At 46.9% G+C, this 59,538-nt stretch overlaps 4 protein-coding genes and 1 pseudogene across 5 annotated transcripts; 3 read left to right on the forward strand and 2 right to left on the reverse strand.

Annotated features, from left to right (window-relative positions):
- Nucleotides 1-4,249: 4,249 nt before the first annotated feature.
- On the forward strand, nt 4,250-8,174 carry LOC120688902 (receptor protein kinase TMK1-like). The gene is made up of 2 exons (XM_039971253.1): nt 4,250-6,663; nt 7,417-8,174. Exons 1-2 carry the CDS (start codon nt 4,296-4,298, stop codon nt 7,944-7,946), a joined length of 2,898 nt encoding a protein of 965 aa, XP_039827187.1. The 5' UTR covers nt 4,250-4,295; the 3' UTR covers nt 7,947-8,174.
- A 16,962-nt stretch (nt 8,175-25,136) lies between these two features.
- Nucleotides 25,137-28,524, forward strand: LOC120692625 (PHD finger protein MALE MEIOCYTE DEATH 1-like). Its single transcript, XM_039976007.1, has 3 exons — nt 25,137-25,640; nt 26,220-26,466; nt 26,673-28,524. Exons 1-3 carry the CDS (start codon nt 25,199-25,201, stop codon nt 28,099-28,101), a joined length of 2,118 nt encoding a protein of 705 aa, XP_039831941.1. The 5' UTR covers nt 25,137-25,198; the 3' UTR covers nt 28,102-28,524.
- A 792-nt stretch (nt 28,525-29,316) lies between these two features.
- Nucleotides 29,317-44,449, forward strand: LOC120692876 (annotated as a pseudogene). Its single transcript, XR_005682767.1, has 13 exons — nt 29,317-29,908; nt 30,910-31,121; nt 31,664-31,795; nt 31,882-32,025; nt 37,371-37,483; nt 38,513-38,932; nt 39,112-39,441; nt 40,304-40,525; nt 40,809-41,051; nt 41,151-41,576; nt 42,231-42,329; nt 43,186-43,402; nt 43,966-44,449. The product of XR_005682767.1 is annotated as a vacuolar sorting protein 39-like (transcript).
- A 197-nt stretch (nt 44,450-44,646) lies between these two features.
- LOC120688698 (probable methyltransferase At1g29790) lies at nt 44,647-45,889 on the reverse strand. The gene has a single exon (XM_039971085.1). The coding sequence runs from the start codon at nt 45,887-45,889 to the stop codon at nt 44,690-44,692; it is 1,200 nt and encodes a 399-aa protein (XP_039827019.1). The 3' UTR covers nt 44,647-44,689.
- Nucleotides 45,890-48,718: 2,829 nt separating this feature from the next.
- Nucleotides 48,719-56,219, reverse strand: LOC120690235 (protein POLLEN DEFECTIVE IN GUIDANCE 1-like). Its single transcript, XM_039972818.1, has 11 exons — nt 55,485-56,219; nt 54,924-55,075; nt 54,013-54,116; nt 51,613-51,701; nt 51,463-51,536; nt 51,224-51,374; nt 50,816-50,983; nt 50,281-50,378; nt 50,064-50,186; nt 49,407-49,475; nt 48,719-49,317 (listed from the first exon to the last, which is right to left on the reverse strand). The coding sequence occupies exons 1-11, from the start codon at nt 56,059-56,061 to the stop codon at nt 49,117-49,119; spliced, it is 1,806 nt and encodes a 601-aa protein (XP_039828752.1). The 5' UTR covers nt 56,062-56,219; the 3' UTR covers nt 48,719-49,116.
- Between the last annotated feature and the right edge of the window lie 3,319 nt (nt 56,220-59,538).

Here is a 59,538-nt window from a genome sequence, read left to right on the forward strand (position 1 = left end):
TTGGAATTGCGACGGGGAACTAGGAGCGGATGCTATTCTCGTCAGATTGTAGAGAGATCGGAGGGAACTCACACTGAAAATCAGCGGGAGTAACAGGAACCCAGGGTGCGAACCCAGGGGAATTCTCTCGACCTTTCTGATCGTAATAGCAGGGCTTTCTTCTAGTTCTATTCTGCTCGTGCTAATCCTATATCGACTGGGCCTATTCTAGATTCTATGAAACAGACTGGAATTCCAAACGGACTCCGATGCAAATGGGCCGATCCACGATATCTCTAATGCAGCAGCGCAGCAGCAAGCCCGATTGCTGGCGATTGCCTTTGTTTACTTACTGGGCTCACAAAAAACTGCCCTGAACAGTTTCTCCATTGGATAAAGCCATAAAGTTTAGCCCCAGATCTCCCGACGCTGCTCTACACTTCTGCTAGCCCTAAGAAAAATGTTCCACATTTCTTCTCTTCTACTTCTAGTACTACAGTACCAGTGTAACACTAATTAGAAATGAGCTCTGTCTTAGAAGTTAAATCGTACTTCAAAGGTAGAAGAGTGGGGGTTCCGCCTGCCTTAGCAAAAAGCAGAACGTGATCACGATTAGGGCAGTGTTAGCGTATGGTTACCAAAATTGAAAACGGATAACTGTGGCAACTAAATTTTATGGAATGAAACTATTCCCTCATGATATTATCCTATAAAACTACTTTTCTCCTCGTAATGTCAACAAAATTGATGGTATGATATAATGTATAATTTAATATTATAATACTCTTCAGCGGTAGTAAAAGCTCTATGGGGGCCGGTTCCTCCCTATCCAGGGCGTGTTTGGATGAGAGTAGCACAAGTAGCACAAAAATTTTGACCAACAATTAGGGGTACTAAATAAAGGCAATTTACAAAACTAACTCTACAGCCCTGTTCTACTTCGCGAGACGAACCTAATGATGCCTTTGACCGCACGATTAGAGGATGGTATTGTAGCATCACTGTAGTCAATCATCGATTAATTACTATCATTAGATTCGTCGAGAAAAATTACACCCATCCGTGAAAAAGTTTTGCAAATAAATTTCGTTTAGTACTCCATACATGTGAGATTCTTTTATCGGAAATTGTGTGCTATGCTATGATAGGGAGAATCAAACAGGGCCCCAGTTGTCTTCTGCAAGCCTGGCCTCTTGCCAAGGGCGGCCTTCGACTACGTACCGGTCAGGTCAGGGGCCGGGCCGATGGTGACATGTAGAGTATGCTTGGTTGGCTACTAAAATGTGGGCATGCCAAAATGTGGGCAAGTCTATAAAATTTGGCACTCATTTGGTTGGATTTCAAAAAGTAGACCACCTAAACCTAAGTAAGTGTTATTCGCAAGTTACCAAGATTTTAATAAAAAAATTGACATACCTATTTTTGCAATGTCTATATTTTGACATGCTCATATTTTAGTAGCCAACCAAATAGGCCCTTACTAGCCAGCCAACTGTGGCGCCTGCCACACGAGCAGTTCACACGCAAGGCAAACGAGTCGTCCCGGGCCGGCTAGGGCCTAGGGGCCACCGGCCACCGGCTCCGGCTTTTCCTTCCGAGCTCCAGCCCTCTCGCAGTTGGGAGAAAAACAGAGCCGAGACCAATGCGCTGCGCCTGCATGGAGAACGGTGGTTGGTCAGGGGGAGCGTGCAGACTAGGCAGGGGGAAGTGCGGCAACCTATGCAAGAATCATGTGGGCCGGTGAAATGAAACGCGAGATACTGCGGGGATCCTATTTCCTCTCCGGCTGTGTTTAGTTCCACCGAAAAAAAACACTGTAGAGTCAAGAAAAAACTCTGTAGCGCACTGTAGCTCGTTTGTTTATGGTAAATATTGTCCTACCACGACCTAATTAGGCTCAAAAGATTCGTCTCGCAACGTATATTAAAATTATGCAATTAGTTCATTTAGTACTCCATGCATGAGTCATTTGTTATATTTAATGTTTTGATGTGATGGAAAATTTGGATTTTGGCCTTGTTTAGTTGCGTAAAGATTTGGGTGTAAAACACTGTAGCACTTTCGTTTGTATTTGATAATTATTGTCCCGCCATGGGTTAACTAGGTTCAAAAGATTCGTCTCGCAAATTACAATCTAACTGTGTAATTAGTTATTTTATTTAGCTACATTTAATACTTCATGCATGCGTTAAAACATTCGATGTGATGGGGAATCTTGTAAAATTTTGGAATTTTGAAGGGAACAAAACAGGGCCTTTGTGGGGAAGTTTTTTTTGGAACTAAACACAGCCTCCGTTCCTTTCTGCTCCTCTCGGCGTACGCCCGTGGAATCTTCACGGAGAACGATGGCCAGTACCCGCCACGGAAATCCAGATTATCACCGGCGATCAAGAATTTCCAATAGTACTGTAAAAATCTTCATTCCAAATAGTATCGTCTCTAATCTCTATCGTGCTGAACCTGGCTGGGGTACCCCCTCCTTATCCATCGCCGGCGAAATGCCAATGCAACTACTCGGCCGGAGACAATTTGTTTTCGGCCGGCGTCCATTCCCCGACCAACCGGCGGCGAAGGGCGAACCCACACACCGGTCTTGCGGCTCCGGCACTCCACCGGTGGCGTGGCCACACCGGCGCCGCCCAAGCCCGACCTAACTCGTCGGCCGCGCATAGTACAGTACAGCAGCAGCACAGCCGCCCTTCACTCCCTCGCCGTGGCCGTGCGAGCAAAGCGGCGGCGGACGGGCACACGGCAGCGAAGGAAAGGGCGTCGAAGGCTCGTAGCCAAGCGGGGCCGTGCCTTTTGCCCACACGAATTCAAACCGCAAGGGATCCCATTCCCCCTCTCGCCGCTCCGCCCTCACGCCGGAGCCGGACGCGGCACGCCGGCCAACGCGGCCGTGACTCCATGTCCTTACCGGACACTGACATGCGGGACCCCCCATGGACCCAGCGGTGGTTCGACACGGCATCCACCCCCGGCCCCACCTCATACGAGGGAGAGAGGAGAAGAGAAGCCGTCTTGGATTCCCTTCGCCCTTTTTTCTCGCTCTCTCCTCCGCTGCCGCCAGTGCAGCAGCAGCCCCCACCGCCGGCGTGAGGGAACACCCGTGACGCTGCCGGCTGGGCCCGGCGCCGTCCAGCTCTGCTCCAGCCCGGAGACAGGCGGGATGAGGCGGACGCAAATCGCCCCGCCTTTTGGTGCAGGGATCGCGGCGCTTTACAGCCCGCCCCCCCGAGTGGTCCCCACGCGTCAGCGGCCGTGAGCTGGCGTCGTCTTCCTTGCCCGCTTCTCGTGCCCTCTCGGCCCTCGCCGCGGCGCCGCGAGACCCGGTTCAAAACCGGCGCGGCCGCGAGGGGGGCAGTCCCGTCATTTTCACACCGGGGCGGCCGCCACCCTAGCTCTAGCTGAATCGGCGCTCCCCGCACACACGGCGGCCGGGGCCCACGCATGTGCCACCGGCCCTCTCCCTCCTCTGCCCATGTGCCCTGTACTTAAGGATGGATTCGGATGTCTATTCGAATGTCAGATTTTTGGTCATTTTTCTTCGATTATGAACAAATAAGATGTTGAATTTACTATGTAAATTCATAGTCTTGTACTTAACATTGATCTTGTAAAGATTCAAAAAAAACTAAACCTCAAATTTATCATATATATTCTCAAATAATAGATATAAAAATTCGAATACGGATCGGATACGGATACGAATCTTTTTTCACCTTTTTAATTGTAGGGAGCAAATAATATATAAAAAAATTTATACAAAATTTTATTCTTATGTGTAATAATATGCTTGATATTATAAAAAAAGATTAGCATAAAATTTTAAGCATATCTATTTTAAAATATCAAATTTGTTCTAAGAATTCGGATGTTTAGATCCATCCCTACCTGTACTACCCCCGTCCCCTCACTTAGCTCCTGTTTAGTTCTCACTCTATAAACTCCTGTCACATCGAATTTTTCGACACATACATGGACTACTAAATGAAATTTATTTACAAAATTTTTTACATGAATGTGCTGTAAATCGCGAGACGAATCTAACGAGACTACTTAATCTATGATTTGCAACAGTGATACTATAGTGATCATCCGCTAATTATGAATTAATTAGAATCACTAGATTCGTCTCGCAATTTACAAACTATTCGTGAAAAAAATTTATAAATAGATTTCATTTACTACTTCAAATTAGCAAGTTTGTTTCGAAATTTTTTTTGCGTTCCAACGGGCCTTAAAATCTCACCACCCTGTACTACTCCTGTTTCTCTCTCTTCTCTCTTCTCCCCCAACCCTCTCTCTCTGACGCAATGCCGTCTCCCACCGCCTCCCCCGCGCGGCGGCGGCGGCGGGCGGCCGCCGCCGGCCTGTGGTGCGCGCCCGCGCTGCTGGCCCTGATGGCGCTCGCGGTCAGCGCGGCGGCGGAGGCCGCGGCGTCGGAAGTGGCGGCGATGCGGGCTGTGGCGAAGGCGATGGGCGCGGACAAGACGCTGGGATGGGACATCGCCGGCGACCCCTGCTCCCCTAAGCCGTGGGATCGGGTGGCCTGCGACTCGGGCCATGTCACCGCGATCCAGGTCGGGGGGCGCGGCCTGAAGGGGACCCTGGCCCCGGAGGTGCGCAACCTCACCGCGCTCACCCGCCTCGAGGTCTACGGGAACTTCCTCGACGGCCCGCTGCCCTCGCTCGCGGGGCTCTCCTCGCTTGAGGTACTTCTGGCCCGTGACTGCAACTTCACCGCCATCCCCGCCGACTTCTTCAAGGGCCTCACCGCGCTCACGGCCGTCGACATCGACAACAACCCGTTCGCGCCGTGGACTCTCCCCGACGACCTTGCCGCCTGCACCAACCTCAGAAACTTCTCCGCCAACCGCGCCAACATCTCCGGCACGCTCCCAGACTTCTTCGGCTCGATAGCGAGCCTACAGCGGCTGTCGCTGTCCTACAACAAGCTCTCAGGGCCCGTTCCGGCGTCGCTGGCCGGCGTGGAGTTGCTGCAGCTCTGGCTCAATAACCAGAACGGGAGCAGTTTCAATGGGTCGATTAGCTTTGTCAGTAACATCACGTCTCTGGAGCAGCTGTGGCTGCAATCTAACTCCTTCACTGGGCCCTTGCCGGACTTCACAGGGTTTGATAGTCTATGGGATTTGCAACTTCGCGACAACAAGCTCACAGGGCCAGTACCAGACAGTCTTGTCAAGTTGAAATCTCTGAAGAAGTTGACCCTGACGAATAATTTGCTGCAAGGGCCGATGCCTGAGTTTTCTGGTGATCTGAAACCTGACTTGGTCGCAACATCAGAGCGGTTCTGCTTGCAGGAACCTGGAAAGCCGTGCGATCCCAGTGTGAGCCTGCTGCTTGAGGTGGCTGCTGGTTTCATGTACCCAAGCTCGCTTGCAGAAAATTGGATAGGGAATGATCCATGTACTACTTTTGTTGGTGTTGGATGCAATCCAAAAGGGAACATTACTAGGTTGTCTTTTGCCAACATGGGTCTCAGCGGGAGTATCCCTCCAGCCATTGGGAAGATTGGCTCACTTCAGGTGCTGATTCTTGCTAATAATAACATCACTGGTACTGTACCAGAGGAAGTTGCCTCGTTGCCTTCACTGAGAGAAGTTGATTTGACAAACAACAATCTTTATGGGAAGCTCCCTACCTTTGCTTCCAAGAATGTAACGTTGAAAACTGCTGGCAACCCAAACATAGGCAAGGATGCTCCTGCACCAACAGCTGGATCAGGCGGTACTGGCAATGGCAGTCCATCGGGGCAAGGCAGTAACGGAAGCAGTGGACACAATGGGGGATCCTCTTCATCTTCTGTTGGAGTCATTGCAGGCTCAGTGATTGGCGCAGTTGCTGGACTGGGCCTTGTTGCTGCACTAGGATTCTATTGCTACAAGAGAAAGCAGAAGCCTTTCGGAAGGGTGCAGAGTCCACATGCCATGGTCATCCATCCCCGCCACTCTGGTTCAGATGACATGGTTAAAATCACAGTTGCAGGGGGAAATGCCAATGGCGGTGCTCGAGCAAGTGAGACATATAGCCAAGCAAGCAGTGGTCCACGGGACATCCATGTTGTTGAAAGTGGAAATATGGTCATTTCAATCCAAGTTCTCCGCAATGTGACCAACAACTTCAGTGAGCATAACATCTTAGGCCGAGGTGGGTTTGGCACTGTTTACAAGGGTGAGCTTCACGATGGCACAAAGATTGCTGTGAAGCGGATGGAGGCTGGTGTGATGGGTAACAAGGGGCTAAATGAGTTCAAATCAGAGATTGCTGTGCTGACCAAGGTCCGTCACCGGAACCTTGTGTCACTGCTTGGCTATTGCCTTGATGGCAATGAGAGGATTCTTGTGTACGAGTACATGCCACAGGGGACACTGAGCCAACACCTGTTTGAGTGGTCTGAGAACAATCTGCGGCCATTGGAATGGAAAAAGCGACTGAGCATTGCACTTGATGTTGCAAGGGGTGTTGAGTACCTGCACAGCCTTGCTCAGCAGACTTTCATCCACAGAGACTTGAAACCATCAAACATACTTCTTGGTGATGATATGAAGGCGAAGGTGGCGGACTTTGGATTGGTCAGGCTTGCACCAGCTGATGGGAAGTGTGTCTCAGTGGAAACAAGACTTGCTGGCACGTTTGGGTACCTCGCCCCAGAGTATGCAGGTGATCATCCTATATTTCTTCTGCTCACGTATATAGATACTTTGTGTTCAGTTAACAAGCATGATACATTTAAATTACGGTGCATCCATAATATCATTTAATAATCTCATAATAATAACTTGCTACTGAAATGGTTGTTCATTTCAATTAACAAACATAATACAGTTAACTTACGTCGTATATTCATAACAGAATCATTGAATTATATAACTTTCCTCCAAAATGATTAGCCAGTTGTGTTATAGTGGAATTGAGCCATCCTAGGATAGTCTAGCATTGCCCCTGTTAGTGACTTGTGACTCATAAATGTTTCTTTCCATAAGAGATACTTTAGGTTCTCATTAAGAAGATGTGTAGATTTCAAATGTGATACCTGAAACATTGTTTTTTATGTCTTGGTTGACCTTTTCAGAGATCAAATAGGATAGTTTACTTGTTGGGTAGGTCCATTTAAGTCTTAATTGATCTTCTACTCCAAATGTTGATCTATGGTTGAATTACTTATTCTGTTTCCACAGACACTAAACATTACAGTATAAGAACAGGGCAGTTTATAAGTGAGCCCACCGGTATAGCATTGCCCATCATCTTCCTTTTAGAAAACAAGATAACCTTAATTGATAACTATATCATCTTTACTGCTTTGTCCGAATTGATAATTTGGGCCAGGCAGGATGTTGTAAGCTGTCCATTCATGAATTCAAATGTGCTATTTGGAACATCTGTTTAACGCAAAAAGCATTTTATATGCAGTTACTGGACGAGTAACGACAAAAGCTGATGTCTTCAGCTTTGGCGTCATCTTGATGGAACTGATTACTGGACGCAAGGCACTTGATGAAACTCAGCCTGAGGATAGCATGCACTTAGTTACATGGTTCAGGAGAATGCAGCTCAACAAAGACACGTTCCGTAAAGCAATCGACCCTGTTATTGATCTTGACGAGGAGACATTTGCTAGTGTTTGCACTGTTTCAGAGCTTGCTGGTCACTGCTGTGCTAGGGAACCACACCAGAGACCGGACATGGGCCATGCTGTCAATGTGCTCTCTACCCTTTCAGATGTGTGGAAACCAACCGATCCAGACTCAGACGACAGCTATGGTATCGACCTTGACATGACGCTGCCTCAGGCGCTGAAGAAATGGCAAGCCTTCGAGGATAGCAGCCATTTTGATGGCGCGACTTCTTCGTTTGTTGCAAGCTTGGACAACACTCAGACAAGCATCCCTACAAGGCCTCCAGGATTTGCTGAGTCGTTCACCTCTGCTGATGGAAGATAGACAGCTAGTTGGTAGGGTGTGCCTAAACCTTATGCTTCTGTTGAAATAGAAGGCTGAAGTAATCCTTGTGTTCATTCTTTTAGTCTCTTCATCCCAAATCTCCAATGTCTCTTTATTCGGCCCTGTAATTCCATTTAGCTGCCCGTTGATCATGTACGCATTGATCTTGACTGATTGCCTTGAAGTTTGCAAATTTCGCTAACTGGATATGTCGTTTGCTAAGATTAAGTAGAAGAATGCTAGGATTGTTGGTTGTATCGAATATTGACAATTTGCAAATGAAGGTGATCCCATTCGTCAAAAAAACATCACCCTGAAGTTGATACATGTTCTTGTGCAGCAGCGCCTCGGCTATGGTCATTTCACTGGTCCTATTATTATTATTATTATTATTATTATTATTATTATTATTATTATTATTATTATTATTATTATTATTATTATTATTATTATTATTATTATTATTATTCTCTGGGATTGCCATCGAGGTTGACGAGTACCTGACACTACATGTAGCAACTCAAATATTGGTCTTGATCAGGTCTCTGATCTGTACGTAATCATCCAGCAGATAGATACCTTGCCATGTGACGGTAACCTGGTTGGAAGTACTCATAATAAAACTAACAGGTTTTTGGCTCTTGCTACCTGTAGCTGGAAGCCTGGGTGGCACCAGATGCGGCTCCAATCTCCAGAGCAGAAAGCTGCATCCCGACACAGGTCCCGTCCATCCGTCATGCTGCTATATCTAATTCATGTGAGGCAGCTGAAGGCCTGAAGCTCCAGCCCCACGCCCTTGCTTCAGCTGTGCTCCACTGCTCCCAGATCGTCGCAGACGGCAACCAAAAACCACAGCGCTAACTGAAACACCCCCCCCCCCCCCGCGCTAAGGCTGACCACAGCGGAGGGAGGAAGAGCAAATTTGCTCCCTCCTCGTTTCCCACGCCCTCTCTGTCCACAGTGACAAACAATACATCTACAGTGTCAAATAGTATATTTGCTCCTTCATTTGCTCTCTCCACTGTGGACGGTCTAACAGACTGTGTCCACCGGTACCTGCGAAAGGAGCCCGGGACGGACAGCGATGCGCTGCTGATTTGCTGGAGGAGAGGCGTCCGCTGCCCGCCTACCTGCCTGAATTCAGGCAGAACAACGGGGGAGGAAAACGGCGCGGCCCGTGCGAGCCATTCGGTGACAACGAACTGGAATTTGCGATCCAGTTGTCCGACCGCGACGCGACTCCAGTGCATGGCCCTGTTCCGTCAGATTCGTTCGCACCCACGCGCAATTCACAACTCGTCGGGGCCTGGCGTTTGGACTCTGCACAGAGCCTTCTCTTCTGGAGCAGTAGGCTCCAAATCGTGTCCGTGTCGAGCCCAGGGTGGCGCTGAGCTGCTGCAGCAGCAAAGTAGGCGCGCGCGGCGTAGCAGGTGTGTTCCTGGAGGGCCATGCTAGTCCGCGCGCGCCCCCCAGGAGGCTTCCTGGCGCGCGATCTCGGACAGCAGCAATCTTTCCTTTTTTGGAAAGTTTTTTTCTGTATTTTTCTACTTTTGGAAATTTATAATTTGTAAATATAAATTTTTAGTATAACTTTTGCGCGTCTTTAGTGGAGAATAATCATCATAACTTTTTATGATATACATAACTTTTACGTATAACTTTTTTCTAGCAACTTGAAGAATAATTTTTTAGTACAACTTGTACTTAATTTTTAGCATAACTTGTAGAATGTTATCTTTATCAGGGAGACTTCTCGTACAAATTCTTTTACACAAGTTCATCATACAACTTTTTACGCATGAAATTCATCATACAACTTTTGAGTACAAATAGTCAACAATTTTTATAAAAAAAAGTTGTCAAGAGAACTTCAACACATAATAGAACATAAAAAAAAGAGAACAACTGAAAAGGAAAAATTCTCATCATAACTTTTTATGGTGTACATAACTTTTACATACAACTCTTTCGTAATAACTTGAAATACAATTTTTAGCACAACTTTCATGATACATATATAACTTAATGTATATTTTTATAAATATAAGTTACAGAGGACAACATTTTAGCATAAATTGTATAAAAATGTTATCTGAAAGATTTCTCGTATAACTTTTTACGCTCAAATTTATCATACAATTTCGAAACACAAGTCTCGGTATAATCTTTTAGTATGATTTTCATGCAAAAGTTGTCAATGAAATGTGAAGGAAAAAAAATAGAAATGAAAAAAGAAAATAAATACCTGGACCGTCACGTCACTCACTCACGTGGGTGAGTGCAGCTCGCGGCAGCTATAGCATCGCGCGCTAGGAAGGTTGGCAGCGCGCGCTTGCTGTTTTGGATTCCCGGTTCCTGGACCTCCTTTTGACGATTTTTTTATATGGTGCCCTGTGGTGCGAATCCGTGATCTGGATTGGTGTCCATCTGGTTTGTCCGGGACCCGACGCGGGGTCGCCGGTCCGCGGCAACCTGACCTGTCGCGTCGGAAAGCGCCGCGCAGGGTCCGGCTGGCCTCGCCGCCGGTGTGGCCCGGGGAACATGCAAGCGCCAACTGCGCTGGCGATGCGGGAAGCGTCGTCCTCCTCCCGGTGTACCGGTCGTTGGGTTTCCGGATGCGTGCGCGCGAGCACAGTGATGCTCGTCGCGTCGGATTGCGCGTTCGCAATGGCACGGCAGTTTTTTTGCTTCTGAACACATGTCAGCATTTCTGTTTCCTGAGAGGAATTTAAAGACGCGTTCAGGGTTGTCAAAAACCGTCGGCGGCTAAGTTTGCGATCATCGACTGCGGAACCGCGAGGGCCCGCCCGCCCGACCGGTCGACCGGCCGGCGGGGTCTGGGCTGTCGACTCGCGTGCGCCCACGGCGGGGTGGCCCGTCCGTGAGTCCGTGACACCGCGAGGGACGACGCGGCGCGGCCCCTACTCCGTACTCCGTAGCCCTGGCTAAACGGATCGGATACGAACAAATATTATTGATATCGTATTTGTTTTTATATTTTTGTTCGAATACGGAGTCGAATATGAATAGTGTTAGTTTTTGCCGGATAAGATTACAATGGTTGTCGACATCATAAAAATGCAACTTTTGAGTATTCGGATACGGATCGGTTACAGATATTGAATATTCGGAATTGGATACTGATGGATAAAAACCCTTACAGATCGGATCGAATTCGAATACAGTCGGAAAATATCCGTACCATTTACATCCCTACTCCTCCGCCTCGTCCCCACGGCGTCCGGCGTCTCGCCGGGTCTCTGCCTCCCGATACCGTTTACTCCCTCAGTCAAGGCAACAAAGCTGCTTGCCACTCGCCAGTAAAGAGAAAATTGAAGATTTGCCCTCTTCAGGAGTGGGCTTCGCCCATTTGCCCTTAAATAGAATGGATTCGCCCATTTGCCCTCCTCAACCGTGGTGGCTTCGCACATTTGCCCTTCGAACGATTTGGACCCAAATTCAACAGGATTTTGAACTAAACATCTCGGGACTTCCCATTTTGCCCCTGCCCCTCAAATAAATATCCCTTCTCTCCCGTCGGGTCTCTCTCTCGCTCATCCTCTCTGCAGACCCGACGCGGCGGCGGCCGACCCGGGCTCGCAGGAGCACGACCCCCAGCCGCGCCCTGCCCTGACCAGAGCGGCACCCCCAGCCGCGCCCTGCCCCGACCGGAGCGCCGCCCCCAGCGCGCCCTGCCCCGACCGGAGCGCCGCCGCGCGGGGGGGGGGGGGGGGGGGGGGCGTGCAGGCTGGCCGCGCGCTGGCCGTCGAAGGCCGGCAAAGGCCGGCTGCAGAGCACGGTCAGGGGGCGGTCGGGGCAGGGCCCTGGTGCGCCGGCCGGTGGCAGGGGCGTGCGTCGCACCGGCCGGCCGCGAGCAGGGGGCGGCGCGTCGGGGGAGTTTCGCGCCGGCCAGGAGCAGGGGCGTGCTGCGCCGGCGGGCAGGGCGCGGCTGGGGGGGGCGACGCTCCGGCTGCGCTGGGGGGCCATGCTTCGGCGAGCCCGGGCCGGCCGCCGCCACATCGGGGTCTTTGGGGCAGACACGAGCGAGAGAGAGCAACAAGAGAGGAGGAGGAGGAATGGATGACGTTTGAGGGGCAGTGGCAAAATGAGAAGTCTTGTGATGTTTGGTTCAAAATCGAGTTGAATTTGGGTCCAAATTGTTCGAAGGGCAAATGGGTGAACCCACCACGATTGAGGAGAGCAAATGGACGAAGCCATTTTATTTAAGAGTAAATGGGCGAAGCCCACCAATTTTCTCGCCAGGAAAAGGCGTGCCGGGCCCTCCGTCTCTGGTGAGCTCTCTAGGGGCCTCGTCTCGTCTCACCTTAAAGGGCTGGGGCGCACCGGCTGCGCTTGGCGCGGCGGCCACCGCGTCTCCCCGACCGACCGGGACGGGATGGTAGCTGACTGCCCGCCGGCCCCATCGTCTCGTGTCGACCCGGCCGGCGCGCCGTGACCACCGTGCCTGCCAGTCCGCAGCCTGCACGAGCACGCGTCGAGCGCCGGCAGCTGGCAGGGCTCGAGCGCTGTTCCGATTCGCTTATCTCCAATGGGACCACGCCGGAAACAAGACATGCATGGTCGCTAGCTCGCCGGAGTACATTTACTCGTATATCAGATTAGCTGGCTGGCATCAGGGACGTTCCTATCCTACTAGCTCATCAGGCCTCAGATTCTCGAGCGTGCTGGAGCTCTGCTAGCTGGAGTGGCGTAGAACACCAGCGGTAGGCAGCGATTCGACGATGGATCGCGAACGCTGTTATCCCTTCCGTTATGCGGTTGGATAAGGCTGGATTCAGATTGGTACAGGACTATTGTGCTGTGCTAGCTAGACCTGGCCAGGAGCCGGGCCTGAAGATGAACACGCTAAGTGCCTGTTTGGGAGGACTTCTCCCACGGCTCCGCCAGCAGCTCCAACAGAAGCCGTGCAAAACGGTCGCATTGGTGGAGAGCTTCAAGGCAGTGCGCCCGCCAGCAGCTCCAACAGAAGCCGTGCCAAACGGTCGCATTGGTGGAGAGCTTCAAGGCAGTGCGCTGGGAGTGGTGGACCGTCTTTTTTGCTTTTTAGCTCTCTTTTTTTTGGAAAGATTCTTTTTGGTCATTTTTGAAACGATTTGTATTTTTGGACCCTATACCTCGGCGCCACGGATCGTGGCACCGAGGTAACACATCTCGACACCACAGGTCGTGGCACCGAGGTGTCTGCACGGCTCCACCGTGGCATCCAGTGTGGCGTCGACGTGGCGAGGGCTCGGCGCCACAGATCTTGGTGCCGACCTCGGCGGGCGCCGACCTCGGCGGGCCGACCTCGGCGGGCGCCGACCTCGGTGCCACAGATCTTGGCGCCGAGCCTGCAACCTTTACTCCGTGCCTTCTTTCCTTTCCCGAGCATGCCTTCATTGTTCACCCTTCTTTCTCGATTTTTCTCTCCCCCTCAACTCGCCGAACCATCCGATTCGTCGTATTTGACCGTGAAAACTTCGATTTTATCCGTAGATCGTCAAGAGCAAGGTATTCTCTCTCACCTCCTGAATTCGTGCGTCTTAATTTGGTCTATTGTACATGCATTTTTGAAATTTAGGAGCTTAGGGTTTAAGTTGTAATTGTTGTAACGTGTATTATGCAACTAGGATGCCTAGGCGGGGGAAATCAAAGAAACACCCGGTGCGGACTGGTGATGCTTTTGTCCGTTTGCCGCTGACTAGTGTAGTTCCTGTACTGATGTGCTTCTGCGGTGATCCTTGCAAGGTACATGTGTCCGTTGAAGAGGACACATATAGACAGAGATATTGGATGTGTGCCAACTATGCCTTCGATCCATCACCTCGTCATATTCGCATTGGGTTGCTGGTTAGTATTTATGTTGTGTCTACATTTACTTTGATATTATTACAAATCGTGTGTGAATATTGTGTAACAATGGATTGTTTTGTAGACCCCTCCCCGCTCTGTGACTTTGAGCAGTGGATTGACACAGAGATAAAGGAGGAGGACAAGAGGTATATGGAGATGTGCAAGGAGTGGGAAGCAGAGCGGCTGGAGAAGGTGGAGAAGAGACGCCAAGAGGAGACAGCATGAAGCGTCCCCTCATAAGAGAAGACTTAAATGTGATACCAACATCAGTCCCAGGAGGCTGATGACACATTTATTACATCAGATGGTTTATCACCGTATAACTATACGCGGTAATGGGCAGAGAAGCGCCCCCTATCGCGAGGATTACAACCCACACCCACACAACGATATTAATTATAAAAAGGGGGTCATCAGAGTCTTGCGCCATGCGGGATCTCCTGCGGGTGACCCTAATCCACAGGCAAGGCTGGGTGCAGGACGGTACCCTACTCAACGTCGTCAGGAACGAAGTCTGGATCTTCCTCTGTAAAAATAAAGGATGGGGTGAGTACAAACGTACTCAGCAAGTCCAACCACACCCACGGAGGGAGAATAAGCAGAATATAATGCACAGGATAATTCAAGGATAAGGTTAATGTTACTTTTGCGGAAAGCAAAATCATATGCAAGGGTTCATTTGAAGAAAGCATTCCCAAAACCAGTTCTCTTGTACCGGTTAACACGAAGGGTTGATCCACACAGGATCCAAATTTTAAGCTGCTACCGGACTCCTCATCCGCCGTAGCACACGGCACAACTGCCGGACACATTCCCAAAACAACTGACACCAACCCATCCCAAAATAAAAACTAGTTATGTGACCACACTGTACCTCGCCCAGTACCGTGGGCACGGCTATTCGAATAGGTTTTAACTCTGCAGAGGTGTGCAACTTTACCCACAAGCGGGGTACCGCAACTCGATCATCTTAGTGTCGGTGCAGATCCCAACAAAGCCATTACCCACCTTAGCTAGACCTGACTAGCCATCACGTGATGCACCAAAGGGTCATTGACCTATCACAGAGGTTCTAACCGGGGCATAAGTCACACAGAGCTAATTCCTTCTCCTTGATCACCCGTTGCTCTCAGCTCTCCTGATGGCTATCAGACTAACTAGTGGGGTTTATGCTAAGCCGTTGCCCATTCAACGATCGAGTGATTTACACGATAGTGGAGTTAGGTGAGATGACACATCAACTCGGTCATTAATTGTGACTAGATGGATATCTCCCTTCCTTGCTCTGCCACACAGGCACGAGCACACCAATCGGCAAATCACACAGAAATGCCATCCATCCCGTCTAAACTCATCTTTCGAAATTCCACATTTCTCCCTTCCCACACACACACATTTTCTTTATAAAACAAGTTGTATTGTGTAAGAGGTCCTAAACGTTCTAGCAGCGATTAACGTCCAAACGCATTCAGACATTAACCTAGGTGGTCAAGGAATGGTCATAACAAATCAAGGGGTGGCAATTTTGTAAAACAGGCCTATATGTTGTGTTTATAAAAACTAGAACAAAACATGCATCAAAGGGTGGGATTGAACTTGCCATCTTCGAAGCCTTCCGGAAGGTCCTGATCGAAGCACTGTCCTTCAGGTTCGGGGTCGCGGAGCGGGTCCTCGTTTGTTTGCTTGCAGTACTATTCGTCGATGGGCTCTCCTTCATTCACACCGTGATTTACGATGCATTCAAACAAGCACACAATCAAGAAAAAGAAATAAAAAGCTTTATTGTTGAGCTCGAATCGGAAACGATTGAGATATGTAGATAGAAGTAATATTTTTGGGCTATTTCCTAATGGCATGGACAAAACTATGTTATGAGAGGCGTGCTAAAGTTTCAAGTCGATCTGAGATCGTTTGGTGCATGAAATGATAGGTTATATAAAGGTTTAGGGGTTAAATAAGGAGTCAGGGACCTGTTTGTAATTATTTCTAAGAGTGGAAAGGCTTGATCGTAATTTCTAGAAATATCCGGGACATACTGAAAAGGTGTAGGGGTTTATTTATAATTAGTTCTATATAGTGGAAGGGTCTTTCTTTAAATAGGGAGAACATGGGGGTTTCTTTTGCAAAAGATTAAAAGGGTGGAAGGGTCCTTAAATAAAAGAAAGAAAGGCCAGGGGCCTTTGGATAAAATTGCCCTGTCTTCCCCTTCCTCCCGACCGAAACATGGGAGGGGGAACAGGGGCGCCGACGGCGTCAATCCCCGGCGCCCCGGGCCACGACGGCGGCTGGGGTGAGGGGAAAAGAGGGAGGGGGCTACTGGGATTCGATTCCCGGTCCTACCTCGGGCTGGGGCGGCGCGAGGAGGTGGGGCGACGAGGGCCGGCGGCGGTGGGCGGAGGTGGCTGCGGCGGCGGTGCTGCAAGGCCGAGGAGGGGGCGCGCGGAGCTGGGCAGGATCGTGGAAGAGCGGAGGCGAGGCAGGGGTCCCTTTATAGCCGCGGGAAGGCGGTGGAGGGGGAGGCACCGGTGGTGGCCGGTCGGCGGCCATTAATGGCGCCCGGGGCATCGCGGAGCGGCGTGACGCCCGAATCGCGGCGTCGACGCGACGTCTCGGCAGCAGCACGGTGTGCAGGAGGAATGCGAGCACGTGGAGGGGCAGCGGCGGCGTGGGGCTCGGCGTGCAGGCGGCGCTATTGCTAGACGACGGCGGCGCGGCGAGCGCATGTGGGTGCAGTGCGTGGGCGGGCCTGGGAGCAGGACGAGCGGGACCGGGGCGGCCGGCGAGCGGCGCGCGTGCGCACCCGCGCGTCGAGGCGGCTCAGCGAGGCGGGGAGTGCGGCGTGTCGCGGCGCGCGCGGCGCGGCGTGCTGAGTGGGGCGAGCTCGTGCGCGCGCTGCCGCGGCTCGCGCGGCGTGGGCAGCGGGCGGTAGCAGCGGTGCGCGCGCGCATGCGTGTGCGCGGGCCGCGCGTGGGGTCGGCCGGGGTGAGGCGCGCGCGCGTGTGGGCGGAGGAGCAGGGTCGGCGCGTGGGCGGCCGTGGCGTGGGGCGGGTGTCGCGACTTGGTGCGCCGAGCGTCGTGTGCGTGCGTGCGTGCGCGTGCAGGCAGGCCGGGGCGGCGCGGCGCGCGGGAGAGGGGAGGGTGAGCCGGGTCGGGCATGAGCGTAGGCTGAGCGCGGCGCTCGGGGGCGTGCTGGAGCGGGGCAGAGGAGGGAGAAGGAGAAGGGAGGAGGGAGGAGAAAGAAAAAGAAAAAAGAAAGAGAAAATGGGAAAGGAAAAAGGAAAAAAAAAAGAAAAAGGGAAAGAGAGAGAGAGAAGAGAGAGGGAGGGAGATTCGCGCCGCGCTGATCGCGGCGTCAATCGCGGGGCCGGTCGACCGTGTTCAGCGGTCGCGTGTGCGCACTGAAGAGGCCACAGGGAAAAGGGTCCGGGGGTGTTAGAGATCGGACATTTCGAATAGAGAAAGATTCCGGGAATTAGAGTTCAGGGTTTTAGGCAGATTTTGAGCTCAACGATGAAAAGTTTTTGGAAAAATATTTTAGCGCGTGATTTAATTTTGATAGATTTTCGGGATGTCACACAGCAGAAAAGGAGCGGCAGGAAGAACAGCAAAGGAGGCTGGTAGCTGAGCGTAGGGAGGAGAGGGAGCGGAAGCTTGAGCGTGTTCGCCGTGCCAAAGACGCAATGGAGGAGAATCCAGATGCTGAGGAAGGAGAAGTGGCCTCATTGCACGCAGTAGAATGCGTGTTTTCATTGGGCTAGTCTAGCTAGTAATGAACTATTCTGGTCGACTGATGTCGTGCTATCATGTAATGAACTATTAGGTGTGTGATGTCTTTTATTTAAGTTTTAATTATGTGGTTGTCTGTTCTTGTGTTGTCATGTACTAAACTTTTCGGTGAGCTATCATGTACTCTAGTTTTAATATGTTGTCATCATTCCATGTTTCAGTATACTTTTGTGTTCTTATGGCACTTAATATGATCATAGTATGCGAGTTAAATAGTCAACATAATCTGATAGAATTAAAGACATTCAACAGGGGACATTACATAATTAAACAGAGACAACACAGGAAGTGACATGTCTGGTGGTGTACAGTACTAGAATGATAAGGTTCTGGACAAAACCTGGCATGCCTTATTGCACTAAACGGGAGAAGAAACATTGTATGTAGCATCGGAATGCTACTAGGGTACTCTAGTAGTGCGGCCACCTAGCATATTGTGTTGCACCTTCTCCATAGTATGCTTCCGTTGCATGTGGTGCTGGTGGCGGTGACAGCGACGATGTAGGACCCTGGTTCTTGTGACAGGGGCAGCTGCAATTAGGAATAGTGCACATTTGCTGTGGGGAGACGCCATCATCTTCCTCTTGGGCAGCAGCGCTCACTTCAGCTTCTAACTCGAAGATACGATTCTATAAGTGTTCGATGTACTCCTGATGCGGATCAATTGGCGCATGATCGACCCACCTAGTGAACCCATAGTTCTCGGGAGCATCTAAAGACTACAACAGAAATCTTATGTATGTTATAATGGCAGTACAAAGAAAATGTAAATATATTTGATGCTAATAGTCACCCAAGCGTGCGGACATTTGAAGAAACGGCAACTTCCATCCATCCCATCGGTGCACATCTGCACTAAGCAGTCCTCACCATGTTTGCATTTTGGCCAGTCCTCTTTGCGGTTATCATACTGTCTGAGAAGTGTTTCTCTGGTGAACTCTCTTTTATTCTGAGCTGGGAACTCAAATACCGGTTCCGGAAACAAGTCTGGATCAAGAGGCCCATCCCACACTACCGGAGGTCCCTTTCTTCCCCCTTTTCTTTCCCACTGTCGAAACCCTTCCCGCTAGACGACCCTCCAGACATTGCTACTCCAGTGAATGTGAAACCCATGAAATGAAGGGGTATATATAGCCGGGGAAAGGTTCATCCTGTTGTGTGGATGTGTAAATGTACATCCAAAGTCGGATTGAATTGAGTTGTCACAGGATTCTGGAAAGGCTATGTACTATAACTGAAAAGGCTATATGACAGATCAATGAAAATGCTAGTTGTGATAGCACTAAAAAGGCTAGATTCGATAACTCTGAAAAGGCTAGCTCTAAATAGTCTGAAAAGGCTAGGTTCTATAGCTCTGAAAAGGCTAGGAAAACTAGCCTTGAATCATCTGAAAAGGGTAGGTTAAATAGCTCTGAAAAGTCTAGTTGCGATAGCGCTGAAAAGGCTAAGAAAATAGCACTGCATAGTCTGAAAAGGCAATGTTAAATTGCTCTAAAAAACCTACTTGCGATAAATAAATAAATACATAACATAAATTAAAATATAATATATCACATTAGTTAATAAATGGTCTATGACATTAATTAATAATGCAATGGCGGCATGCAGTCTTATGTCTTTTGCACAAGATTTGTATGAAGTTGTAGTACACCCTTTAACTTGATCAACTTTCGCTTTTTGCAATCATGAATTATGGCAAGAATATGTAATAGATGTGTGATTCGTGATCTAACCCAAAACCGTAAAAGAAGAAGAACATCTGAATCAATGGCTCTTGCCGTCTCGTACGGCTCCTCATCATCCTCAATCTGAACATTGACACTATTCGATGCACGGCCGGTATTAGAGGAGGGAGGCACGTGACAAACACCACCATTGTCGGCATTGTCTCCTGCAGTTGAACCACAATTAACAATGGCATTAGAAAAGTGAATTGGAATCAACAATGATGAAAATAATGAAACATGCTACTACGACACTTACTTGAATGGTTCTGGCTCAAAGGAATCTCCATAGGTGCCGTAACAACATCTTGAGGACCCTTGTCAATCCCATTAGGGGCGGATTCTGCATCCGGGACCACGATCGTATCTTGCATATGTGTTGCATGGTCTACGATTGGTGGAGGGTCATGAGGTGCGGGAATGTCTTGTGCTGGGGAAATCTCACGACACGGTGAACTCCAATTGCGAGGGGGAGAGCATACAAGAGGACGTGGATCGGTTCTCGACTTGCGAACAACGCCATCCAATCCTGGAATTTCATTGTTCTTAACCGTCTTGACAAACTTCTCCCATTGAACCTCCGACGCAATTGTGAGCAGCCGCCTATAGTAAACTTGACCCATTTTACCATACTGAAGAACCCCTTCAATTGGGACTGCTTTCTCATGTGAATTCCATTCAAGCTCTTCTCGAACCCTTGCCGTCAGCTCACTAAATGCCGGCCGCAAATCGAATATCAATGGGACCATTTGCATTCCAATAAAATCGACATTGCTATACTGATCTAGCTTCACACTTCCTCCATGGTACAAGATGACTACATTTTCCATCTAGTTAGTATACGCACAACGCAAAAGTTATTACCGGTACGTTAAAAAAAATATAACTAAAGTGTTAACTACATTTCCCAAGTTCAAAACTAAATTGCTAACGTGCTAATTCTATTGCTAACTACATTGTGCTAACTATATTGAAAACTATACAGCAATATATTGCAAACTATATTAGAATAACTACATTTGCTAACTATATTGCAATAACTAAATATTCTAAATTGCTACTTACATTGCACTAACTAAAATTTCTATATTGCTAACTATGTTGGAGTAACTAATTTTTCTAAATTGCTAAGTACATTGCTATCAAGCTACCTTAATTTCCTAACTAATATTATCTAACAAATTCTATCTAATCTAAATTGAGTAACAAATTTTTTTACCCTGCTGTTTGGGGGCCCCGAGCCGCCCCTAGCGCTGCGCCCGCCACACGAGCCGTCCGCAGTAGCGAGCGCTGCTGTCCAGCCCCGCGCTGGCGGCCGGGCCGACCTCTGCGGTGCCGCGCGGCGGCGGCGTCCGGGCCGACCGCCGCCGCCGGATGTGAACAGGCGAAGGAGGTCCGGGCTCAGCGGTGGCGGCAGACGGCGGCTGGAGGGAGCGCGGAGGGCGGCGGCTGGAGGGAGCGCGGCGCAACGGGGAGCGAGGGATTGAGGGACTGAGGGGGCCGGGCCGAGCGGCAGGGGGTACAATATAAAAGGTCGGCGCCACAGATCTTAGCGCCGACCCCCCTCCCACGCCACGTGGTGCCAGCGTGGATGCTGCGCTGGGGGGTGCCCGGACCTCGGCGCCAGATGTGTAGCTCGGCGCCATGGTCCGTGGCGCCGAGCTGCTGTGTCCAAAAACACAAATCGTTTCAAAAAGGGCCTAAAACGTGTAAATCTTTCTAAAAAAACTAAAAAGCAAAAAAGGCGGAGAGGTTGAGCACTTTTACAGAGTGCTCCGGTGAGCCGGTGGAGCACCGGTGGAGCCACAAAACGTGGCTTCACCACCAGCTCCGACTCCGACTCCGGCTCCGGCATCCAGAGAGTCCTCCCAAACGGTCTCTAAGTTCTCCAACAGATGGCACAGAAAAAAAAAAGTCAGCTCGATTCATTCTTAACTCCGATATAAATCGTTTCTCTTTTATAATAGGGATGTCGACACTGATTCTAAACTTTATGTTCTCTCTTTCGTGGGAAGATTTCAATTTTCCTTTGGATGGGCTGGCAAGTTTTTTTTTATAGGAAAAGAGTTTTCCATTAACTTAAAGACTCGGTGAAACCGCTAGTTACCAAGTCCTCCATGTTAGGATGGAATTATGAGAGCAATTACAGTCCAGAGCCGCTAGGATATGCGCCACTTTATTACATGCACGTCCTACGGTCCTGGACGCGTAGAGCCGTAGACCCGCAGGAAAGGGGAAAACCAAACACAGATCGGGCCGTTTTCTTCTAACCGGGCTTTATGTCGTGGTATGATGGGTGATTAATCTTATTGGGCCAAGTTGTACCGAAGTTGCTGGGTTCATTCGGCCCGAGGTATAACTTCAGAGCTCTGGTCGTGCCAGCGAGTGCAAATAGCCTTTGAATAAAAATAAAAAACTTCTCAAAAGGAAGATAGCCAATGAAGTGCCTTATTTCTGATGACGTGCAACTTGTGTGTATATTGATGTCCCACGTAAGTCATTAGTAGTAGTACACTCTACGGAATCGCCACGCTGTACATGACTATGCTGCTTAGAGCATTGTCCAAAATGCGCTTTTAATTAACGTCCTAGCATGTAGCTAAGAGTCTTGTTTAGTTGACGACCTGGGCAACAAAAACAAGCTTACAAACAAGTTTTTGGTTCCTTTGTCTGAAAACGATATAGGTACGCTTGCCCCCCCCTACCCCCAAGAACTTCATGGAAATTAGAGGGAGGGAGGAGTGAGAGGAGGAGAAAAAATAGCGATAAGGAGAAAAAGGGGTGGAGGAAGGAGAAGGGAGACGAGCTCTCCTACCTCTAATTCCTAGATCCATCGTTGCCGGTCAAATAATTACTTCATGTACTTCATCACCACTCTTTGGGTAAGTAAAACAGGTGCTACTTTGTAGATGGGTCATATAGAAATTTAAAATTTCTCACTAGATTCGGTGTGTGTTTGGCAGGGCTCCGGCTCTTCCAAAAACAGCTCCGGCTCTAGCTCCAGAGGTGGAGCAGTTTTTTTGGTGGAGCTAGAGCCGTTTTAGAAAACGTTTGTCAAAATAGCTTCACTTGTTGGATTGAGGTTGTAAAAAGTCTAAATTACCCTTTTCTTTTTTTTCCCTCTTTTTTCCTTTTCTTTCTTTTTCTCTCTTCTTTTCTTTTTCTTTCCCTTTTTTTCTTCTCTCCCCTTATCCAGTCGCCCCGTCTCCTTCCCAATCGCCCAAACCCGCCGCCTCCTCCATCGCTTCTGCTCCCCACAGGCCGTGCAGATCAGGCCGCCGCCGGCCACATCTTCCGCAGACCGAGCTGCCGCCGGCAACATCTTCCGCAGATCGGGCCGCCGCCGGCCACCTCCTCCATCCTCGTCCTCCGCCTCCTCGTCCTCGGGTCGCTGCGTCCTCCGTCTCCTCATCCTGCTCCGGCGGCGGGGGTTCTTCGGAGCCGCACCCGCGCTGCGGCTCGGGCTTCTGGGGCTGGCCACCTCCTCCCCGCAGACCGCGCCGCCGAGAACCGCCTCCTCCCCGCGACCGCAACCGGCATGCGTTAAGGGGTGGAGCTCGGCCACCACGGTGCTGCGTGCGGGGGCAAAAAGGGCAGCGGCTCCACGGAGCCGGATGAAGCCACGGTTTTGGGGCTTCTCCTTTCCAGTGTAAGCCGCGAGGTGCTCCAACCGCGGCTCCAGACTTGAAGCCGGTGCCAAAACCACCGTTTGGCAGGGCTTTGGCCAGAGCCGCTCGTGGAGCCCTGCCAAACAGGGCCTCAAGATCTTACATAAAAACATGGAAACTCCTCTACTTGGAGCCTATAATGCAATAGACACTGTGCCTGGGTCATCTAACTTGGAGCCAATCTAATGATATTCTCCTCTATCTCTCACCTCCTTTCTCTCCTGCATACCATTTAAATTCACTTAGTACATGAGCTCACATTGAAAGCACCAATTCAGCGCTCCTCTCACCTCCGTCCCTCCTGCATACTTCCTCCATCTTGAAATGTAAATCATTGGAGGGTTCAAAATTTGTATTTAAATGTAAGGCATTCTAGAGTATTTTGAATAAAAATACATGCTAGTATCCTTTTTTGGTACTAGTTTTGTAAAATAATCAATTGTGGTGGACCAGGGGAGTAAAACAGACATGCTAATCTTTTTGATTTTGGTGCGGGCACCGAAACTAAGCAAATAATTAACTGAACAATGCACTAATAAGATGTACATGCGTTATTTCTGTTCCTCCATAATTTGTCTCTAAAAATCTAAAATGCCCTACATTCGAGGACAAAGGGAGTACCATTTAACAGTATTTGAATCATGTGGAGTTTCTACGAAATTTCCGCTGAAGCTGCAATTCAGTGCTCCTCAAACGAGTGAGGTTGTGTTTAGTTCGTGAAATTTTTGGGTTTGGGTACTATAGCACTTTCGTTGTTATTTAGCAATTAATATTCAATTATGGACTAATTAAGTTTAAAAGATTCATCTCGCCATTTACAGTTAAACTGTGTAATTAGTTATTTCTTTTAACTGCATTTAATGCTCCATACATATGTCCGAAGATTCAATATTAGAAAATTTTTGAGAACTAAACAAGGCCTGAAGACGATCTCCTAAATCCTATCACAGGATTCATTCAGGAGTACAGTTCTACTGCAGTTCGATCTGCATCCCGTCCCTGGCTCTCTGGCCTTGTTTGGTTTGTAGTAGTACAAGTAGTACAAAAATTTTAATCAATAATTAGAGTTATTAAATAAAGTCAATTTACAAAATTAACTCCATAACCCTGCGCTATTTCGCGAGACGAACTTAATGAGACATTTGAACGCGCGTTTGGAGGATGTTTACTGTAGCATCACTGTAGCCAATCATCGATTAAATACTGTCATTAGATTCGTCGTGAAAAATTACACCCATCTGTGAATTTTTTTTGCAAATAAACTTCGTTTAGTACTCCATACATGTGAAATTCTTTTCTCGGGAATTATGTGTGATAGTTGCGATAGAGAAATCAAACAGGGCCCCTGCCGCCGAGGACAGACAAACTGGTCAGTGTACAATGCACCTGAGCCATGGGCCCATGAGGCGGAGCGCCGCCACGTCACCCCAAAAATTTGACCTCGCTCCCGCCGCGTCTCGATCGCAACGGCCCCCTTCCTGTCCCTCTCACCTGCCTGCCCTCACAGAGATAACCTTCCACACCTGCCTGTGCTTCACGCCACTTGGGCCGCGTTTGGTTTGGGTGGGAAGAAATTTGGTGAAACTTTTCGTAGCTTTGATTATTAATTAGAGATATTAAATGAAGTCTAATTATAAAATTATTTTCGTAACCATAGTACTGTAATACTTATTGTATCTAATGAGGCTTTTGATCGTACGATTATAGAATAATTAGAGTAGAATTACTGTATCTAATCATAGACTAATTAGGTTCATTAAATTCGACTCATAAATTTATACCTATCTGTGAAAAAATTTTACAAATAAATTTTGTTTAATATATCATACATACAAAAAAAAATTAAAAAAAATTCACCAAAAATAACCAAACACGGCCCAAGGCGCTCGTCCCAGCGGGCGCGGGCCCGGGATGTCATGAAGGCGCAGCCTCAGTGGGGTCGCGATGGGTAGTAGCGCCGTAGCGGGGCGCCTAGCCCGGGCTAGCGGCCTGCTCCGCGACGTCACGGGCGTACGGGGAAAGCGACCCGCGTGGGGCCCGCCCATCAGTGGCGTGCGCGTTCGGGTCGCGGAGCTAGGCCGGCGGGCGCACCGCTCGCACCGTCACAACTCGCACGCCACAAATTACGGAAAGGCCCCTGCCGCCGCGGACCAAAACCCCAGAGCCCCCCGAGCAGGAGAGGCAGGGCCGAAGAGGAGACGACCGCGCAGGCGGCAGGCCAATGCCGTCCACGCGCGCACTCCGGCGGCTCGACCTACGGCGGTCGCCGCCGGTCCGGCCGAGCCCGCAGGCAGCGGCGGCGAAGAAGGAGGAGGCGAGCCCGAGGCCACCGTCCTCGTCCTCCGCCTCGTCGTCTTCTTCCTCGGCCTCGGCGCCCCCCAGGCACCCCGCCGGCTTGTCGGCGGCGGCGCCGAGGTGCGGATCGGCGGTGCGCGTGTACCCGCTGCGGGACTTCCCGGGCACGGACGCGGCCGCGCTCTGCGGCGCGTTCCGGGACAACGTGCGGTGGCTGCTGAAGCAGTGGGGCTCCGCGCCGGGTTCCGGGTCGGCGTGGCACGCGCTGCTCTCGGACGAGCGCACGGGCGCCGTAGTCCCCATTGTAGCCGTGGAGGAGCTCGCCGCGACGTCGCCCGCGCCGCTCTGCGATCCCTGCCGCTGCGCCGGTGAGCTGGCTTCGCTTCTCTATGCCTTCATCGCGGATTTGGGCGCAACGAGCGTTTCTTTCGTTGGTTCGACTTTGAATGCTCGATGGATGCGATGATTAGATTTTAATTGCGAGTTCTTCTTGATTTTGGTTGATTTGATTGAGCTGGCTGATTGGTACAACTGTTGTTACAAATGCTCGATTTCTGTGTGGTTCGAGGGCTTCGTGACCGCAGGGGATTCTTGGGGATTTAATCGGTAATATTTCATTCAATTCTCGCCGCTAACAGTTCAGAAATGCTCGCCCCCAATTCAGCATTCAACTCTTCCAAGTTCTGATTATAACGTTGGGTGGGTAGTAGGAATTGCATTTATGTTCACATTCTTGCATTAATTGATTCATTCCATGTTGCTGGTTTGAATTTGTTTTGAAGTCACTTCCTGAAAAAAGCAGTGTGGCTGTAATGATGCGCCCTAGCCTCTTAAAGTTTTTTTCTTCTGGAAAAGATGTAGTTTCGTGCATTGATTCAGTTCCTACTTCTGTAAATGCCAGCTCACCAATGGACTAAACCAGTGCATGATCTGGACCGCAATTTCAGGCTGGAGCCACCACTGGGTGTCAAAACGGAAGTACCATTTCATCATTCCTGCAGCAGTTGACTGGGACCAGCCATTCAGGGCTGATGCTTTGCTTGGGCGCAGCGATCACCTCCTACATGGTCTGATCCATAGTAATGGCTTTGGTCACCTTGTCACTATCCATGGTTGTGATGGTGGCTCCACTTTTCTTTCTGGCTGCCAGATCATGGATATATGGGATCAACTTTGCGCTGCGCTCCGTGTTAGGTAACAATATACTCTTTCTTCCCTGTTCTGAAATACTCTTCACAGACACTTGTTTCCCAGTAGCATCAATGAAGTACAGGTTAGCTATGTGTGGTCTAAATACACTTTTATCAAATTTTGAACTTTGGTAACTTTATGAACGTTGCAAACACAAAAAAGATAACCCCCCGTATCTATCCTCTGAGCTTAGTGAGCTTTCTGTGCAGGGCTGTGTCTGTGGTGGACTTAACCCAGAAGCACTCTGTGGACCTCCGCCTCCTGCTTGGAGTGGCAAAGGGTGAGACATGGTTCGGTCGCTGGGGGTACTGCCTTGCCAAGGGCTGCTTCAATGTGTCTGCATCCACTTATTCTGCTGCACTTGAAGCCCTGGCTGCCCTGCCTGTTGATTATCTCCGCAGCCGTCATGTCCGCCGTGTGGTCAGCATCTACCGCCGCCTCTCCGACAAGCCTCTGGCCACTGTCCGTGAGTTCCTCTGCTGCCTCCTTGATTGGAAACACTGCAAGGCCCCACTTTCGCCACCTTCTGTGAAGACATTCCCACGGCTGACGTTCTTGCTGCCAAAGTCATGTGTCATGAAGAGGCTGAGGCAGCCATGCCAGCGCTTTGAGGATGTTGTTGACCTGCTCCAGTGTCGGTGGTCAAAGAAACGGCTGCTCAATGCTGCAGAGGTCGTTGTTGATAAGCTGCGGGAGCATGCCAATGGCACAAAGATTTCACGACAGGCTGTACGAGATGCTGCCAGGGGTGCCATCGGTGACACTGGTCTGCTTGACTTTGTCATCAAGTCCCTTAATGACACTGTTGTTGGTAACCATATTGTGCGTCGTGTGCCTGACCCTAAGAATCGTGTGCTTCACTTCAGCCTTGAGGAATATGATGAGCCTGAGCCTGAACCACAGCTAGAGCCTGACCTAGAGCCAGAGCCAGTGGAACTTGATTCAGAGCGCACCCCTCATGCGGTCCGATGGCCAAGCACATCAGAGGTAGAGCGGGATCTGCGTGCTGTGTGCCGGGCAATGGTGGAGGCACGCAGTGAGGCAGCACAGGCTGTGCTGGACTGCAAGCACTGGTGGAAATGTTGGGGCCTCAGGGATGAGTCTGATGACCAGCTAAGATTCCTTGTTGAGTGGCGACCGCAGGTGCGGGAGGCTACTGAACTTACAAGGCCGATGCCGCCAGGGGATATTGTGGTGGTACCACTGCATGCGTCCATAGGCGAGCTGCTTATCGAGGCAGAGCATGCGCTGCAGGAGACATACTGCTTCTTTGAGGGATTCCAGGCTGAGTCACTGGATGGCATTGCTGGGGAGAATTGGGATCCGGTGATGCTTGGTGGAGCAGAGTCTGGTGACACGATCGGCGTGCATGGCCATGGAGCGGACATGGAGACCGGGCTGCGTTGCCAGGGAGGTACGGAAGCATGGGATGTCCAGTGTGTATGTGGTGCACAGGATGATGATGGGGAACGCATGGTGGCATGTGATGCCTGCAATGTCTGGCACCACACACGCTGCGTCGGCATTGCGGATGGTGCGCCTGTGCCACCATTATTTCTTTGCATGTCCTGCGGTGGCGCGCTCATGGCTGCTGGACCGATCCTGGATGAGGCACTGACGGTACCGAAAGTAAAGTGACAATTCTTTTGCCCCTTTCATAGTTCTTACATCCTTTGGTTCATATGTTTGACGGTGGTGATCTGACGAGGTAAACCAGTTCTTAAACTGTGAGATCCTTTTTGTAAAGTGTGTTGGTATGTAGTTAGTTTAGTACTGATGCAGTAATAGCAGATGTTATCTGTAAAGAATTTGTAGGGGAGAAGAGGGGCAGTGGAAAAGGAAGCCCTATCCATGTCGTTAGCAATCCGACTGGAAATTTTGTACCGCATACATTAGAGGCGGTGGTGTTGTAAATAGCTGTTCTGTGATTGCACCTTTCTACCGTCTCTGAATCTTGGCTATGAAGTTAAACATCTTGATCACTGTGTTTTGATGGCGGCCCTAGTTGGTGGCTAGCATGGTCCTCGGGAAGACGAAAGAAAAGTTCAGTTTCTTCAAGAATGGAGATTTGTCCGTCGTTCACTGTGTTTATAGGCATTTGTTGTTGTGTTCCTGTTTGATTTGCCCTTCGGCTGTGCAATGGTGTTTACAACGGTGCCATTGAGTTCTGAGATGGCGGCTGCACAACCTGTCCGGGACATCCGCTTCATTCGTTGTTAGTCCTTGCAATGGTGTTAACGAGTCTAATTGCTTCAAGCTTTGCTTTGAGAAGAGACCTAATTGATTGGTCCGTGCCTTGTCGAGACAAGCATGAGTTGCATTAGAACTTTTGGATGTTGGGGATTTGGGGTGTGGATTCTCCAACGATTTCAAAATCTACAGGCTGTGGTAGTGCCACAGGTCATGCTCGAATGCTGCCCCGTCGTCAAAGACATGGACATAATATGTTTTGAGGATATGTGAAATTATAATTGCACGATTCAATCAACCTCAGTTTGAAAGATCCAATCAACTCAGGCCCTGTTTGGTTTGCTCCATAGCACAAGTAACATAAACTTTGATCAATAATTAAAGATATTAAATAAAGTCAGTTTACAAACTAACTCTACAACTCTTGCGCTACTTTGCGAGACGAATCTAATGAGGTCTTTGACCGCACAATTAAAGAATAGTTACTATAACATCACCGTAGCTAATCATCGATTAATTACCGTCAGATTTGGACTTCTGCGAAAGGAGCACCTGTTCCGGCATCACGTTCCCAAGGACCAAAAGGTATGTGGAGCCGTGGAGGGCCGTATGTGCACGTACGTATTCCAATACGTACCAGTGCGTCGAACCCGTATACGCCCGTCCTCTGGCCACAGCGCATAACACGATCTCGAGCTCCTCCACCCTCCGACTCGAAGCGCCCCTCTTCCCTCGCCGGCCGGACGCCAGCGGCGGCCATCTAGCACCACCGTTGGGGGCCCGCCCCCCCGATCGCGCCCACCGGCCATGGTGCACAGCGCGTACGATGCGGTCGAGCTGGTGGCCGGCGTGCCGGGCCGCATCGAGGCCGTCGCCTCTCACGCCGGGAAGCTCCTCGTCGCGTCCTCCGACTCCGAAGGCTTCCTCCGGGGTTCCGAGTGCTCCCTGCGCATCTACTCCTCGCCGGCCTCCTCCCCCGAGGGCGGCGGCGAGATCCGGCGGGACGGGCCCTACGCGCTCGAGCGGCACGAGCAGCGGTTCTGGCGGCGCCCGCCCTTGGCCATGGAGGTCAGCGCCAGCCGCGACCTCCTGCTCTCGCTCTCCGAGTGGGTCGCGCTTCACCGCCTCCCTGGGCTCGAGGCCGTCGCCGTCGTCTCTAACAAGACAAAGGGTGCCAACGTCTTCGCTTGGGACGACCGGCGGGGCCTCCTCGCGGTCGGTCGACAGAAGCGCCTCACCGTCTTCCGCCTCGACAGTGAGAATTCATTTGCATCGGTTATTTGCTTGTTATGAATCTAGCGATTCTCCATTTTTGCCACGGGGATCACCATCCGATCGATTTGGGTTTGATCGCACTCGAATTGAGGATTGGAACTGGGAATATTTTGGGGTTGTGAAGTGCGAATTTAAATCAACTGTGTTTGGGTTAAGAGTTAAGATTGGCAATAACTGAGTAGCTGCAGTTTTAGTGATGCAACATTGGAGGAATTCAATTAGTGAATCGGTTTAAGTTGGAAGCCTGTAGTGAATAGTGAACTTCACACTGATCGGTCAAATTCTCTCTTTGGAAATGTGTTCCGTCTGTTTTTAAATACATGACGTTTAGGACAACCTAGTTAGTTCGGCCATATATTTTAAAATAGAGGGGATTACATTGTACAGAGTAGTTAGTAACTCCTTTTACATGCCCACTTGCCATGCCAATTACATTACAACCCTGGCACACTGCTGTTGTGATTCTTTTTTTTCCTGTTATATAGGTATACAATAACCAATAGGTATAATATTCTTGTTCCATCTTATTAATGCGCACATAGTAATCTTGAGACAACAGAATATATGTTTCATGGAAATCCAACTACTTTTAAAACTTTTGTGTGGCAGGCAGTGTTTCTGATTGTATCTGCATTTGAGTTTTGAGAAAGCTTCTGACATTGTACACGTTATTTCTTGAAACTAGTAGTAGGGAAAATGTTTATGTAAGCTTGTATAGCTATACAAAAAGTTTTGCTTGGCCTTGTCCCAAGTTCAGGTAAAGAACAATGCACATGTCTGCTTACCAGAATTTGGTGAATCAAAATAAAGTAAAGGCTGCCTTATGCCTGTAAATGTTGGTTTCATAAGGTACCTGTTGATGGATTTATGTAAGCTTGTATAACAATTACAAGTTGACAAAAATAATAATTTCTCTAGACCATGAGAATTGTTTATTACAATAATATGACTCTGAATGGTTCTCTATTTCTGTTGTGTCAGGTGGGCGAGAATTTGTTGAAGTGAAGGAATTTGGAGTACCAGATATTTTAAAATCAATGGCCTGGTGCGGTGACAACATATGCCTAGGAATTAGGAGGGAGTATATGATAATAAACAGTATGACCGGGGCACTAACAGAAGTGTTTTCTTCTGGGAGGATTGCTCCTCCTTTAGTTGTACCTCTTCCTACTGGAGAGCTGCTCCTTGGCAAGGTATATGGAACTGTCAGATGGCAGATCTTTTTATTATATTTTTTTGGTTAAAAAAGTGACAACGTTCTATGCTTTGAGCGAAGAATCAAGCAGCTCTTCTAAAAATGGACTTATTTATCTGGCCGTGTAAAATTTATTGTGAGTGTGCGTGTATTTCGGGAGGGTTTATGACCCTTCCATCACATTTTTATCTCTCTTCTCAATGAAACAAAATGCAGCTCTCTGTGTTTTCGAGAAAAAACAGAATTATTTCCACTTTCTAAGTCATGGACAGGTGAATCTTATTGTGTGATGTACTGAAATGTTTCTGTCAAAATTGATGGGAAGACCCTTAGCTTGTGTACACCAGTATAACATTGCCGCTAGTTAGAATCTTTTCCCATGTGATCAGTGCAACAGTGATACCGAATGAAATATTTTTTGTATGAATATCTCTTGAAGTCATCAAGATTCTAACACTTTATTAGCTTCTCGAAGAATTCCTTTGTTCTTTCTTATTTAGTTTTAGCTAATGTGCTGTAGTACTTTCTATGTTTATATAGGATAACATTGGGGTATTCGTTGATCAAAATGGCAAACTTATTCAAGACGGCAGAATAATTTGGTCGGACACACCGGCTTCTGTCGTTATACATAGACCATATGCTGTGGCACGCCTGCCAAGGCATGTTGAGGTAAGTGATTCTATCTATTTATCTAGTATATTTAGTGTTATGAATAATATCATCCTAATAAGTTTCATGACTATATACTATTTCAGATACGGTCTCTTAGGGCACCCAATGCATTGGTTCAGACAGTTGTGCTCCGTGATGTTCAAAAGCTTGTCCAAACTGGCAACTGTATACTTGCTGCGCTATCTAACTCTGTTTGTGGTTTGTTGCCTGTTCCTATTGGTGCTCAGGTATTGTACTTCAGTTTATTAATTATGATGAGTGTGGTGGTGCACATTATTTGGGCCCGTGCCATATTTATAATTTTGTCTATCTCAAGCTAAATACAGTAACGCTATTATAAGATATTAAGATCAGGTGCAATATGGGAGACCTTGCTATGTATGACAGATGTAGTATCATGCTTTGTGGTTGTGGTTTTACCTTTCCTCCCATTCCTTTTGAGAATGTTCTTGTTGTAATTGCAATTCTATTTATAGAACAATTTTGGCATGCCACTTATAATAAGTATTTTAAGAACCATTGTTTAGATCAATTAATGGCTAATAATGTGTTATATAATCAAACCTGAGTACCTGATAGTGATCTTTAGTTGAATATGAGATGAAAGATTGAACAACCAAAGTTAAGTGGGTGATATTTGAGAGAAGCTCAATAGTTGCATATTCCAGTTTTAATCAGTATGATGTTGAAAGGTGCCCTTTAGACTTTTGATACCCTAGACCCAGGACCATCTCCAGAAATTTGGGGCCCCGGTGCGAAATCCAAAATAGGGCCCTCCAATAAGGCACAGTAAAGGACCTCAAATTTTAGTCTAGCTCATCTAAGGGCTGGGCCTTTAAAAAGGTTATGAGGGGAGGATTTCTGACGAGGCATTGGAACGCTATTCCAAATTCTACAATCACCTACTAGGCCGTGACCATGTTACCGCGTTATCTGCCTTGTTTGGTTGGGATGTCCCACCTGAGGGGCAAGCCCGGATTGCAGCCAACTCGACTATTGTGATCTGAGTTGCATCAGGCCTTTTTTTCCTTTGTCTGGTCGCTTTTATTATTTGTTAATGGATAGAACCAGCATTTTAATCTGGAATGTTCGGGGTCTCAATGACAAGGGACGAAGAGACAACCTTAGGAAAATGGTCAATGCATCCAAACCAGCTGTGATCTGTCTACAGGAAACCAAGTTGGCACATGTTACAGAACGTGATGTAGTCTCCTTCCTTGGGCGTGATTTCTCCCAATTTGTTTTCTTGCCGGCACAGCAAACAAGAGGTGGCATTTTGATAGCCTGGCGGGATGGATCCTTCTCAGTCGACCATCACTTTGTCAACCAATATTCAGTATCAGTTCTACTCAGCAGCAAAGATGATCCCTCGTGGTGGCTCACAGGAGTATATGGCCCTCAACATGATGCTGATAAGATCTCCTTTCTGGAGGAGCTACGTGAGGTCCGAGCAGGATGTCCGGGACCTTGGATGCTAGCAGGGGATTTTAACATGATATATAGCTCTGAAGATAAGAACAATGACAATATTAACAGAGCCATGATGGGACGGTTTCGCCGGTTTGTCAATGATTTGGAACTTAAGGAAATTCCACTATTAGGAAGGAGATATACTTGGTCGAATGAACGAGAGTCGCCCACACTAGTCAAGCTGGATCGAGTACTGTGTACTAATGATTGGGAAGATATTTACCCTGAGAGCTTATTGCAAAGCCAAGCCACAGAAATGTCAGATCATTGTCCCCTAATCTTGGGTCTAAAAGAAGGAATTTTGGGCAAAAGGAGATTCCACTTTGAGAGTTTTTGGCCTAATTTACCTGGGTTTCATGAGGCGGTTCTGCACTCTTGGGAGGAACCAGTACAGCCCTGCTGTTGCCTTGAACGTATCTCTATCAAGCTGAAACGGCTAACCAGGGCCTTACAATCTTGGAGTCAAAAGCAAACTGGGAACATCAAGGAGCAGCTCGCATTGGCTCGGCATATTTTACATCATCTTGAGATGGCACGAGATCATCGGCTCCTCTCTGACGATGAAGATTGGTTGAGACGAAAACTGAAAAGTCACTGTCTTGCCCTAGCTTCCCTCGAAAGGACAATTGCTCGATTACGTTCTCGGGTGAGGTACTTGAAGGATGGTGATGCCAATACCTCTTTCTTCCACAAACAAGCCAGGTTTAGAAAATACAAGAACTATATTTCGAAGCTAAAAACTGAAGATCATGTGGTCACGACACAGCAGGAAAAACATCAGATTCTCTTCGATTTTTTGATGGAATTCTAGGTACAGTTGCAGAGAGAACAACCACCTTAAATCTTGAGGCTTTTCACAGAGCTGGCTTTGATCTTTCAGCACTTGATACACCTTTCTCTGAAACTGAAGTTTGGACAACAATCAGCTCATTACCAGCAGACAGGGCCCCAGGGCCAGATGGCTTCACTGGAAGATTCTACAAGTCTTGCTGGTCTATAATCAAAACTGATTTTATGGCAGCTCTTCTGACCTTGCAGCAGGGGGATGCAAGGAAGCTTGAAGTTTTAAACTCAGCCTACCTCACCCTGATTCCCAAGAAAGCTGAAGCACTAGAAGCCAAAGACTATAGACCAATTAGTCTGGTACATAGTTTTGCTAAACTAGTCACAAAACTGATGGCCAACAGACTTGCTCCTCTCCTTGACAACATGGTGGCTTCTAATCAGAGCGCCTTCATAAAAGGCCGATGCATCCATGACAACTTCATGCTAGTCCAACAAACCATCAAGGTTCTTCATCGTCGCAAGGTGGCAAGTCTTTTCTTGAAATTGGATATTTCCAAAGCTTTTGATTCGGTTGCTTGGCCTTTTTTGCTGGAGATCCTATCTCATTTGGGGTTTGGGCCTTCTTGGTGCACACTTATTGCCAATCTCCTCAAGTCTGCCTCCACACAGATTATACTGAATGGTGAGCCGGGGGATTATATTTACCACCAGCGTGGTCTTAGGCAGGGAGATCCTCTCTCTCCCATGCTATTTATTCTCGTTATGGATGTTTTGAATAGTTTGTTTGCTCAGGCTGATTTGGAAGGTCTGCTGAAACCGCTGCAATCAACTGGACAGCGGCTCTCCCTCTATGCAGATGATGTGGCTCTTTTTATTCACCCAGATGAAGCAGATCTCCAACTCACAAAATCTCTACTGGAAGTTTTTGGTAATGCTTCAGGCTTACACACCAATCTCCATAAGAGTAATGTGATTCCCATCAAATGTGATAGAGATATTATTGAAGTGGTCAGTGGTACTCTCCAATGCACTACGGCTTCTTTCCCTTCTGCCTATTTAGGACTGCCCATTTCGGATAAGAAACTGAGAAAAGGTGATCTGATGACATGGATTGAGCAAAAAATTGCCAACAAATTACCTGGATGGAAGGCTTCACTTATGAGTTTATCTGGTCGTGCTGTCATGGTACGTTTTGTTCTCTCGGCAGTCCCAATCTATTTACTGGTGGCACTGAAAGTTCCTAAGTGGTTCATTAAAGCCATCGATAAAATCAGAAGGAGCTTCTTATGGAAGGGACGAAAAGAGGTCAATGGTGGCTGTTGCTTGGTGGCTTGGGAGAAGGTCATGCGGCCACTCGAACTAGGAGGACTCGGTATCCATAACCTTGAGGTCATGGGATGGGCACTACAAATGAGGTGGCTTTGGATAGGAAAAACAAAACCTGATCGACCATGGGCCGGCCTGGAAATCCCGGTACACTCGAACACCTCGGCCATGTTTGCCATCTCGGTTGTAACCAATGTCGGTAATGGTGAGAATACATTATTCTGGTCTGACCATTGGCTTCTGGGAGAGAACTTGGAGAAATTGGCACCCAATGTTGTCAAATGTGTTCCCCCTAAAATAAGAAGAACAAGGACTGTGGCTGATGCCCTCCTCAATCTAACTTGGGTTTCTGACATAAAAGGGGCACTTGGTTGGCTTGGGCTAGTTGAATATCTGCAGCTATGGGATCTAGTTTCAGATTTTACACTTAATGATTTGGAGGATGTTCACCACTGGAAGTTGGAATCCTCAGGTTCCTTCTCTACTAAATCAGCCTACCGAGCCTTCTTCTTTGGTTCCATTACATTTGAACCTTGGAAGCGTTTGTGGAAATCTTGAGCTCCCGGAAAATGCAAAACTTTTATTTGGCTAGCAATCCGGAATCGCTGTTGGACAGCTGACCGGTTACAAAAAAGAGGTCTCCCTCACCCGGATCACTGCCCCCTCTGTGTTCAAGAGGAGGAAACAGTACAACACATCCTCACGACATGTGTTTTTGCTAGACAATTCTGGTTTGCTGTCTTGCAGCCCTTGAATTTGGTCGCATTAGTCCCTAGCCGAAGAACCGTTTCTTTGGCTGATTGGTGGTTGAGAGCTTGGAGGAAAGTCCCTAAACAGCACAAAAAAGGTTTCAATTCACTGGTCATGCTAGGTGCTTGGATCATTTGGAAACACCGTAATACATGTGTCTTTGATGGACTAGCTCCCTGCCTCCAAGTTGCTTTGCAAGCCTATAAGGATGAATTGCAGCTTTGGATAGCTGCAGGAGCTAAGGGGCTCAAGGCCCTGCGTGTACAACAGATAGAGTGAAGACGCCATTAGGGTGTTTTGGTCAGGTCCTACCTCTCTACTTTTTTTTTTTCCTGTAAATCTTTTAGGATTCTTGCTCAACCGTCACCCATTCTGGCCCAAGGTGGGTGATCGGTGATGTAAATTGGCCACTCTCTTCTTCTTAATACAAAGATGCGCAGCTCTCCTGCGTGTTCGAGAAAAAAAAAGGTTGGACTCTTATCTTATATAATTTTTAGCTAAATATATATAAGGGTCAAATTGGATCGTGAATAGAGCACTGATCGCCGGAGTGCTGGTGGCTGGCCGTCGGTGCTGGTCCTAATGATTGGCTAATGGCGATTTGCGGACTGCTGCCACTAGCCGGGAAGGACGGATGGTGGAAGAGATACAGATGCTATAGTAGCAGAAACTGCCGGAGGAGGAATAGATAAACATTGTATAGACCTTGATTGTTAAAATTTGGAGGCCCTCCATTTTTTGGGGCCCTGAGCGGTCACTCACCTCATTCATGGCCTTCAACGGGCCTGCCTAGACCTTACATGTAAATCTTGGCAGCCATGCTCATCATTGATACTGAAAGTGCACCGTTGCACTCATGAAGTTCTAAAGATCCATAATTTGAGGAAACCTGTTCTTCTTTTGTCACTTAACAAATCGTATTTGCTTAGATACAAGAGAAATAATTTACAGCAAAAATTGTCAGAAAAAATACTTTAATAATCTAACTTTGATATGCTTAAAAATAAAGACCAACTGCATCATCTATAAAACCATAGCAAGTACCTATGTTTATACCCCTCTCCTGGTCATAGGCCATCACAAATTTTATCCAGTAGACTATGGTGTGTTGAGGCGTTTTACATTTGTAAGGAATGCCTGAAACTTTCATGTAACTGTTAAATTTATCTGTCTCGATTGTTTCTGTGGTTCTTCGCAGCAATAGTTCTTAAATGTATGCTCTTACATATTTGCTGTACAGATAGTGCAATTGACAGCTTCCGGAGAATTTGAGGAGGCACTAGCGTTGTGTAAGCTACTTCCACCAGAGGATTCAAATTTACGATCTGCAAAGGAAAGCTCAATACACATAAGGTATGCTCAGATTTTCCAGTTGAAAAGAAATGTGACAATAATACTGGTATGGAATCTAGTGACAGAAGGTACGTTTGAATTGTCTAGTACTCCTGTTCCAAATTATAGTTCGTTTTGGCTTTTCTAAATACATAGATTTTACTATGCATCTGGATATACACTATGTCTAGATACATATGAAAAATGATGTATTTAGAAAGCCAAAATGACCTATAATTTGGAATGGATGGAGTAGAAAAGAAAGGCTACAACAATTCTATGTTTTTATCACTACATAATATGAGTTGTTATGCATGCCGTTTCTCTTTATTCATGCTGTTCCAAGCATTTCAGAGGATAGTACTCTGCATTTTCACTGACTATGCGATCAGCCGACATGTGGAATTCAGCATATGAATCCATATCTTTGCCTAGACACTCCTTATAACGTTATTATCTCCCTGGACTTTGTGTCCCACTCTCCCACTGACTGGGTACTATAGAAAAACATGATTTTTCTTTGGGGATGCGCATTTTTGTGAGTAAGTAAATTTGCCTATTATTTTGTTTTAGTATGACTGATATGCAGCATCAGCATGTCTATCATGCTAGGTAAACGTAAATTCACTTTAGCTTATACCATTATAGAAATTTGACTAATATATTAAGCTTGATGTCCTTAGATTGAAAGTTCTTGCCCTCAGAAGAAAAAATATGGCTGAAGCTTTGGTTAACATAAATTCTCTAATTTGTCACTCATGGCAAAGATCCATCTAACAATGTTTTCGCTCATGGCGATACATATTCTGTAGACTATACCACATCAAAGTGAAGAAATTATGAATGATGTTGGAAAATTAAAATGAGATCTGTTAATCTCAGTGGCTCTTTCACCAATTTTTTTTATTGGTTCAGTATTGAATCTAGAATTTAAGTGCATGGAGCCTTCTGCATTGATGCTTGAAGCAAATTTAGCATTCTCATTTTGTTATTCTATGGTTCTATTGACATAACTAAATGACATCTTATCCTTTTGATTTTGTGAACTAGATATGGACACTTTTTGTTTGATAGTGGGAACTATGAGGAGGCAATGGAACAGTTTTCAGATTCACATGTGGACATTACTTATGTGCTATCTCTGTACCCGTCTATTGTTCTGCCACAAACACATATTATAGGTGAACATGACAAGCTGCTGGACATGCCTGAATTAGCAACGGAGTCCTCTGACGTGACAGAGAGATGGAATCATACTCATTACAGCTCCATGAATCAGATGATAAATCTCCATTGGAGGTAAAGAAAATGAGTCACAATGCTCTAGTTGCCCTTGTGAAGTATTTGCAGAAGAAAAGAAGTGGAATAATTGAGAGAGCAACAGCTGAAGTAACAGAGGAGGTGGTCTCTGGAGCTGTGCACCACAGCTTAATATTGTCTGGGCCGTATAAACCAAAGAAGCCAAACAAGGTAACCGTTTTTCAAGTTCTTTTTTTATCTTGCTGCAAAAATTAGCAGCTAACAGTGACAGATGTGGAAAATTGCATGGTGCCTTTTCAATTGGACAGAAGATTGCAAATTTAATACAGTATATGTTAATTACCAATCAGCGTGGTCTGTAATTGTTGTACTTTATTTTTTGTTTTCAGAAACGAGCTCAGACACATACTAGCTCTATTGCTAGAGAAATGGCAACTGTACTGGATACTTCTCTGCTTCAAGCTCTTATTCTTACTGGGCAGTCATCAGGGGCTATGGAATTGCTGAAAGGACTTAATTTCTGTGACCTGAAGATATGCGAAGAGTTTTTGAAGGAGAGGAGTGACTATATGGTGTTACTTGAGCTCTATAAAAGCAATGAATTGCACCGGGAAGCTCTCCAACTGCTCAATCAGTTAGTTGAAAAATCAAAATATGAGATGGAGAATACAGATTTTAATAAAAAAATTAGCCCTCACATGATCATTGAATATCTCAGGGTACAATTTATTTTTCCTTTGCTAGTGTTTAATTGATATTGCTTGTCACATAAACAAAGCTATGAGAAATATCCAGTTTCAGCTGAAATCTTATATGCCTTATTTCTTGGTGTTATTGTGTTCTATTTATCCTGATAACAACTGCATCTGCGAGCTAGATGGATTCATGCATAAATATGTTGCTATTTTGACACATTATTTCCCCCTCTGTTTCGCTATGTTTGTCCATGCACACAATATCCACTAACCATGGAAATCAGTTGCAAGAAAAAAAATCAATGTGAAATGACCATCCATGCCCCTATGAAATAACATGATAGAGATACTCTTCTTTCAAAGCACTTGATTAAGGGCAGGGAGTGTAAAAATTGTAATGAGGCCTTGATATCCTCAATAGAAACATATCCTTCCAAGTCTCTGGACAAACATAGCGAAGCAGACGGTGTAGCATATTAGACACGAAGGCACTGTTAAAACATTAATTCAAAGTGCAATCCATATTCACTAGTTGAACTTTACATACTTTTGTTTGGTTATATTCTACTGCATGATGACTCTTAGATTAGTAGGCTGTGAAGTTTGTGATTGAAATTTTATTTGATATGTGGTAGGATCAGATATAATCACTTATTTCTTATTGCTATTTTATATTTTATCATGCCATGTTTCATGCTTTTGCTGTCCTCCAAGAAGAGCTCATTGTGGCAAAACTTGTTGCACACCGATGTTTTTCTATTTGTATTGCTTGATATGTTTTTCAATGTTATCATATGGATCATTGCCTTGATATGTTGAAATCATTATGTTTCATGCCATGTAATGTTCTTATTTGGCTGATTTGATATTGCCTTTTCATTTGCAGCCCCTTTGTAGATCTGATCCAACGCTGGTTTTAGAATCTTCCTTGTATGTCCTCGAACGCAATCCATCAGAAACTATTGAACTCTTTTTGTCTGAAAATGTTCCAGCAGATTTGGTAAATTCATATCTGAAGCAACATGCTCCAAATTTGCAGTCAACATACTTAGAATTAATGCTCTCAATGAGTGAAACGGGGATCAATCCTAACCTGCAAAATGAGCTGGTATGTACACTTTCAATTGTTACTGCATTGGTATATGGAAAATTCCATGTACAATCAATTCATTTCACGTTGCTTAGATGATTTTGTTTCCTTAATCTGACCATATGAATGTGCCTGAACCTTGAACTTATTTCTTTCGGGTTTCATCTCTAGTCTACCCCAACTTGCTTGGGAAAAAAGGCTATGTTGTTGTTGTTGTTGTAATCTGACCATATGAAGTCCACAATAAAGTTCTAGTGCATGGACTTAATGATGCTCTGACATTGAGTCTTCTGATCTGAAGGTGCAACTGTACCTTTCTGAAGTTCTTGATTGGTACAATATTCTTAAGGAAGAGGGAAACTGGACAGAGAAAACATATTCCACAACACGGAAGAAGTTAATATCTACATTAGAGAATAATTCAGGTTACAATACAGACTTACTCCTTAAGCGTCTTCCCCAGGATGCTCTTTTCGAGGAGCGTGCCATTTTATATGGGAAAATAAATCAACACCTCCGTGCACTCTCTCTGTATGTTCACAAGGTACCATTTCTTTTTATGTGCCCTGATCCATTGACATTATTGAGTTCTGGTTAAATAATAGTTTTTAGGTTACCCAGAATATCTTGTTTACCACTGCAGCTCCAAATGCCAGAGCGGGCAGTTGCATATTGTGACCGTGTTTACGAGGAGGGAGCACAACAACCATCCAAGTCAAATATCTATTTTAATCTTCTACAAATTTATCTGAATCCAAGAAAAGCTGAAAAGGATTTTGAACAGAAAATTATTCCAGTGGCATCACAATACCCTGGAATCCACAAGTCTAGCTCTGCTAAGTTCAAAGGGGGCCGCATAGGTAAAAAGGTTGCGGAGATTGAAGGGGCTGATGAAATACGCTTTAGCCCCAGTGGGACAGATAGTAGCAGAAGCGACGGTGATGGAGATGATGCAAGTGATGGAGGCCCTATAATATTGAATGAAGCACTGGAGCTGTTAAGCCAACGGTGGGACAGAATAAATGGTGCTCAGGCTCTTAGGCTGTTACCTAGAGACACTAAACTCCAGGTATGTTTTTTTTGTATACTTTGAAATGTATCTTTTGATCACGCTCACTTCTAGAATAAATGGAAGTTCATAATTAACTATGTGCCATCAAATATGTCCACTTTTACACCATGCCACCCAAATTTCGAATTGCTTCACTCCAAGCCATCAAGATTTGAGTTTCTTCCCCACGTGCCGTTGCGGGATGCCATAGAGTGAAAAATATTTGAAATCCTGGTGTTATGATTGACTGTACTGTGTTAATGTCACTTACTGTGTATCATGAGGTAATGCACTTATGTGAATTGAGATATAGCAAGGAAATTCCTCCTACCCAGAATATATGTCAAATATTGTGCGGGTAAGGTTAAACTAGGATATCTTTGTACTTCCTGTGTGTAGGAATGGACAAGCTATTGTATGCATTATTTCTTTTTTGAAGTTTTTAATAAGGAAGATGTTTTGATATTGATTTTGTTCTAATTTTTGCATATACGGAATAACTCTGGTGGTTGTTATGCTCTGGTGTCATCCAGACTCATGCAAGAGGCATAGTTTTGCCTTTTTTGAAAAGAACACATTTATGCAGTTTCTGATGCGTATGTTCCAGTATTGATTGCTTCAACTTTTCAATTTCCCATCAAGGTTCTAATTATCTAAAATGAACATTTGCAGGATCTTGTATCATTTCTTGAGCCACTATTGCGGAACTCTAGTGAACATCTACGCAATTATTTGGTTATCAAAAACTTGATTTTCCGTGCAAACCTGCAGGTAGCTTGGCATTCTGTTATAGCCTTTTCACTCTTGTTGTTAAGGTTTCCAACTATATGCTATGAAAGATGCTGGCCTGTGAGATTCTCCTATAAAAATGCTGCTTCATTTTAGAGTTAGCTTGCTGTATGGATTTGCCCCTTTATGCAAACCTCTGCCAGGGGCTGGTTGGTAGGTGGTGGGTTGCGTAGGTTGTGTAACTTGTGACTGAAAGTGGTCGTAGGGCGAAGGATTGGGAATGGGTCGCTGACGACGGAGGAGGGGGTGTGGCGTGGGAAGAGGAGGCCCAGGGGAGCGGTAGGCATGGGGGCAGCAGTGAGGGAATTTCTCTATTCCTTGATCCAAATTGATCACATCCCTCTGGTTTTATTTGGACTCTTGATTTGACCCCTAATACGAATCTTAGGGATGGAATCTTTTATAGATTGGATTGGTCGATGCAGGCAGGGCAGCAGCAGCCCTGGTGTGCCCTGCTGCTGCCCGGCTGGTCCAAGCTGGCCAGTGTCTGTCTGGCCCAAGCCAGCCAGATCCATGACAATTTCCCTATCTAATACGCATCTCCAAAATGCATAATGATAACATTAGTGATTTTGTGCACATGTAAACAGAACGTGCCAATTAAGTTAGAAGAGCAATATTTACATATGTACCTCATCACATGTTCTCCCTCTCTCATCATGTATACTATCCGTCTCATCATGTATCTTGTCATAGATGTCATAGATGCCATAGCAGAGTATTACATCTACATACCTATTTATGACTATAGTTCTTTGGGAACTGTTATCATCTACCAATTAGATTTGTTTGTGTGCACAATTAATGTTCTTTCCTCACTATATCCTTGATGTGTCAGGTAAAGGAGGATCTATACAAACGGCGTCAAGCTGTTGTCAAGATTGATGGAAATAGCATGTGTTCTCTTTGCCATAAGCGCATTGCAAATAGTGCATTCGCAATTTATCCAAATGGACAGACATTGGTGCATTTTGTCTGCTTTAGAGAATCACAGCAAATTAAGGCTGTTAGAGGAGCAAACTCAATGAAACGTCGATAATATGGCCATGATCCAGGTATACAATTGAACTGCACACTGAGAGATCAATACTTAATTGTGCATTAATATGATATATTGATGGATGGCTGACCGCCCATGAGTTGAACACAATAGCTGTTTTGCCTTTCGGTTGTATGGTTTGGATCATCAATTCGTCACACATCTCATATGCCAGTATCCTGTTACTGCCATAAAGTTGCACATTGTCACTATGATGGGCTCGATCATGGTATTATCTCATAGCCTGACTATTCACTGTCTCATCACTGAGAGCAGTAAAGTTAAATCCATAATTCTACTCTGGGCTGGTTTTCCTAAGGTCAGGTCTTGTCTATAATCTAGTGTTTGCAGTTTAACACTGCAATCTGACACAAATGAGCTTTCCTGGTTGTCAGCATATACAAGTGCTCCCTTTTCTTGTGTGCTAATTGTAATGTGGCATTAAGTTGCTACTCTAATAACTATTCCTAAACTAGCTAGGACCTAATTGTAACCTGTGTCCATCCATCCATATTCATCACCTTATGTGTATCTACTGTAAACCTTCACAGTTCAAATATTTCCACTAAATTGATGCAGGTCAGAGCATCAATCATCAGGATTTCCAGTTACCCACCTGGGCAAGAGCAACCGAACAAGCTTTGCAGAATTTGATCTGTTTGCCACGTCAGATTTCGTTGATGCCAGCTTATGGGGTTCCTTTTGTTTGGTCTCGGCTGCTTCAGAAGTTTTTACCGCAGTACTCATTCGGTCTCTTCAGTGCCTGACTGCGTGGAGTGTATGTATCGTGCATGTGCCCCCTCGCTCTCCTATGTTTTCAGTCGGGAGAGCGTACTGGGAACTGGTTTTTATTTTTTGCGTGTAAATGACACTGTAAAGTTTCAGTAAGCAGATAGCCGTGATTATAGTGTGTTTCAACGGGTGTTCCGAATGTTATGTAAATAGTGCCCGGCATTGTATTTTTGTTTGTATACTACTTTCCTTTTCCTTTTCCAATGATTGCAATGTGTGCTAAATATTCGGATTAGAAACTAATGAGCTACCAATATATGTAATTTGTGTACACTGTTACTGATTCATTCCTGCATTTTCATGTGAGCTTGCTTCAAGGTTTTTCCAAGAAGACGTCAACAAAACAGTAATAATTAGAACACTTGGGCAACGATAAACCAACCTAAAACAGTTAATCTAGGACACTTGCAAACCAAAAACACACAATAAAAAAATCAAGTGAAACCTCAGCTCACAGCTCATCACAGGTTCACACAATCACACCTCGTCCTTGGGTCAAGAATTCGATGGATCATGGAAGTCGCCACGAGTTCCTGAGCGGCTTCTCTAGCAACGCCGAGAGGTACGTCTCCTTCCTCTCCGGCCCCCTGTCGAGCTTCCTCCCCGTCACCCACCTCAGCTTGCCGAACCCGACGCTCTCCACCACCTCCATGTACGCCGCCATCTCCTCCTCCCGGCAGAAGAAGTGGTCGAGCCAGAACAGCCCGCCGGGCCGGAGCACCCGGTACACGTCGAACAGCGCGAACTGCATCGCCGCGGGCGGCATCCAGCCGCTGAGCACGTGCATGGAGTGCACGACGTCCAGCGTGTTGTCGAAGAAGGGCAGCCGCGCCGCGACGCTCACGTAGAGCGGCACGACGCCGCGCGCGGCCACGACGGCGCTGAAGGGCCCGTTGAGGTTGACGGTGGTGGCCACCACGGTGACGCCGCGCTTGCGCATGCGCACGGCGAAGGTGCCGGACCCGCCGCCGATGTCGAGCCCGATCCGGACGGAGCCCGGCGGGGACGCCGACGCGAGCACCTCGTCGATGGAGAAGTCGAGCGGGTTGTTCTCCTTCCTGCCGCTGGCGGTGGCGTTGAGCCAGCGGCGGCGCTCCCGGCCGGCGAGGTCGAAGCAGTCCTTGCAGTCGTCAAAGCGCGGGGAGCGCGCGCGGTCGACGAGGCAGCGGAAGGACTTGTAGGCGGACCAGTGGACGGGGCGGTCGGGCGGCGTGGACCAGAGCGCGTCCGGGAGGGGCGGCGGCGGCGCCGGGTCGGCCGGCGCGGCTGGGCGGCAGCGCCGGCGCGGCAGGGGCTCGCAGCCGCGGAGGAGGAGCCGCTGCGCGGGGAGCTCGTCATCGGGGCAGGAGCCGTTGACGGGGTACGACATGAAGGCTGCGAGCATATCCGGGAAGGCCAGGCAGGGGTGGCCCGCCGGCGGCCGCAGCTCGGCGGTGCCCCAGTTTGGGTTGCGCCCGTACGGCAGCGCGTGCGGCCCCACGAACGCGTGGAACTCCGGCGGGAGCTCCGGCTGCTGCTCCGGGACGGGGACGGTCCTTGGACTTGAAGCCGTCGTCGTCACCGGCGCGGCGGTGACGGGCGGCGCGCAGGAGTAGGAGTAAGAGGAAAAGAGGAATGTGGCGAGGTTGGAGCCGAGGAGGACGACGACGTAGAGGAGCACGCGGCGGAGGGGGACGCCGAGGACCGGGTCCACGTACGCGGCCATCCCCATCGTCGCGGCGGACATTGAAGAAGCCGGTCGAGCGAGCGTCTTGTCGTTGAGCGCGCTGGGTCGGAGCAGCCGGAGCGGCTGGAGGAGCAAGAGCTTGTTTTGCTCGCGATCCGCGCTCCGTTTGCTGGAGAAGAAAGCAACCGGAGGACGAGGAGAGGGGCGGGTCGTCGCCGGCGACTTGGCATCCCCGGTTTGCGGTTGCAGCGGGGGCGTTTCTCCCGAGGCGTTCACGCCGTTTATGTGCAGCCGCGGTGATCACACGTCGAGAGGCAAGGCTCCACTCTACTAGTAGTCTAGTACATTTTTTAAATAATGCTAACTATATACAATTTCTTTTTTTGGATACTATATACAATTTCGAGGTCAAAACAACATAGAACAACACCTCATCCTCAGCCATGCAGATCTCATCGACCTTGCAGTAGTACAAGAGGACGCGCATATCCCTCCGAACCAGTTCCATTCCTGTATTAAGGGCGTGTATAGATGAAACATACAATTTTTTGTGATGGAATCTTACTAATTTGAAGTACTAAATAAAGTCTATTTATAAATTTTTTTGCATAGATGGGTTGTAAATCGCGAGACGAATCTAACGATACTAATTAATCCATGATTAATTCATAATTAGCGGATGGTTACTGTAGCATCACTATTGCAAATCATGGATTAAGTAGGTTCATTAGATTCGTCTCGCGATTTACAGCCCATCCATGCAAAAAGTTTTGTAAATAGACTTCATTTAGTACTCCATGCATGTGTCTAAACATTCGATGTGATATTTTTTTTACATTTACGGGATTTACGGGTTGTGATCTAAACATGGCCTAACACTCTTTGCCCCCATAAAGCTCGACAGGGGCAGCGCAGTACGATTAAATAATAAATACGTCATTGTCACCGATTCCTGTTTATCTAGTCTACCATGTACATTATGGGCTTTTACTTACTACCAAAAGGAGTCCATGAGGGGATGGACACCAAGAGAAGCAATTTCTTTTGGCAAGGGGCCACTGATAAATTTAAGTATCACATGGCCAAGATGGACACCCTTTGTAGACCAAAAAACCAAGGAGGTGTGGGCATGCTTAACACAAAAATTATGAATGATTGTCTGCTGACCAAATGGATTTGGAAAAATATGAAGGGATCTGAGGAAACCTGGTACAAGCTGCTGCAAGCTAAATACATGCCTGGTGGAGATTTTTTCAAGTCTAAAAGTATGGGTACTTCTCAATTTTGGCAGGGCTTGCACAAAATCAAACACTTATTCAAGTGGGGAGCCATCCATAAAGTGGAAAATGGTGCTAAAACCTCATTATGGAATGATATTTGGATAGGGGATGTACCTCTAAAGATTGGTTTTCCTGAGTTATTCAGTATGTGCAGAGATCCTAATGCTCGGGTCTCAGAAGTTTGGAGTAATGAAGGTTGGGCCCTGACCTTCCATAGAAGCCTCACCCTTCCTGAAAACGATTCTTATAATCACCTTTTGCAATTTCTAAGTTCAGTTCAGATGTCAGGCCTTGAAGATGGGGTTGAATGGGCTCTTGATAAATCCAAAACGTTCACTACTAAATCCCTCTACTCCTTCTTAACACACAGGGGTGTGTGTGTACGGGAGGCTGACAATATTTGGCGCGCTAAAGTTCCTCTAAAAATCAAGATCTTTCTTTGGCAAATAGATAACAATAGATTACAGACAGCACAATCTCTTAAACAGAAGGGCTGGCAAGGGAGCCCCCTTTGTGCCCTCTGCGGTAAAACTGAAACTGTTGACCATATCTTTTTCCACTGCTCGATTGCTCGGCTGATTTGGTGTGGGATTCGAGATTGCTTGGGGTGGGCAGAATGTCCAGTGTCATGGGCGACCTGGAAGAACAAATGGGCTAAGGGAGGGCTCAAAAATCCAAAACGCTTTACCATTTTTCTGTTTGCAGGCATAGCTTGGGCGCTGTGGGTTAACAGAAATAAAATGGCGATCGAAAAATCCTTCCCAAAGGATCCGCTGCAAGTCTTATACTCTGGGATCTCTTTTTTGCAGAAATGGCGACCACTGTTGAAGCAAGCTGATCGAGATGATATGATGAAGATCCTGGAGGTGTTAAAGTCATGGGCAGGTTCTACAAGACCTGGGCGTGAGCAATCTACAGACATTGAAGAACTTTGATTTACTCGTCTGTAATGCTTCTTTTTGTTATGTTTCTGGTAAACTGGCAACCCCAGTACTCTTTGTAATCGCTTTCAAACTAAAGCAGAGATATTTCTCCTTCAAAAAAAAATAATAAATACGTGATGTTTGTTTGGGGTGTTGTGTGCCGTCAAGCTTTCGAAGCTTTGATCATTAATGTATGAAAGCTTTAAGATTTGCCATGTAAATGATACTACTTCCTTATGATGATTTTCGGTGGCACGTGCATATATAGATATATTTTTCTTTTGAAAACCATAGAAGAAATAGTGATTAAAAGCATATACTGAAAACCATATGGATGTAAAAAATGTGAGTCCAAAAGAAAAGAGGTGATTCACACTCACTTTCTTTTACTAGATCCAATGAAACTTCTCAACCATCAGTTCCCAAAATGAATATAAAAAATATTAGTGCAGACTTGTTCACGAAAGTACCTTCGCAAATTCAAATATGTGCTACAGTATCAATAACGGAAGTTTATCTATTACTACATTCAAGAATGTACAGCTTTATATTATAACAATATTCACATACTAGTAGATTTTGATAGTAAATTGAAAAAAAAATCTTGATCAAATATAATATGTGAGAAAATAATCGCAAATACACGTACGAGCAAACACACAGAGACACGATGTGTTGAATAATCTAATCCAGCTGGTGTTAGTACGAGATAGTACTATCTGTTTCTTTTTTTTTACCAAAACAAATGTACAAACATCTTACACGACAGATCAGATCTTTGCTAGGTGGCAGCAAATAATTTTGGATGAAGCTAGGCTATGCACAAACAAAGGTCAGAAAGAAACTGTAGGCACCACAGAGTTGGACTATAACTCTATAAGTAGTTCCTTGAATAGACAAAACCTTGGAAGACGACGATACTGTGATAGTCATCTGTGCTTTACTATATTATCAATACTTATGTCATATATAACTCGCAGCAGCTGCAGTGCTTGCTGTACTTTATGCACCACAGAAAATGATGATCTCAGAGCTGTAACCGTAGCACCAGAATTGTGGTACCATTTTGTCAATCCATATGTTGTTTCCTTTTGAGCCGTAGATTTACATACCAATTTGCAAGGCACCGCAGTATCAATCCCACCAGTATTTTGAAAATTGCAAGCATAAAATAGGTCAGAACTGACCAAAGTAATATCCAGAATATTCTCCAGATAAAAGGGCCAGCAGGAAGGAGGGTAGCATATACTGGAGTCAAGACACGGATTACCTAAAAAAACAATGCATTTTTTTCATGTAAGTAATCTGTAAAATATAATATGGCACTATAAGAGCATGAATATTTGGGTATGTACTTACCACACAAGCTGGGGCAAGGGGGATGAATGTTAAGTCCTTTTGACGGTCATCAGGTTTGTCATTCAAAATCTGTAGAGAATTTTCAGCATATGGACATTAATAGTGATTTAATGAATAATAATCTAATATGTTGAAAAATTAAATTCTAGGCAATTAAACTTCAATGCCACAAACTTTGGTATGCTCAACTATGCCCAGGGCCCGGGGATAACCAAAAGAAAGCAGGAACCAAAACATACTGAAAATTAATGTTCAATGCATGTCAATCACCAGTTCAAACGACAAGTCGACTTAGTAAATGCACGCTATATATAACATTTTGCAAAAACTGCTGTTTGGAGGAATGTACTTGACAGAATGCAGTAACACAGAGTATCATTATAGAATCACTGACAGAGAATTACGAAAATCCAGGAGGCAACACCACAATAATAAAGTAACCAAATAAATTTGAACATTTTGTAATTTTGTGTGTGTGTATATGTTCTTTTAACTCCATGATAATCAAGTACCTAGTTTTGTTAGGCGATCAAGTACCTAAATTTTCTTAGCATCTATTTTAAGTATCAAATGGCACAAGCCCTTGTACCTGAAACTCAGATAGATTAAAAATAGCATAATATAATATGGAGTTAACAACCAGATTTAGCACCTCACCTGCTTGCAAAGATCTTCCAAAAACTCTGAATAAGCAACCGGCTTTATCTCATTAAATTTTGCAAGGAAAGAATGTTTGATAGCATCGATAAATACTTCACACAAAAATACGAAAGACGCATTCTGCAGTGACAACAAACAAAATTCTTGAAAGAATGTTTGCTTCTGAAAAAACCTAGGATTAGAGATAATAATCATAACAGAATACTGAACTTACAATAAGAAAGCTATCAAACCATGGACCCTCTGCTTCCAAGATATTTTGAGCAAGTACGAATAGCAGAAAGGCTGTGATGTGAAATCTCTCGATGATGTCTGCATACAATGTTACAAGAAAATAAGATCATTTTCATGTGAATTAATTATCATGAATAAAAGGATGTAAATATTGGAAAATTGAAAAAAGCTTGCTAAATTAGAGCAGCACGATAATTGAATGTAGAGAAAAACATTTAATTTCTGTTATGAAACTACCGCTTAAAGCATAGTCCTTAGATTCTGTGTAGCACAAATTGTTTTCACCTTACATTGGTATAAACGACACAAAGTTATTTGTAGATGATTCAGTTATGTCTAAAAAAGCCTATGCAGATAACTCAATTGTGAAGTTCAACTCAGCATTGTTTGACATGGCTAAGGGGTCGAGGTGATGAAAACAGCAAGTAGATCGGTAGTCAAAGAACTGAAGCATAATGAGTACAAATGCAGATTGTTTGGAATGATAGGGCAGATAAAATCATAAGCACACTCACCATAGTATACCAAATTATGAAGATTCTCTTTGCTAACGCGCTTAAATACATTGCTTTTGATCTCAGCAAAATTGTTTGATACCAATAGAGCCAATAATGCATTGTTGTGGGCTATAATACAGGCTGACAGGGTGATAGCCTGAGCCAACAAGACAAATGAATGAACAAGTATTAACTTGTTAAGGAATTCAAAACTAGATGTTTCATAACATCAAACCGCAGCAGTAGCGATAATACAAGTAAATCTACAATGTAATTAGAGCATATTGATATCATTTAAAATCATATTACTGTAATTATTTGAGTGAAGTTAAAGGGAAATAAGCTACTGAGAAGCTAGAAATCAACCAACTTAAGCTATGGTGAGTACCAAGACAATTAACTGATGCGATTTGCAGAAAAGGATATCAAATGCAACAACAGCTATTGCCTCGTCCAAAAGGAACCGCATCAATTCAAATGTCACATTATCTGTAGAGCATGCTGACAACCCCTCAGCTGAGTTGAACAGAACTTGCAGGACATCCTCACCGAATGATTGACACAGTTTGTCAAAGATCTAAAGCAAAAACACATGTCAATGACACCAACTATTAATCAATATTCAATGATGACACATGTATACTTCGGATAAATAATTTACTCACCTCTAGTACATTGTATACCACATAAAGCTTGATCGTGCTCTGACCACGAATGACATGGTAAATTAAGCTAATATCTGACACAAACAAGAATCATTTGTGGGTGGATTATTGTAGGTTATCCAAACATTCAAGAAAAAAAAAGAAACCAACCTATCATTTGCAAAGATGCAACTCCTAGGGATAGAACTATAAAACATCCATAATCTGATAAATCAGCAGCATTTGGCCGCAGAAACTTCCTGTCAAAAATCACTGGATAAATAATTACATGATCCAACATGGGGCACAAATTATATGTATTGAGTTGCATGCACTAACCAATTCAACCCAAAAGTTTAAGCTAATGGGAAGAGGTGGGCAATTCACTTATACTTCAACAATATGCCAGAGTAATGCTTTGAAACAGGTAACTATTTATCTATTTACAACACACATATTCCTCTCGAATTAAATCATGTCCTTTGCAAGGGCCTCAATTTCTTTCAGATAAATACGCAGCCTTTCAACTGAGATTATTGCTAGAGGATTAATGGTCCAGTGTATTACCCAAACCCTAGAGGGGTGGGATATATAGTAGACATTACATGGGCCTCATAGATGGGCCGGGCCTCATGGGCCAACACACACACATACTCCAACACCCCTCCACAGTCTGAACTACCGACGTAGCGGAGTTCAAGACTGGACATGAAAGAAAGTAAACTCGGGGACAATACCCCCCGCAGTCGTAGCAGTGCTAATGCTTCGACTGGAGACTTATGTAGATGATAGCCCCTTAATGCCGAGGTAGCCGAAGTCGAGGTGGTCATAGTCGTGGTCGAAGCCGTGGAGGAGAGCGCAGATCCGAAGTGTCGTGGGGCGCCCGAGGACACGAACTCAGCAGCTTCTTGCCGAGCTCAGCAGCGGGTCGCGCTCAGGTGCAGATGGTAGACGGTGCAAGGTGCAGCCAGGTCGCGCTCAGGACAGGGGTGGTGACGGCGCAAACTTGCAGCAAGGTCGTGCTCAGGACAGGGGTGGCGAAGACATCTTCCTTCAGCGACATCGGCGGCGGTGTCCGCGCTCGAGCGGCAGGAGGCGCGAAGTCGGGTTGAGTGCCAGCACGACGAGGATCGAACGCCGAGGGTGGCAGCCCGTGCGACACAGGATGGTCGACCGAAGACGCCGAGTGGTGGCCGGAGAACCAGCGGGTGGCGCTGAGTCGCCGACGGGCGGCGCCGGGGGGGGGGGGGGGGGGGGGCGCCGAGTGGCCTGTCGGAGGCAGCCAAGTCCGATGGTGGCGCTGAGTCGCCGACAGGCGGCGCCGGGGGGGGGCACCGAGTGGCCTGTCGGAGGTGCCGGTGCGGTCAGCCGGGCGTCGAGTGGTCTTCCGGGAGCGCCGTGTGGGTGCCAGGCGAGGCGGGCACCACCACCGCGAAGGCAATGGTGTCCGCGGTATCCGCGGTAGAGGCTCGATCACGAGCGTCGTCGCTGCAGCCTCAGAAGGCACAGCAACAACCTCGTCCTTCGGGGGTTGTCAACGATGAACGACGACGAACGGCAAGGTGACGCAAAAGGGATACACACCAGCAGCAGCATTTCGTGTAGGACCCCTGGGGTGCACATAGCATAGCCCCTCTCATCCCTATCTCTTTCTCTCCTTCACGGCCAAGACACCAGTGGAGAGGGAGAGGGGCAGAGAACAGAGGAGACAGGGGGAGGCAGAGGTGCTACCGGCGGGAGGGGAGAGGCGGACTTGGACGGCGGCTTGAGCGCCCGCGCTCGGCGCGTGACCAACCCGTGGCGGCGGCGCCCAGGCGGGGCGGACCTCGCCGAGGCCGGAGCCGGTGGGTGGATCCGAGGCCCGGGCGGCGCCCGGCGGCGGATCCGCGCCATGGCGGGCGGCGAGCGCCCGCGCGGAAACCCGGCGGCGCTCGGCGGTGGATCCGCGCCAGGGCGGGGCGGCGGGGAGGTGAGGCGGAGACGACAGGTGAGATCCATCACGATATGTTGCTGACGCTTGACGACGACGCACACAGGGGGGTGCGGATCAGATGGCGCGGCCCCCGGCGGAGATCGAGCTCCCCAGGGGCGCGCGGGTTGCAGCGGAAGCGGCGGCGGTGCGATGCAGGGGAGGAGAGGAACCTAGGCGACTGATACCATGCTAGAGGATTAATGGTCCAGTGTATTACCCAAACACACACACACACATACTCCAACAATTATGTCAACTTGGGAATACACGTAACTTCTCTAAAAAACATAATATAGTTAAAAAAACAAATCATTCTTGTACCAGACCCAGAACAGATGCCTAAGACCAGTTGAAAAAGTAATGTTTAGGTGCAGTTATTGACAACAAAAAATGTAGCTAAAATTTTTAATAGTAATTTTATGCGAACATTATATAAGACAACATAAGGCATAATCAGCATCTTCAATCATATGTCACAGAATGTTATCCTAATGCCAATATCATGCTAAATGTCAGTTTAGTCAAAATTTCTTTTAGGAAATAAATAAGCAAAATACTATAATTACTTGATCTAATTTACAGTAGAACTGCAAACCCACCTGGTTTTCAGCAACCTCCAGATGGTAACAACAATTCGTGCAGGCATAATTGTGAGCAACGACAAAAATGAATCCAAGCAGACGAAGAATCCTGCGACAATTAGCTGCAGCATTTTATCATAATCAAATATTGCTCTGATCAAACAAACAAATGAGCAATAACTCCTGAAACATGTTAAGTACACATCTAGAGATAGATGATACAGCAATGTCAACCCAACAGCTGAATATGTGAGGATTGAGACATGACACTTCTGATAAGTTATCTTCACATAAAATGAAAAAAAAGGAGTGCTTAGATTTTATGCCAGCTAGTTTTTTTTTGTAACTTTAGTCAAATATATATCTAAGTTTAAAATTAAACAACCTAATTACAGACTTAAATTATCCTTCAACATCATCACAGGAATATAACAACTCATGCAAAAAAAATGTAGCATTTACTTATATTGCCCAAAGTCTTGTACTTCTATCTATGCCATGGGATCAGTCAATGCCTCATTATCAAATTTCTTCAATTAACATGTAGATTTATTAACTTTGGCAACTTGACACCAACTATAGGTCTTAACTTCCTTGAGCACTAAATATTGCATTATATTTTCAAATATAATTATCCATGAAAACATTTTGAGTTTGATTGATCGTGTATTATTATTATTTTTCCATGTGGCTACCCAGGAAGGCAGAAACAATATCCACTTCTGTCTATCAATACCATAACCAGGACAGGAATTCATTCATAATCATTCAGTCAAGAACACATGGTGAGCTAATGGTTTCAGAAATATGACAAATTGCTGATAACTCCTGCATATCAAATTCATTTTCAGCAATGCCTAACCAAGCAAGTAAATAACCTAGAACAGTGTAAGAAGTCCAACATTGCTCTTAAAAGTGTACATACATACCCGCTCACATCTCCATGGGACGTGAAACATACTGTTGTACACCCGCTGTCGTTTTTTCTCATTACCCACTGCAATTGTGCTTCTAAGTGAATTGCCACCATACAGTTCCCCAAGGAAGTATCTGAATGGTGAATTGTCAAGGCGCTCGACTTCTGCAATAGGCCAATAGCGGAATGGTTAAAAGGAGGCCTAAATATGCATATCTAGGATTTGTTAATCAATATGCAATAGCCCACTATAACTAAATGTAGAATAGCACAGCAATGAAAATTACTCCACAAAATCAGTTATTCTGTTCTATGGTCAAGATCTTCCAAATTTAGTCAGATATACAAAACCCATCAAGAACGGACCTTAAGCAAAGCCAAGCAAAACAAAACAATCAGTATCCCAGACTGTGCCATCTTTACAGCCCAATACAAAATTCATAAACATCACATTCTACATTGTTCATATGACAGAAAATGGAGCAAAATCATATCATGAATTTCCTTACAATGTGTTCTCTAAATCAGGACCAGTGAAAGGAAGATCACTTTAATTGAGCAGCAAGATCTGTACCTCCGAGGATGTTGCTGGTCTCCTTCATGTACTTCTCCCAGTCCAGCGACTCCTCCTTCTCCAGCTTCTTCTTCACGCCCCCATTCGCCTCAGGCCGCCACGCCGCGGCCGCCACATCCGCCACCGCCGCAGCAGCCGCGGCGGCGCTCTCCCGCGTGCTGCTTCCGCAGCTGCTGGTGCCATCCTCTGGGGACGCCGCAACCACCCTCGCGCTCCCAGATATGCTCCTCTGCCTCAGCTCCACGCCCACATACGTGACGCAGCTCGCCGCGGACCTCTCGGCCTCCGAGCTATCGCACACCGTCTCCACCGTCGACCTCAGATCCGAGACCCTGAACGCCGCGGCCGCGTCGTCGCCTTTGCCCTCCCCGCGCGGCTGCTCCCCCTCCGAGGCCGCCTCCTCGATCGGGGGGCTCCGGAACCCGCGCTTGCGATTGGACCGGCGCCTCCGGCGGCGCTGGCCGTCGGACGTGGTTTCGGGCAGGGAGCGCGGGGAGGTGTCGTCCGCGTCGTCGGCGGTGAGGTCGCCCGCGAGGAGCTCGAAGGATAGCTGGCGGCCGCCGGATCGGAGCGACATAGGAGGCTGCGGCGGCGGTGGCGTGGCCCGCGCACGACGAGGAGGCGGCGCGAGGGCGCCCCGCGAACCCTAGCCGAGGACGTCGCCGCGCCGCGCGGCGGCGAGGAGCGGAGGCGGAGGTGGGGGAAGAGTAACGGGCGCAGAGGAGAATACTCTTCCTTTCCCGGTCGCGTTTATTATGTGCTTCCTAGTAGTATTCCTTTTTAATTTTGTAATAATGGTGGCTTAATTTCTGGATTTTTTTGGCACTCTTTGTGACTGACTGTGAGATGGTGATGGCACATTGGCAGGATCGAGAATGAACGTGGGATTCTAGCATATTTGGAAAGCGAATTTTCTTTGCTGATCCTGGTGCTTTCCGCACCTTTTCTTAACGGCATGCTCGTACAAAAATATCATTTGCTTAGAAAAAAATATGTTAACCCATGCACATAAGATGAATGTAAGATTAACTAGACCATTTCAACTTTTAAAATGTGTTTGATGGATTAATCAGCTCTTTTACTCCAGAAAATTGGTTTCGTTTTATCGGCAGAAATGCTGCATTGGACATTGAGAAATCCACTTAATAGAGGCGCAGTTTGAATTTCTTAGGTGACCATAATTTGATACTCCTTCCTTTAAAAAAATAATTTGATACTCCTAGTCTCCTACACAGGTGGTCAGGTAGCAACTCTGAGCCTAAAAAAAGACTCCCAAGCGGCTCATGCGGAAACCGTAGTGTGTGAATGAAAATCAAGCGAAACTTTGTGCAAACTACAACTCCATTATGCAAGAACCAATTGAACATTACAGTGACAATGAATGAATGAACCGACCAAATACGAAATGGTCTTTAATTCTTTTTTGCTTTAAAGGAAATGGATCTTTAATTCTATATATATATATATATATACATGGATCGAGAGACGGGCGATTAAACTAAGCAGCAGTGGCAATTTCGTCTGGTTGGTATTTGGAGTTGCTACGGGGTCGGGCAGCACGAGCTGCTGCCTCCCTTGTTGCGGTTGTTGGTGCAGCACGACGGACCCGGCCGCGAGGCGTCGTCCAGCGTCGACATCCTGGCCGCGCCCGCACCCGCGCCGCCGCCGCGCCCGGTCGCCGCGCCGCCCCGCGGCCCCGTCCTCGCACCGAGCGCGGCCGTGACGGCAAAGGCCATGACCAACAGCAACCTGCACATGCGCGTCCAACTCGGCGACCTCGCGCGGATGGCACCCATGCTCGGCAGTTGGCAAGCACCAGCTGCTCGACGTACTTGTTCTTGGAGTTGGAGCGAGACGTGACGATCTCTAACTTCTTTCTGGGTTGAGCTCCTTGGCTTCGTGATGGACAAGCCGAAGGCCACGCGTATATATACCCGACCTCGCGAGGGGGAGGGGTGGGGGCACGGGCACGGGCACGCGTGACGGCGGGAAATAGGGCGCCATTTTCCGAGGTTCCTCGACGAAGTTCGCCTGAGGCTTTCTCAGGGTTATAACTACTGATCCAGCGCCGTTCCGCGCTTGCACTGCACTTGCCGCTTGCGGCGCGCTGGTACTTGCCGAGAGTTTTCACGGATCACCACCGGGAAAAGGCGAACGGCGGTGGCTGGAACCGTGGGCCGGCGCGGCGGAGACGTACGCGCGCCAGGAGGGAGAGAGAGCAAGCAACGCGATCTGGCGCTGGCCGGGCGAGCGCGAGTCGGCGGCGGAGTTCAGCTCAACTTTTATTTCTGAAATCAAATGCTTAACTGCGCGTTGTACTAAAATTTCTTCTTCATTATATAACCAAGACGAATGCGATCATGGATGCATGGCACGAAAAACGGCGGTAGGTACTAGGTACTGGTTGGCTGGTTCAACGACGAACAAGTTCAGCTCTGCTTACTACTTAGGCCAATTCTAAGAGAGATTCATTTTTCAATAACTTATAACTTACGTGGACAAGCATTTCATTAAGAAATTAGAGAAGTATTCTAGAGAATAGTTTGTTATTACAAGAACACGGGGATGATCTATATATAAATCTAAAGTAAAAGGTCTGATTACAAAGACAATAAATGGCCTATACCACCCAACATATTAAGAAGTTAAATCATTTTTATGCAGGGAATAGTAGGATTCCATTTTCATTAAATGAAATATAAAATTGTAAATAAAGAGAGAATAAAATGGGTCTAGCTAGAATATATATGGACACTGGTTTTACACGCAACCAGAGTAATATCCAAAATTATACTAATAGTCTTGTAGTTTCAAACAGAGGGAGTTCACCCTTTCTTTTTCTTTTCTCTGTTGTCGTCTTTTTGTTTTTTCCATACTTTTTATCAGTTACTTGTCTTTTGCTACTTATTGTATTAACACTTTGGTTTCGTTAAAAAAAACTTTGGTTTTCTGACATGCTTCCGTTGTCTGCCAACACTGTATATCATTTGCCTTCTACTTCACTTACGGCACAGAATAAAATGAGAGAAATTGACATTGTCTGACGACATATAAATGTTTATATGTATTTCAACACCGCTGCCTATGACTTTTGGTTCAGCCTTTTCTTTGGCACCTTCTGTGAGATGTTGATGACACATCGCTGGGAATGAAAGTGGGGCCAGTTCCGGGGTCGTGGCACATTCTGGGAAAACGGCTGAATTTCCTTCCTGATTCATGGGGCACTTTCGAGAACTGAACATTTCGGTGATGCCATGTTGTCGTGCTATTTCAGTCCACGTGTATGTGATTGTCGTATATAGAATTTCATGCGGGTACGGGACATCTACACAGTTCAGATTTTATAAGACGGTCATAGAATGTGATCATGTGCTGTATAGTAAAAAATTAAAGAAAGATGAACATGAACTCATCTTTTGTTTCTTAAAAAATTCTTAAAGGTAGAGATTGCACGACACTTGCATACTTTCTGCAAGCTAGAGGCGTGTGTACTTCCTGCAAGCCTATTCCTGCCAGGTACTGAATGAACGAATGAAACAACGAGAACCGAATGCAGTATGCGATTGGTCCGGTGTCTACACCTGCACCGATCGAGAGACGGGCAATTTACAACGCAGAAATTAACGGGCTGGCATTATTTCTGAGGGCTACGGGAACGGCTGCGGGCAGCACGAGCTGCCCGGCGTGTTGGGGTCATGGGTGCAGCACGAAGGCCCCGGCTTGGAGAGAAGCGACCTCCTCGCCGCGCCCGCCGCCAGGCCGCCGCCAACGCGGTGCCGCGGCCCCGTCCTCGCGCCGTGCGCGCCCGCGGCGGCCATGATCAGCACCAGCACCAGCATCGCGCACACGCTCGACGTCCTCGCGCAGGCACCGGCGCCCATCGCCACGAAGCTGCGAGTCGTCGCTCGATCGATCGAGGTCACCGAGATGAACGAAGCACCAGCAGGCTGCCGTTCTCTTGCCGCTTTGATGATGATGAACAGGCCTACCTGGCACGTACGACGGTGCTGCGTTTATATAGGCGATCGCGGCCGCGAGGGAGAAGCCTGTGCTT

The sequence above is a fragment of the Panicum virgatum genome, chromosome 9N, assembly GCF_016808335.1.
Source record: "Panicum virgatum strain AP13 chromosome 9N, P.virgatum_v5, whole genome shotgun sequence".
Classification (NCBI taxonomy): Eukaryota; Viridiplantae; Streptophyta; class Magnoliopsida; order Poales; family Poaceae; genus Panicum; species Panicum virgatum.

What these genes read in the sequence shown, in the direction of transcription:
- LOC120690235 (XM_039972818.1), bottom strand. Translation starts at nt 56,061, where the DNA reads ATGTCGCTCCGATCCGGCGGCCGCCAGCTATCCTTCGAGCTCCTCGCG. An exon ending in GGTTTGATAGCTTTCTTATT is followed by an intron (nt 50,187 to 50,280) that starts GTAAGTTCAGTA and finishes TTGTCACTGCAG; the next exon opens with AATGCGTCTTTCGTATTTTT. An exon ending in TGGAAGATCTTTGCAAGCAG is followed by an intron (nt 49,476 to 50,063) that starts GTGAGGTGCTAA and finishes AATTCTCTACAG; the next exon opens with ATTTTGAATGACAAACCTGA.
- LOC120688698 (XM_039971085.1), bottom strand. Translation starts at nt 45,889, where the DNA reads ATGGGGATGGCCGCGTACGTGGACCCGGTCCTCGGCGTCCCCCTCCGC.
- LOC120692625 (XM_039976007.1), top strand. Translation starts at nt 25,199, where the DNA reads ATGCCGTCCACGCGCGCACTCCGGCGGCTCGACCTACGGCGGTCGCCG. An exon ending in CGATCCCTGCCGCTGCGCCG is followed by an intron (nt 25,641 to 26,219) that starts GTGAGCTGGCTT and finishes CCGCAATTTCAG; the next exon opens with GCTGGAGCCACCACTGGGTG. An exon ending in TGCGCTGCGCTCCGTGTTAG is followed by an intron (nt 26,467 to 26,672) that starts GTAACAATATAC and finishes CTTTCTGTGCAG; the next exon opens with GGCTGTGTCTGTGGTGGACT.
- LOC120688902 (XM_039971253.1), top strand. Translation starts at nt 4,296, where the DNA reads ATGCCGTCTCCCACCGCCTCCCCCGCGCGGCGGCGGCGGCGGGCGGCC. An exon ending in CCTCGCCCCAGAGTATGCAG is followed by an intron (nt 6,664 to 7,416) that starts GTGATCATCCTA and finishes TTTTATATGCAG; the next exon opens with TTACTGGACGAGTAACGACA.